Source organism: Bos taurus, chromosome 3 (assembly GCF_002263795.3).
Source record: "Bos taurus isolate L1 Dominette 01449 registration number 42190680 breed Hereford chromosome 3, ARS-UCD2.0, whole genome shotgun sequence".
Taxonomy (NCBI): domain Eukaryota; kingdom Metazoa; phylum Chordata; class Mammalia; order Artiodactyla; family Bovidae; genus Bos; species Bos taurus.
Genome location: NC_037330.1, coordinates 106,291,974 through 106,362,623, shown reverse-complemented (window position 1 = coordinate 106,362,623; position 70,650 = coordinate 106,291,974). Strand labels below are relative to the sequence as shown.

Below are 70,650 nucleotides of genomic sequence, written 5' to 3'. Positions count from 1 at the left end.
CTCTAAAGGGGATTTTAGCTAGCCCTAGAAGAAGCACTCCTTCCAGGGTCCATAAGGCCCCAGAATGCCCAAGCATCAAATAACAGAAAATTAAAAGGCATGATTAATATACAGGGAGAGAGAACATGCAAGGACACAGGGAGAAGAATAAACTTGCTTCTGGCTTCCTTTGGGCTCTCTGATGGCTTACATTTTCTGAATATTACCCCAGCGATGCTCCTATCCCCTGGTAACAGAAGCTACATCCAATCACAATCTCCATCACTTGCAGAGACAGCTCCAATTGTGCTCGTCTCTAAGATACCAGCATCAGCCAGACAGTGCCCTGTTTCTAAGGGTCTGAGTCTCAGCCCCATGGGACCCTCTTCCAGGTTCAGAGACACTAAGCAGTGACACATTCTTAGGGGTCTGAGTTTCAGCTACAGGGCCCCTTCTCTACACTTAAATGTTCTGATTATTCACACCTCTTCTCTTAGGTCCTTCAGCCCTGATAGTAGCTGCTTCCTCCAAATACTACAATCTATGATGAGTTGGTATATTTTTTACTGCTCTTTTAGTTATTACCACATCAACAAGTTTATACCTACTTTGCAATGATTTATGATCAGCTCTCTCTGTCCAAATAACTGATGGGGTCTGTCTCCTAACAAACCCTAGCTGGTTGAGAAATTGGTACCAGAAGAGGAACTTTTTGACATTGCCTTGGTTGTGTTCTTAGAGTTGAACTCAGTGCTGAGCTCCTTAATGATCGAAAGTACTAGCAATCCATGGCATGCAGTGACATCGTAACAGATTAAGTTGTCACCTGTGGTTGATAGTGATGAAGTGCCCATTGAAACGCATGGGACAGAGGGGCTGTTTCACTTGGTCTTAGGGCAGTAATGATGACTGCAAGGACTGTGGTCTGGGATGGATCCTTCTGAATGCCCTAGAGTGCATATAGAAAGGAAATGACAAGCTCAAGTGAATAATCATTTGGGATTAAGGCTACATTTAAGAAGTAAGTAACATATCTTAGAAATGGATGGTATGAGGGACTTCCCTGGCAGTCAGGTGGTTAGGAATTTGCCTTCCAGTGCAGGAGGATGGGGATTCAATCCCTGGCGTGGAACTAAGATCCCACATGCTGCAACTAAGACCCGACACAAATAAATAAATACATATGTTTTTTAAAAAAGAAATGGATGGTATAAGTGTCTCTCAAAGATGGACATAATGATTATTGTAACTTTGCATCTTCTTATTTGAAGGAGAGAATTAGATATCTTCCTTTGAATAAAGGACAGCTGTATCTTGTTGGAAAGAAAGATCAAGTTATTTTTATTGTCTCATGGAAGTTGAAATATGTGAAGAAGATATGTGGGGATGCTGAAGAGATGAAGGAATGGATTGTATATTAATTAACCTGTTGTCTGTTAGCTCCAACCCACCCTCTTACACTCTGCATTATGGTGCTGGGGCAGGGACCAGAGCAACTGTATCTCTGCTTTGCCAAAAGCAAGTTCCTCTTAGACTCTGTGCAGAGGTGGTATGAGAGAGGTGTCTACAAGTCTGGAGGAGGAAGAAGGAACTGGTTTCTTCCCTTGGACTTCCTGAACTTGTGAGCATCTCCCAGCAATGCTTCTTTACCCTGGCCACAGTACTTCCTTCCTGGGGAGGTTGCTGAATTCAGTTTGCAGTTTTTCCAGTACTTGCAAACCAGCCTTACTGTGCTTCACCCAGAAAATCCAGCAACAGCTGAACTGTACCCCCACCTCAGAGATACCACTCCACTAAACCTGAGTTTTAATCATTTAAATACATACCTCCCTTTGTTCTCCCAGCTTAAGAGGTGGTAGATGCTTCCTTTATTGCTGCTTCCAAGATACCTTACTGTCCTTTTCTAGAATTGTCAGTTATCCAGTTAATAACTTTATACCTAGGTAACAAGTCTTTTTTTTTTTAGGCCACATTATGCAGTATATGGGATCTTAGTTCATTAACCAGGGATCAAACTCGAGCCCCCTGCATTGGAAGCATAGAGTCTTGACCATTGGACCACCAGGGAAGTCCCTGTTAACAATTTTTTAAACTCTGTGCTCAAATAGCCAATGTAGTTTCTATCTCCTGATCAGACTCTCCCTGTTATACACACAGCTTTCAAAGTGTCCTTTGAATGGAGAATAGTGATGTCATAGATACTCAAAAAAATATTTGTTTTACAAATAACAATAACACTTACTGAGTTCTTACCATCTCAGGCTTTGTTCTAAGTGCCCTACATGTATCATTTTGTTTCATTATCAAAATAATCTCATGAGATAGTAACCCTGTTGCTGCTGCTGCTAAGTCACTTCAGTCATGTCCGACTCTGTGCAACCCTGTAGACGGCAACCCACTAGGCTCCCCCGTCCCTGGGATTCTCCAGGCAAGAACACTGGAGTGGGTTGCCATTTCCTTCTCCAATGTATGAAAGTGAAAAGTGAAAGTGAATTCACTCAGTCGTGTCCAACTCTTAGCGACCCCATGGACTGTAGCCTACCAGGCTCCTCCGTCCATGGGATTTTCCAGCCAAGAGTACTGGAGTGGGGTGCCATTGCCTTCTCCGATAGTAACCCTAATCCCTACTAAAAGAAAAATAAACACTGATATGCAGTGAGTGTTAAAGACTGTACTGCCAGGTAAGGCAGGGAGATTTGATCTAGAACAGAAGTTAGGCCATGTAAGATTGGGTCTTCATATTAAAAGTCAGCAAACAACTCAGGACAATTAGCTAAAGCACAGAGGGTTTACTCTCAGCAACTAAACAACAGCAACAAAGGTAATCTACAAGGAAGAACAGGACTCATGAAGACTGGCTCCCAGTCCAAAAGCAAAGATGAGCTTCTAAGAGGAAAAGGCACTGTTTATAAGGAGTGCCTTATGGCAGAAATCAAAGGGGAATGAAAGAGGCTCCTGATGAAAGTGAAAGAGGAGAGTGAAAAAAGTGGCTTGAAACTCAACATTCAAAAACAAAGATCATGGCATCCGGTCCCATCGCTTCATGACAAATAGATGGGGAAGCAATGGGAAACTGTGACAGACTTTATTTTCTTGGGCTTCAAAATCTCTGTGGATGCTGACTGCAGTCATGAAATTAAAAGACTCTTGCTCCTTGGAAGAAAAGTTATGACAAACCTAGACAGCGTATCAAAAAGCAGAGATGTTACTTTGCAGACAAAGGTCTGTATAGTCAAAGCTATGGTTTTTCCAGTGGTCATGTATGGATGTGAGTTGGACTATAAAGAAGGCTGAGTGCCAAAGAATTGATGCTTTTGAACTGTGGTTTTGGAGATGATTTTTGAGAGTCCCTTGGACTGCAAGGAGATCAAACCAGTCAATCCTAAAGGAAATCAGTCCTGAATATTCATTGGAAGGACTGGTACTGAAGCTGAAGCTCCAATACTTTGGTCACCTGATTCGAAGAGTTGACTCATTGGGAAAGATCCTGATGTTGGGAAAGATTGAAGCAGGAGGAGAAGGGGATGACAGAGGATGACAGAAGACGACAGAGGATGAGATGGCTGGATGGCATCACCGACTCAATGGACATGAGTTTGAGCAGGCTACAGGGGATGGTGAAGGACAGGGAAGCCTGGCATACTGCAGTCCATGGGGTTGTAAAGAGATGGACATGACTGAGCGACTGAACAACAACAAATAAAGAGACGTGATCGGCTGGTTTAAGCAAGTCTTTAGCTTGTCCACACAGAACTGTTTGGTTTGTAATGAAGCAGAGCCCCAATTCCATTTGTGGCTTTTTAAGACTTTATTAACCCAATAGGTCCATTAGGTCGAGTCCAAGTAGTACATCTAAGACACAAATCACAAGCATAGTAAGTTCATCATCAGGCGGGTTTTGTTGTTGTTGTTTTGTTTTATGTTGATTCTGATCAGTTCTCTAAGAGGGAGTTGCTTTGGCTCCTTCTTCTGGGACCCTACCTGATTGTTTTCTTGCATTTTATTAGCAATACAGGTTCAGAGTCATACAGTGTACTTGCGTATGCTCAAGACTCAGCAAAAATTTCCTTTATCATATCACTTTTACTGATGGTGAACCTGAGCCACAGAGCAGTTAACTTCCTCTTGGTCACATAGCTGGCAAGCATTAGAGCCAGAGCTTGGGAGGTTTGGTAGATGACTTGCTCTTCATGAGACTCACTTCCCTGACGTCATTCTGCCCTGCCGCCTTTCTAGTCCAGCAGATTGAGTTTAGAATTGTTAAGAGTTGGTACATTTAACCAGTTTGGTATACTGTTTCTACTGAGAAGAGAAAGGGGGCAGGAGGAGAATGAGACAGGGAGAATGAGAGAGAGCCTGAGAATATAGTGTGGGTAAGAGCATGGATTTTAATGGTTAATAGATCTAGATTAAAATCCCAAATCTGCTTTATGTGACTTACACCTTCCATGAAATAAGCAAATTACTTCGTTTTTTAAGGCTCAGTTTCCTCATCTATCAAGTGGAGGAAATAATAATACATATCAATAATACATAATACATGCCAAAATCAGGCACTCCGTTTAATCTATTTTTAGGTAATGGTCTTTTGGGGCTTCCCTGTTGGCACTAGTGGTAAAGAACCTGCCTGCCAATGAGGAGACACGAGACTTGGGTTCGATCCTTCGATAGGGAAGTTCCCCTGGAGGAGGGCACTGCAACCCACTCCAGTGTTCTTGCTTGAACGGAATCCCATAGACAGAGGAGCCTGGTGGGCTACAGTCCATAGGATCGCACAGAGTCAAACACGACTGAAACGCCGTACCTCCCACAACGGTCTTTTAAAACAGTCCTACCAATTTATGATCTATGACTGCCCTCTAGAGGTAAAACTAAAACTTGGCCTCCGTAACCATGCTCAATGAAATCCCTGAAAAGTCTTTTTCTTCTCAAACTATCCAGCCCCAAAGCGGTAATTTCTGCAAATCAAATTGTCCAACAACAACAGGTTTTAATGTGTTTCCAATATTTTTGAATTTCAGTATCAACCTTTCACAAGGGGAAGCAGGAAGGCTTGGCCCAGTTGGGCAATGCAGGGCAGAATGGAACCAAAGAATTAATTGCCATGAAAAATAAGTTACATACCACCAACAATAACACACACACACACCATTAAGCCCAACTGGCTTCACAAGATTTCCACACTTAAAAAAAAAATAATCCCCATCTTATGCAAACTACTTCAAATACACCCATCCCCTCCAAAAAGAAAACAAAACAAAACACACACACACACACACACACAAACCAGAGGAAATCAGACCAGTTTATTATGATAAAATATCCTTCATCTTAAACTTTTTAGGGTTCGGAAGTTTAGAAAGATGATGCAGTAAGTAATTTGTATTTAACTCCCTTAGCACAGTTGGGACCACTTCCCTACAATCAAATATGTTTACTGTTTCTACCATAAAACATATTAAGTGAGGAAAATAAAATCTATAAATAGTCTCACATTAGTTCAGATCAGGTTTAGTGGCCAGGTGAGTTTGCTGAAAATGTGTCCCTTCCCTATACTTATTGCTAGTTTTCAGAACTTTTCGAATTTTGGAATTGCAGATAAGAATCGTCGACTTCTATAACTGGTGCCAAACCAAACTTGGATGCTAGTACATGAAAAGAATATATTTGCAAAAACCCTAAAATAAAACGCTAGAGATTTGAATCTGGCAACATATTTAAAAAATCATATATCATGACAACTGGAATGGAAGGTGCAGTACCACTGCTGTGATTGTGGGTTCGGGTCTCACGGCAATCAGACTCATGAGACACAATAGATGTTAATCTAGAACACAAAGCAGGAGGTATGGCGTCTTCCTGGGCGGCCCAGCAGCTACCCAAGCACACAGGTTCTTTTGTCACTTACTCACAGGTCATGTACAGTAGAGCCAAGGTACGTGAGGGTCACTACTCATAGAAGTTGCAGCCTCTATTTCCCATCAATAATTTACATCATTCTGGTTGTGTAAGCCCATTGACAACCCCCCTAAATTTAAGCACACAACAAAGGAGGTATTCATTATAACCCTTTTTTATTCAAACTCTGCTGTTTCCAAGGAAACATTATTGTGGAAGATCAAGGTCAGTATCAGGCAGGCTGGCATCAGGCCAGGATGGATATTAATTTTGTTTACTCACCAAAGGATAATTTAACATTAGAAAATTTATCACTGTGATTTGCTAACTGATAAAGGAGAAAATCCATTTATCCTTTCAAAAATTCAGAAACACTGTTCAACAAAATGAAACATAGATTCCTTATAAAAATGCTTAGCAAATTAAGAATAGAAAGGAAATTTTAAAAGGTCAAAAGGAGAGTTATGACCAACCTAGACAGCATATTCAAAAGCAGAGACATTACTTTGCCAACAAAGGTCCGTCTAGTCAAGGCTATGGTTTTTCCAGTAGTCATGTATGGATGTGAGAGTTGGACTGTGAAGAAAGCTGAGCGCCGAAGAATTGATGCTTTTGAACTGTGATGTTGGAGAAGACTCTTGAGAGTCCCTTGGACTACAAGGAGATCCAACCAGTCCATTTTGAAGGAGATCAGCCCTGGGGTTTCTTTGGAAGGACTGATGCTAAAGCTGAAACTCCAGTACTTTGGCCACCTCATGCAAAGAGTTGACTCATTGGAAAAGACCTGGATGCTGGGAGGGATTGGGGGCAAGAGGAGAAGGGGACGACAGAGGATGAGATGGCTGGATGGCATCACCGACTCATTGGACGTGAGTCTGAGTGAAGTCCGGGAGCTGGTGATGGACAGGGAGGCCTGGTATGCTGCGATTCATGGGGTCGCAAAGAGTCGGACACGACTGAGCGACTGAACTAAACTGAACTGAGCCCAAAACCTAAAGTTTATACTTAAGATGAAAGTTTGGAAGGATATCCACTGAGTCAAGAACAAGAAAGGATTGCTGTCTGTCACCTTACTACTCATCACCATCTCAACTTTCTAGCTTACATTAGCTAGGCCTTATTTCTTCCTAATTCTTATCCCTCTGATTAGTTTTGATCATTACATTATGAGCAAAACTAATCAGAGGGATAAGAATTAGGAAGAAATAGGGCCTTCTCTGGCAGTCCAGTGCTTGAGAATCTGCCTTACACTGCAGTGGCTATGGGTTTGATCCCTGGTCTGGGAATTAAGGTCCCAGAACCTGCGTGTTGTAATGAAGACTCAGCAGTCAGAAAAAAAAAAAGAAAACTTAGGAAGAGACAACAGTTTTTGTTTTCAGGTTACATTATTGTCAATTTAGAAAATCTAGAGAAAAACTATTTGAACTAATAGAGGAGTTTAGCAGGGATACAAGATACAAAATTTATATACAAAAATCAATAGATTATCATATTGATTGTAATAAGAATGAGAAGCTAGAGATGTGATAGGCAAAATAATACGGTCCACAATGTCAGTAAAAACTCTCATGTGTCTGAGAATATAGCTTATAAAAAAATGCACTAGACATTTACAGAGGAAAATACAAAATAGTTCTAGAGTTATAAAAAGAATATTTTTAAAATGGAGCAATATAACATGTTTATGCATAAGAGTACTCACTGTCGTAAAGATGTCAATTCTTCCTTAAAATAAACCTACAAATTCAATTTATTTCAATAAAAATGTATGAGGATTTTTCATGTAACTAGATAGATAGCTTCTAAAACTCATGTGAAAGACTAAACATCCAAGAATATCCAAGATAATTCAGAAAAAAAAGAACAAGATACAAGATATAAAGATTTTTCTTTAAACTATAGAAATTAAATAGGATAGAATTAATTCGGGATCATTCTAAAGAAATTGGAGACACTATATGATTGCAAGGGCACAATCAATCCTACAGGATGATGGAGTGGAGGGATGGGACCATGTTATTAAATAGCATAGGAACTATAGTATAGAAACAATCAGCTGGAAAATCTCTAAATCAACAAGAGAAAAGCAAATCAGTGGGGAGAAAGTCTAGTGATATGTACAAGCAAATCTCAACAAAGGAAAACACCATGGCCATCCTCAAAATCATTAATATTCCGATAAACACAAGTCAAAGCCACATTAAGATACCGCTTCACACTAGCCAGCTTGGCTATCGTAAAAAAAAGACATACAACAGGTGTTGGCAAGGATGTGAGAAACTAGACTCCTCATACATTGCTGGTGGGAGTGTAAAACAGTGCAATTACTTTGGAAACGGCAAAAATGTCCTTTATTGTTTCATTTTTACAGATGAGGGACCTCAGCCACAGTCCTGTATCTGGTTAGTGATACAACAAGACTTAGAGTTCTTCTAAAAGCTGAACATAGAGTAACCACGTGTACATATATTAGTCACTCAGTCATGGGTGCCTCTTTGCGACCCCATGGACTGCAGCCTTCCAGGCTCCTCTGTCCATGGACTTCTCCAGGCAAGAATACTGGAGTGGGTAGCCTATCTCTTCTCAAGGGGATCTTCCTGACCCAGGGATCAGTCTTTTGTGTTGTATGCAGTTTCTTTACCATCTGAGCCACCAGGGTAGTCCAGATTTACCATATAATAAAGCAATTGTATTCTTAGGTATATGCCCAAGAGAATTGAAAACATATGTTCACACAAAAATTCGTATATGAATGTTCATAAAAGTGTAATCTATAATAGCTCATAGTTCAACTGATGAGTGGATAAATAAGATGTGGTATACTCAGATAGCAGATTCTTACGCAGCAGTAAAAGGAAATGAAGAACAGACACATGCTATAACACGGAGGAGCTTTGAAAGAATTATGCACGTGAAAGAAGCCAGTCTCACAAAAGAGCACATATTATGCGATTGACTTATATGAAATATCCCACATAGGCAAATCCCACAGAGACAGAAGGTCAATTAGTGGTTGCCAGGGGCTGAAGGCAGGGGAAACAGGGAGTGGCCACTAATGGGTACGGGGCACCTTTGGAGGTGTGATGAAAATGTCCTAGAATTAGACTGTGGTGACGGTTGTACAACTTTGTAAGCATACCAGAAAACACTGATTGTACACTTTGAAATGGTGATGTTATGGTATGTGAATTATGTCTCAATGAAGAACATGTTAAGCACCTTTCAAGCAAAACGAAATGAGAACAAAAAACAGAATTGACCCAACTAACTACAGATACCTATCAGAAAATCCTGCCCAAACATCTGGTTTGCCACCTGTGCCCCAAGCCTTCCATCTCCCCTGATGGCCTTCTGCAGGCTCTTGTTCTTGCTCCCCCTCCTCCTGCTCCCCCTTTAAATGCTGGCATCCCAGGGCTCCATCCTGCACCCTCTCCTCTTCTCACTCCACTCACCCTCACCTGAGTGAGCTCATCCACTTCCGTGATGTCAGCTTCACAAACTCCCAAATTCCTGTCTTCATCTCACACTCAGCACACCCCCCCAAACAGCATCTGTTCCTTTTTCCTGTGCATCTGTTCCTTTACCACAGTAAATGGCACTGCCAACCTTCTATTCGTGAAAGCAAAAGCCAGAGAGCTATCCTAGGGACCTCCCAGCCCCTTCTGTCCTGCCTCCTGGCTCATTCTCTGCCCCCTGCAGCCTCTGGCTTCCTTCAGGCTGCAAAAGCCTGTAAACAGGAGGGAGGCAGAGACCATATACATCACTCCCTCACCCCCATCTCACCCATTCCCTCTTCATTCTACAAAAACCTGGGTGATTTTCTGAAAGACAATCTAACCATGTTACCTCCCAGGTCAAGGATAGACTATGTCCTAAATCCACTGATGGCCTAAATAGAATAAAAAAGGTAGAAGAAGGCAAATTTGCTCTTTGCCTGAGCTGGGACATTTGTCTTCTATTGGCCCTTGGCCATCAGTTCTCCTGGTTCTCTGGCCCTAGTGCACAACTGGTTTATATCACCTGCTTTCCTAGCTCTCCAGTTTGTAGATGGCAGGCTGTGGCTTCTACAATTACTTGAGCCAATTCCTATGGTTAATTTATATATGATTTACACTTTATAAAAAATAATAAAAATGGGATAAATACATCCTGTTAGTTCTGTTTCTCTGGAGAGCCATGTCTAATACACTATCTATGGATTTATTTGGAATTTAGTAACTTTCAAATGTCTCCACAGTCAAAAAATTTCCATCAAAATATGTTTGCTACTGCTAAGTCGCTTCAGTCGTGTCCGACTCTGTGCGACCCCATAGACGGCAGCCTACCAGGCTCCCCCGTCCCTGGGATTCTCCAGGCAAGAACACTGGAGTGGGTTGCCATTTCCTTCTCCAAGGACATTTATTGAGCATTTCTGTTTTACTTAGTCTTCTTCTGCAAAAATCAGAGAAATTGGCTGAATAATAAACACAAAATTATGTGATCCATTGGTTTAGAATGAGTGTCTAGTTCCTGGTGAAAACAATTTAGTCCTTCAAGCATTATCTTTTTTATTTCTTCCGAGTGAAGACCAGCATCTTTTGTTGTTTCTTTGAGCATTCAAAATTAAATTCGATTTTTCTATGCAAACTTCCATTTCCTCGCATTTTGTTGTTCCATACTTAATGGCTTTCTCCACAGTTTTTGTGTACCAGTTGAATGTGATTCATTTTAAAACAACTTTATTGAGATATAATTTACATATCATGGAATATGCCCATTATAAATCTGTAACTTGATGATTTCTAGTAAATTTACAGTTTGACAACTCTGTAAATCACAATCCGATTTGAGCAGATTTCCATCATCCCAAAAAGTTTGCTTGTGCCCATTGTCAGTCAATTCTGCTGCCACCCTCAGGTCCAGGCACCCAGCTGATCTGCTCTCAGTGTCTATAAGTTTGCCTTTTATGGACATTTTATAAAAGTATTTTTATATAATATGTGGTCTTTTATGGTTGTTACCATTTTGTTTTGAAGTTAACCCATGTTGCAGCATGCAAATTTTATCCATTTATATTGCTGAATAGCATTGCATTATATGGCTATCCTCACACGCTAGTAAAGTAATGCTCAAAATTCTCCAAGCCAGGCTTCAGCAGTATGTGAACCGTGAACTTCCAGATGTTCAAGTTGGTTTTAGAAAAGGCAGAGGAACCAGAATGCCAACATCTGCTGGATCATGGAAAAAGCAAGAGAGTTCCAGAAAAACATCTATTTCTGTGTTATTGACTATGCCAAAGCCTTTGACTGAGTGGATCACAATAAACTCTGGAAAATTCTGAAAGAGATAGGAATACCAGACCACCTGACCTGCCTCTTGAGAAAGCTATATGCAGGTCAGGAAGCAACAGTTAGAACTGGGCATGGAACAACAGACTGTTCCAAATAGGAAAAGGAGTACGTCAAGGCTGTATATTGTCACCCTGCTTGTTTAACTTCTATGCAGAGTACATCATGAGAAATGCTGGGCTGGAAGAAACACAAGCTGGAATCAAGATTGCCAGGAGAAATATCAATAACGTCAGATATGCAGATGACACCACCCTTATGGCAGAAAGTGAAGAGGAACTAAGAAACCTGTTGATGAAAGTGAAAGAGGAGAGTGAAAAAGTTGGCTTAAAGCTCAACATTCAGAAAACGAAGATCATGGCATCCAGTCCCATCACTTCATGGCAAATAGATGGGGAAACAGTGGAAACAGTGTCAGACTTTTTTTTTTGGTGGGGGGGGGCTCCAAAATCACTGCAGATGGTGACTGCAGCCATGAAATTAAAAGACGCTTACTCCTTGGAAGGAAAGTTATGACCAACCAAGATAGCATATTCAAAAGCAGAGACGTTACTTTGCCAACAAAGGTCTGTCTAGTCAAGGCTATGGTTTTTCCAGTGGTCACCTATGGATGTGAGAGTTGGACTGTGAAGAAAGCTGAGCGCCGAAGAATTGATGCTTTTGAACTGTGGTGTTGGAGAAGACTCTTGAGAGTCCCTTGGACTGCAAGGAGATCCAACCAGTCCATTTTGAAGGAGATCAGCCCTGGGGTTTCTTTGGAAGGACTGATGCTAAACCTGAAACTCCAGTACTTTGGCCACCTCATGGGAAGAGTTGACTCATTGGAAAAGACTCTGATGCTGGGAGGGATTGGGGGCAGGAGGAGAAGGGGACGACAGAGGATGACTCGATGAATGTGAGTCTGAGTGAACTCCGGGAGATGGTGATGGACAGGGAGGCCTGCCGTGCTGTGATTCACGGGGTCACAAAGAGTTGGACATGACTGAGCGACTGAACTGAATTACTGATGACATAATGACATTGATTTTTTTTCAGCTTTACTGAGATATAACTGACTTATAACATCGTGTAAGTTTTAGGTCTACAACGTCTTGATTTAGTACACTTATAAATGGCAAAATTATTACCACCATGAAGTGAAGTCCCTCAGTCATGTCCAACTCTTTGCAACCCCGTGGACTATAGACTACCAAGCTCCTCTGTCCATGGGGTTCTCCAGGCAAGAATACTGGTGTGGGTTCCATTTCCTTTTCCAGGGGATCTTCCTGACTCAGGGATCTAACCCAATTCTCCTGCATTGCAGGCAGATGCTTTACCCTCTGAGTCAGCAGGGAAGACCACCATAGTTAACTAATACTTCCATCATGTCACATAATTACCATTTCTTTTCTGTTGTGAGAACAGATCTACTCTCTTGGTAATCTTTACGTATTATTAACATTGAATCCTCAGGACTTATTCATCTTAAAATGCACCCCTTGACAATATCTTCCTATTCCTCAACTCCTTATCCCCTGATAATACCAATCTACACTTTGTTTCTGAGTTCAGTTATTTGAGATTCTACATATAAGTGATATAATGACACTGATCTGATCATGCACTTTTGATCATTTGTGTGTCTTTGGAGAAAAGTCCTTTGCCCATTTGTTAATAGGGTTATTTGTCTTTTTGCTGTTGGGTTGTAAGAGTTCTTTTCATATTCTGGATAGAAGATTCATCATATGTATTATTTGCAAACATTTTCTCTCACTTTGTGGCTTATCATTTCACTCTCCTGATAGTGCCCTTCGATGCATAATAATTTTTAAATTTGATGAAGTCTAATTTACCTATTTTTGTTCTGTTGCTTATGCTTTTGGTGAGAAAAGCATATCTAAGAAACTTTAAGAAACTATTGCCAATAGTTGACATTTTTGACAGTATCTCTCAATTGCTTGTTTTTTTTTTTATTGAAGTACAGTTGATTTACAATGTTGTATTATTTTCTGGTGTATAGCAAAGTGATTCCATTACACATACATATATTCTTTTTCATATTCTTTCCATGATAGAGTATTACGAGATACTGAATATAGTTCCCTGTGCTGTACAGTAAGACGTTTGTTGTTTACCTATTTTATATATAGTAGTTTGTATCTGCTAATCCCAAACTCCTAATTTATCCCCTTCCATTCCCCTGTGATAACCATAAGTTTGTTTTCTACGTCTGTGAATCTGTTTCTGTTTCATAAATAAATTCATTTCTATCATATTTTAGGTTCCACATACAAGTATCATATGATATCTATCTTTCTTTGTTTGGCTTACTTCACTTAGTATGATCATCTCTAGGCCAATCCATGTTGCTACAAATGCAAATGGCATTACTTCATTCTTTTTATGGCTAAGTAGTGTTCCAATGGGTATGTATATAGTACATCTTCTTTATTTATTTGTCTGTTCATGGGCATTTAGGTTGCTTCCATGTCTTGGCTGTTTAAATAGTGCTACTATGAGCACTGTGGTACATGTATCTTTTTGAATTAGAATTTTCTCCAGATATATGCCCAGGAGTGGGATTGTTGGATCATATGGTAACTCTGTTTTTAGTTTTTTAAGGAACTTCTATACTGTCCTGTATGGTGGGTGCACTGATTTACATTCCCACAAAAAGTGTAGGAGGGTTCCCTTTTCACCACACGTTTCCCAGCATTTATTTGAGCCATTTTGACTGGTGTGAGGTGATACCTCACTGTAGTTTTGATTCGTATTTCTCTGAAAATTAGTGATGCTGTGTATCTTTACGTGTGCCTATGGGCCATCTTGGAGAAGGCAATGGCACCCCATTCCAGTACTCTTGCCTGGAAAATCCCATGGATGGAGGAGCCTGGTAGGCTGCTGTCCATGGGATTGCTAAGAATCAGACATGACTGAGCGACTTCCCTTTCACTTTTCACTTTCATGCATTGGAGAAGGAAATGGCAACCCACTCCAGTGTTCTTGCCTGGAGAATCCCAGGGACGGGGGAGCCTGGTGGGTTGCCGTCTATGGGGTCGCACAGAGTTGGACACGACTGAAGCGACTTAGCAGCAGCAGCAGCAGCATGGGCCATGTGCAAGGGACAATTTTAAAACAATATTTTATTGTACATTTTTAAAGCTGAACCCTATAGTTGGCAAATATTTTTGTCTTATTAACCTCATCTAAACTTTCACTCCAGAAAAAAAGGTAACTTGAAAGAGAAAAATCACATGCAACTATCTCTTTGAATACTTTTTAAATGCAGGAATCCATAGTTACACAAGGGTTAGAGACACAAACTGCGCCCAAAGTGAACTTGAAGGAACACAAACCATTCTGAACCACTAAGTATTTACTCTCCAAATAAGTGCACATAACTGAGTCCAGGTGTCTTGGGGACTGACCATATAGATTCCCATTTTAGCTTTTAAACAGAATACAATATTTATTAAAGATAAGTACTCAAATGTACTAATAGGAAACAGGTTCAAGAGTAGCCACAGTAATTGTTTTATACCAGCAGTCCCCAAATATGGCAGGCGAAGATTTGCTCTCCTGCCGCTCACCTTCTGCTCTGTGGTCTGGTTCCTAACAGGCTCTGGAACGGTCTGGTCTGTGACCTGGGGATTGGGGACCCCTGACTTAGACAATTTAAAAAATTTGATCAGAGTTGCCTGCACATGATAACAAAAAATGACTGACTTTTGGTAATTCACTGGCAGTCCAATGGTTAGGATTCTACACTCTCACTGGCCAGGTTCAATCCTGTCTTGCGGCACAGCCAAAAAAAAAAAAAAGAAAAGACTTATACAGTCTCTCCTTTATGGATAATTTTTTTGTCCTTATTCTCTGTTCAGGATCCAAAGGCCCAGCAAGTACAGTATTTTCCTTTGTCACATCCCTCCCCCAAAAGAAAAAACGACTGACTTTCTAGTTGTTTTATTACTGTTTGAAAATTCTCATACACCATATACTCCTTTTTGTTTTCAGTCAGAAGGGATTGGTTCTATGCCTTGCTCTTGATATGTCACTTCTTTTCTTGGAAGAGATGTTTCTCAAACCATACTTCCCAGGCCAGCAGCTTGAAGGTCACCTGGGCACGTGTTATTAATGAACAATCTTGGCACCCTGGACCTACAAAATCAACAACTCTGAGAGTGGAGCCCAGCAACCTGTGTTCTAATAAGCCTTCCGGATGATTCTGATGCCTGCTCCAGTTTAAAACCACATTTAGTGTTTTTACATGTGGTTTTACTATCCAGACATGATTGATTAAGTCACTGACCATTGGCGATTGAACTCAATTTCCATCCCTTCTTCCCTGCCGGGAGGTCAGGAGTGGAGCTGAAAGTTCCAACCCTATAAATCATGTAGTTAGTTCCTCTGGTGACCAGCCCCCATCTGGAAGCTATCTAGGGACCCGTGTTGAATAATTTTATGTATCTACTGGACTAGGTCATAGAGTTCCCAGATAGTTGGCTAAACATTATTTCTAAAGTCTTAGAAGGTGTTTCTAGATGAGATTAGCGGTTGAATAAATGGACTCAGTAATGCTATTGCCCTTTGTAAGGTGGTGGGCCTCGCCCAGTCCACTGAGGGCCTGAATGGAACAAAAGGTAGAGGAGAGGAGAATTTGCACCTTCATCTGCCTGAATGACTGAGCTGGGACATCGCAATGTTTTCCTACTCTTGAACCAGGATTTATACAATTGGTTTTACTGGTTCTCATAATAAATCTCTCCATATGTATCCGTATAATGTGTGTATATATATCTATATATACATATATATTTTTTCCTACTATATATAATATATATACATATATATTTCTCCTATTGGTTCTTTTTCTCTGTAGAACTCTAACTAATACACAACTCCACCATGAGTCACCTTAGAGTAAACTCAGGTATGGTCAAAAGGGTTCATTATGAATTTAAAAAGAACCTCTTTCAGAAAAGTTTAAGGGTTTTAAGGGCTCTGTGCCAGGTAGTGGGGACAAAGACCAAATATATAAATATATATAATACCACATCTTCATAAAGGATACCTTGTCAGATTCCCTTGAGAGTGTCCTCGTTAGTAGGGAATAGTGATAGGTTCACAGGGGAATCTTGTAATCAGATCTCACAGCCTCATTTCTATGAGTGGTATCCCTCTGGTTTGTCCTGAGGACAATGAGGTTTGTGTTTGTATCCACTGCTTAGCTCTGGGACCAAAGTAGGCACAGGCCTTGTTGTCAAAGAAAAAGATAAACACACACCTAGCTACAGTCACAGGATGTGTTCCAGTCAATTGTTGGATGTGGAGGCCATGACCCCCGTCTGTGGGGTAAGCAGGACCTTCAACAAGGACTGGTGGGCGCCTCCAGATGGAGAAAGGAGAGAGCTAAATGAGCAGAGGCAAGAGAACTGAATACATGGTCAGAGCCAGAGCTGGAGTGTTGGCAGGGGTTGACTTGGCATGGTCATGTCATGTCCCCGTATCAAGGGCTGTAGGAGCCTTGTCATCAGCAACACTAACTGAAGAAGGGAGCTTTAGGGGCTTCCCTGGGGTCTCTGTGGTGGGGAATCTGCCTGCCAATGCAGGAGACAGGGGTTCAGTCCCTGGTCTGGGAAGATCCCACACACTGCAAGGCAACTAAGCTGGTGTGCCATTGCACCACAAATACTGAGATTGCGCTCTAGAGCCCAGGAGTTACAACTACCGAGCTCTCATGCTACAACTACTCAAGCATGCATACCTAGAGCCTGTGCTCTGAAATGAGCGAAGTCACAGCAATGAGAAGACCTCACACAGCAACTAGAGAATAGCTCCTGCTCCCTGAAACTAGAGAAAAAGTCTGTGCAGCAAAGACCCAGCACAACCAAAAATAAATAAGTAAATAAAATTTTAAAAAAGGGAGCTCTAGAGACTTGAAGTTTTTTTTTTTTTTTCCATAAGATCACCCTCGGAACAAGGCAGAGGGTAGACTTGGGGGACAGAACCATCATCAACTCTTCCTTAGTCTTGACTGCATTAACCTCCTGGTCTCTAGGCTTCCACCCAAATCATTCTGGGCACAATGGTCAGAGACTATCTTGAAGTATAAATGTGACCGTGTTACTACCCATCACAACCTTCAGTAGCTTCTCAAAGCCCCCAACTACTCCACATGGTTTGCAGGGTCATGCATCCTGCCACCCCTACCCATCTGTTCTGTCTGATGTTCCACGTCCCTCTCCTCCCCAAGCCCCACAAGAAGGTACAGAAGCTGTCTCCTCTCCCGGAAACCTTTTCCCCTGCTCCCTCCTCTCTCTGGCTCCTCTTCTGTATGGTTTCAGCTTAAATATGGCCTCAGAGAGGTCTTAACCAACTGCTCTGCCTAAAAGAAGTGGCCCCATTATTTTGTACCACTTAGGTTAATTTATGTTTTGCTACTAGTTGATGTATTCCAGGAGTCGGTCAACGTTTTTCCCAAAGATCCAGATGGTAGATATTTCAAGCTTTGTAGGCTCTGGGTTTGCCCCTGCAGCCTGAAAGCACTCACATATGAATACTAAAAAGAATGAGCAAGACTGCGTTCTGATAAAATTTTTTTAATGAAAATTGAATCTAATATAATTTTCACATGTCACGAAATATTATTCTTGTTTCTTCTTCTTTCCCCGCCCCCCAGCTCTTTAAAAGTGTAAAAACCATTCGTAGCTCTTGGTTGTCCAAAAATAGATGGGCGGGGTGACCCGCTGACCGTACTTTATTGGTTGTTTATTACTTGCTGACTCCTTCTGAATCCGCAAGGGAGTGTGTTCCACAGCAGGGAGCACCGGTAGAGCCAAAGCCGTGTCGGTTCAGGCCCTAAGATGCACCTACGCTTCACTCGCAGCTCTACGACACCCAGAGGCCACCACAGCTTATGCCATAGTGGGCGGGGTCTGAGATAGCCGTGCGCGGGGGCGGAGCCTTGAGGAAGGGGCGGGCCGAATGCAGGCTTCCGGCGGAAGAGCGCAAGAGCAAGATGGCCACTACCAAGCGAGTGTTGTATGTGGGTGAGCAGGCTTGGGGGCTAGGCGGATGGTGGGCGAACCGGGGCGGGAGTGGGTCGTGGCGTGGAGCTGGACAGGTTTCCGGACGCGGGAGGCGGCGAGCAGGTGTCTAGGTGGCATCTGTGGCGGTATTGCTTGTGTCTCAGAGAGTGAGCCTGAGACATAATTGCACCTCTTTTCGAAGCCCGCCATCCTCTAACAACAACCTCTTCATCACCTGGGCCCGGGGCGATGGTTGGAGGAATATTAGGGACCTCTGAATCCTCGCGTCCATTCATTTTACATTCACCGCAGCAAAGGCTCAGCCCCCACTCTTCAGGGAAAGAGTTCCCAGGCTAGCCGCCTAAAAATGAGAATAACCCCAATAGCACAGTTTGATGAGAGCTCTGGTGGGGACGGACTCTGGTGACTTAGGGCTCGGTGTGGGGAGAAATGACCCCTCCATCTGGAGAGGTGAGAGCAAGTTTACAGGTTGCGGTGACGCCGGAGATGAGCTGGAATTAGCCAGGTAGCGAAATAGGAGCAAGTGTGTTTACTGAAAGGGAGCAGCACGAGCAAAGGCCCAAAGGTGTGAAATAGTCTAACACTTGCAGGGAAATGTGTCGTTTTGCGGGGAAGCAAAGGGTAAGAGGCTGAAGAAGTGGGCAGGGCCTTGTGTACAGTGCTAAGTTTGTTCTTTATCCCGAGGATTAAGTACTTTAAGCAGGGAAGTGATGAGTTAAAGTCTGTACGTTCCCAGGATGGTACTGGTTGGCTTTGTGGAGGAGAAGGGAGGCAGTTATGAAGCTGTGGAGATTCTGGAGGGAATCTCCGGGCTAGATGAGGGTCTGAAAGGAGAGTGAAGAGTGTGCTTCGTAAGTAAGTGTGAAGGAGCAAATAAGAGGGATATTTATGAACCCAAAGGACTGAATGGAAAGATCCCTGCCCTGACAACGGCATGTTGATTTTACAGCAGGGACTTCTCAAGAGAATGGAGGACGGTAGTTCAGAAGGCACTTAATGTCTTTGCAGGTGGACTCGCAGAGGAGGTGGATGACAAAGTTCTCCATGCTGCTTTTATCCCTTTTGGAGACATCACGGATATCCAGATTCCTCTGGATTATGAAACAGGTGAGTTGTCTTAGTGTTTCTCATGCCCAGAATCCTCCTGCTAGGAAAGAACTTAAAATTTTTGTAAGTCATATTACAATACGTTCTAAATATGCTTTGGGCAGCGTGACAGTGATCTTTATGCAGAAGGACTTCACGGAGACGTGGGGTTGTGAGCTGAAGTATGCTTTTCAGATCCCATATATTGCATTTGAAGTAAGACAAGGTTTTCATTTAGCCAGTAGGAAGATTGGTTTCGAGCTACATGGAGAGCTGTTGTTTCAAACTGCCTGCCAGGCACTCTCCTACACCTGCTCTCTTCTTGGCAGCTGTGCTGCTAAATAGGGTAGCAGGAAAGCCCAGCTTCAACAATGGGGCCTCAGCTTCTTTGCACCTGAACTTTCCTTCAATTAGTATCACAGCTGCAGTTCAGTTTTCTGTCTTAATCTTTGTTGTCATTTTTAAGGTTGGAGTTTTAGGCCCAGCTCTAGAGTACACAACTAGTTTAGAAATCCCACTAGGGGATCATAGAGAGGGAATTTTGGGAGACCTATGTGAGTTAATTGATCATTCAAGAAAGCAGGCTTACTCAGCAACAAAACCAAGCAGCCCCGCTTAACAACAGCACCATATAGCAGTGACACCTGCATTCTGCTGGTTGAGGTCAGTAAGTTAATGATCCCTTGGCCGTGCTCCTGCTGCTGCTGCTGGTGCTAAGTCGCTTCAGTCTTGTCCGACTCTGTGTGACCCCCTAGACGGCAGCCCATGAGGCTTCTGTCCCTGGGATTCTCCAGGCAAGAACACTGGAGTGGGTTGCCATTTCCTTCTCCAATGCATGAAAGTGAAAAGTGAAAGTGAAGTCGCTCAGTCGTGTCTGACTCTTAGGAACCCCATGGACTGCGGCCCACCAGGCTCCTCTGCCCGTGGGATTTTCTAGGCAAGAATACTGGAGTGGGTCGCCAGTGCCTTCTCCTGGCCATGCTCCTGTGCACACACTAAAAACAAAAATATAGGGGAAAGGTGACATTATACTGAAACCCGAAATGATTTACCATATTTTAATATCTGTTACTGCCTTCTTGCTCATTTCCATAGTGCCATGATAGTCCTAGCGGGGCCACACAGGATCAAAAACTCCCCTACCCAGCATGTAGGAAGAATCAGTGATGGGAGACTCAAAGAATGAGGAAGAGGATAGTCGTCTTCTCCTCCTCACTTTTCCTTTAATTATAAAAGTATAGCCCAGGACTTCACTGGTGATCCAGAGGTTGGGAATCTGCCTGCCAATGCAGGGAAAATTCCACATGCCTTGTGGCAACTGAGATAGTGCTCCATAACTACTGAGCGGTGCTCCACAACAAGAGAAGCCACTGCAATGAGAAGCCCACACACTAGAGAGGAGCCCACGCAACCGGAGAGTAGCCCCGACTCGCCACAACTAGAGGAAGCCTCCATGCAGCAGCAAAGACCCAGCACAGCCAAAAACAAATAAATGAATTTTAAAAGTAAAAAAAAAAAAAAACTGTACCCCACTAAGTTCTTGTCACAGCACCCTCTTGCCTGCCTCCTTGTATTTCTCACAAGCATCATATACTAATAAATGACTTTTTCCATGCCGCTTTGCCTCTCAGCGAATTCTTTTCTCAAGGAGACGAAAGAACCTCAGCTACATTAAGTCCTGAGATTGTTTTGTGGTTTCAGCAACCTGTGCTCTGCTGAGTCCTGAGACGAGTTGTATGGCTTCAGCTCTTATCATCAACATTGTATATGGATTTAACCTTCCTGGGACCTTTATATGTATAAAAACAATAAGGTTATGTTGACTCTGTAAGGTTAATTGGTTACTTAAACAAATGCTTTTGTGCACTTGGCCTTTCTAGTTGGTGTTGGTTAGATTAGCATTTTGCTGAGGATTAAGACTGAGCATCCTTACCCAGGTTTTAGGATTCACGACTTATGCACAGTTGATGTTCAGAATGTATGTTTGGAATGATTGATTGATAGGTTAAATGACTTCATTTTTCTAGCTGCCTTTCGTGCAAAGGTTAAGATTTGATTTGGCTTTGGTAAAGAATGCTGCCTTTAAAGATTAAAAGTATAGTTCATTATTTAGCTATGTTCACTACAAAACGGGCTTCCGTGGTGGCTCAGATGGTAAAGAATCTGCCTACAATGTGGGATAATTTCCTGGGTTTGATCCTTGGGTTGGGAAGATCCCCTGGAGAAAGTAAAGGCTACGCACTCCAGTGTTTGGGCCTGGAGAATTCAATGGACAGAGGAGCCTGACAGGCTACAGTCCATGGGTTCACAAAGAGGGGGACACGACTGAGTGACTTTCACTCACTACAAAACAGTTTAATTTAGTTGCTTAAAATGTTATTTAAACTAGAAAGAATCAGAGTAAGATACCTTTTTCCTAAATAGTGATGGTGTAGAATTTCTAGTAAATGGATAAGGCATGTGACTGACTTCACTTTCTTTGTGACCACCTGGCTTCTTCCTGTTGCCAACATGATAATTGCTTGATATTGTCTGCCTTTTTTCAGAAAAGCACCGAGGATTTGCTTTTGTTGAATTTGAGTTGGCAGAGGTGAGAAAATTGTTATCTGTGTTAAGTATTTGGCTTGTTATTATTGTTACTGATTACAAAAGGAGCTGTTCTTCATTTGGGATTGGGGTTTTGGGCCTCATGCTGATGCTTCCAGAGAGATGAGAAACAGTTTGAAGGAAAGCTGCCTTCACTTAATGAAACCATGGGCTGTGATAAACATCACAGACCTGCTCGGTCCTGCCCCTCTCGCTCTGCAGAACTCCTGCAGCCCTGCTCATTGAGCATCTTTGCCTGGTAGCACTGGTGATACTTTCTTTGTCTTCCACTAAATGTGGCTCAGAGGTTAAAGCGTCTGCCTGCAGCGCGGGAGACCTGGGTTCGATCCCTGGGTCAGGAAGATCCCCTGGAGAAGGAAATGGCAACCCACTCCAGTATTCTTGCCTGGAGAATCCCATGGACGGAGGAGCCTGGTGGGCTAGAGTCCACGGGGTCGCAAAGAGTTGAACACGACTGAGCGACTTCACTTTCACTTTCAAATGGCAAATAGCTGAAGTCAGCCAGGAAGTGCACTTGGTTAGACACGTGCAACCTGGGTGAGGAAAAAAAAGAGACCTTTTTCTGTTGGATTGTTCTTTTGTTGTCATTTTACCAAGTATGTGTTTAGACACTACAAGAAGCATTTGACTGCAAACCTAAATTCGTACCTTGTCTTTTTTTGGCAGGATGCTGCAGCAGCTATTGACAACATGGTAAGGCTGGGAATCGTGTTTCTTACAGAAGTTGCTTTTTGGTGGTACAGAGGGCACTTAGTTCTACATTGGGTTTGCTAAACCTCCAAAGTTACAAGATTGCATCAGGAAGTACATATAAATTGTCATCGTGTGAAAATATTCACTGTGAATTGATCACTTATGAAATTGTCCTTTCTCAGATATCTTTCTCCATTTGATAATAATGTAAAGGCTAATCATCCTTGTTGACCAGTCTCTCACTGGCTGCCTGTGTCTAGGATAGGAAATTGTAAACAATGTAAAGTAATTGCACAGTGAAACTGCATATTTTACAAAAGAGGCAGGGTTTCATGAAGTGTTAGACCAGTTAACAATTGAGAAGAGAAATTTGATAAGGATAATGATAGGATGTGCTGCTGATCCAAGTGATTGGGACAGCCTGGAGAGCTCCTTGGGGCAATGATGTAGCTCTTGAGTGTGTGTTCCCTCTTCAGGATACTTAGGATTTTCACATTAGATAGGAAATGCAAAGATAATCATACTGTTGATAGGATTTTATTGGAAAAAATACTGCAGATGTATAAACATCCATTATATCTCTGTTCTTCAAATTAGGCCATAGTTTAAAAGCTGAATTTTAACTGTAAGAAATTTATTTTCATTAATTTCAGTTTCATCACAGTACATTCCCAATTTTTTCCCCCTTCACATTTTACCATGTGTTACTGTCTTTAAGTGATTTCACATTGAGTGACCTTTCCTGGTACCAGTTATCCTAGGGTAATAAGGCTTTCCTTCATTCCTGTTCTCTGTTTCCCATTCATCAACTGTTGTCCTCAGCTCTCAGAGTGAGATCACTTCTCATTGCTTAAGGCTGACCTTGACTTTTGAAAATGAACTCAGGTACTTGGAAATTGCATTTATCCTTGTAATTTCAGAGTACTCTGAAAACAGCGTCACTTTTGCTAGCACAGGTCATTACTAGAAAGAAAGGAGGTCAGATACTACTGCATATAAACTAGATATACAACAAGGTCCTACTGTATAGCACAGGGAACCTGTTATTTAATATCGTCTAATAACCTACAGTGGAGAAGAATCTGACAAAGATATATATATATACACACACACCCAAAACATTGTAAATCAACTATGCTTCAATTTTAAAAAAGAAAGGGACTTCCCTGGTGGCCCAGGGGCTAAGAATCCGCCTTGTAATGCAGAGGACGCGGGTTCAGTCCCTGGTCAAGGAATTAAGATCCTACATTCCGTGGAGCAACTAAGCCTGTACTGCAGCTAGAGAGTCCATGGGCCACAGCAAAGACCTCATGTGCTGCACCTAAGACTCAGTACAGCTAAATAAGGAACTAATAAAGTTGAAAGGAAGAAAGAAGAAAGGAACTGTATGATGGCTCCCAGGAGGAAATTCTCTGCAGCCCACGGGCTGCCTTGTGGCAGGTGTATAACTTGCTGTTAGGGGATCAGGGATTAAGGGAGAACAAATCATGAGCTTGTCTCAGATGTATCAGAAGTAAATGGAAAGCATCTGACTTTCTTTTAACCTAACAGTTTAAGCAAATGGATTTTCACACTTTTCAGAATGAATCTGAGCTCTTTGGACGGACAATTCGTGTCAATTTGGCAAAACCCATGAGGATTAAGGAAGGCTCTTCTAGACCAGGTGAGTGGGAGCAATACAGATGCCCATCACACCCTCCAGTTTGGCCTTGCCTGCCTTCCTGTCCCAGTTTTTTTGAAAGTAGGCACTGAATGCTTCTCTGGCGGACAGTAGTAGAGGATGGTTTACATTGGCAAAGGACATGTGCCACCTTTGTGGGGAAATAAAGAGTGTAGCTTCTCAGCCACGCCAGGGTAATTGTTTCCTTTATGAGAGAAGCCATGCCTGATCTCTCATCTGTCCCAGTGTTCTCAACATTCCTGGCAGGTTCCATCAGGGGCTGGGACTGGCAAGGGCTGCACCTTTCCCTGGGGCTTTTAATGTAGCTTTTTAATGTAGCCCTGCTAAGAGCTTGGAGAAGGAAATAGCAACCTACCCCAGTATTCTTGCCTAGAGAATCCCATGGACAGAGGAGCCTGGGAGGCTATAGTCCATGGGGTCTCAAAGAGTCAGACACGACTAAGCGACTAACACACACAAGAGCTGGACTTGAGGGCTGGCAGTCTATAAAAGATGGGAACTTGCCTGACACATGCGACTTCCCAAAGTGGAGACCTCTGGCCGAGAGGGCCACAAAACATGTTCTGCTTCACTGACCAGAGCACCTATTTAGCAGCTGGCTGATGGCTTGAGTTGGTTCTCATCTGCTCGCTTCTTTCCTTTTAGTTTGGTCTGATGATGACTGGTTGAAGAAGTTTTCTGGGAAGACGCTTGAGGAGAACAAAGAGGAGGAGGGGTCAGAGCCTCCCAAAGTGGAAACGCAGGAGGTGAGATTGCAGGCTGGCACTTCCCCCCAGAAGACTGTTTTTTTTTAGGTTTTTATGGAAATCTGTAAATGTATATACAAAAGTAGAGAGAATGAAAAGTGAACTCACAGTGTTTTGGTGGAGGTTGGTAATGAGTGAACTGAAGAGAAGCTCTAAGTCTCTCGACCTTGTGCTCTGCGTGAGGAGCTTCTCAGCTCTGCTGGGTTCTGTTCTGTGATTGTTTTTGACTAGGAGGAAGTATGAGGTGAGGAAGGGCAGTGAGTGGGCCTCTGCACCCTCCTGGTCAGTCCTCCTCCTTCACGCAAGTGTTGTGCTCCCAGCTCACCGTCTTTCTGTTCCTGACGCAAGGGAGGCAGAGGGGGGTGAGGGTACCTTCCCTGGGCAGTCTGGGCACAGGTGTGAGGTCCTCCCAGGGAATCTGCCTTGGCACTTCCTTCTGATTCTCAGTGCACCTCTCTAACCATTGCCTCTCCAGCTGCCCCTCCCCATTATAACTGATATTCTGGGTTTCTTTCTTGACTCATAATCTCTCTCCCCTCTCTGCCAAAACAGCAGCAGTCACTCTGATCTTTCACAGCCTCTCCTAGGCTCTTGGACTCTCCTGGCCTCTGTTTCTAGTCCTGAGCTTCAGACATTTCTAATGCAAGTCTTGCCCTCCCTCCTCTAATCTTGTTCATCCTGTGTTCTCCAACTCACTAACTTACCACTTTCCATCCACATTGACTCAAGCAGGAAATAGGCTAAGCAGAGTGCCTACAAGTGGTGTATAAAGCAAGGTCCCTGCCACCTCCATTGTGAGCACTTCGGTACTCCTTGCTTCCGTTGCAGCCAGCCTGTGCACACGCAGGGCTATGCACAGGGAGGGGATGGTGTTACAGAAATGGGTCCTTTTAACTGGATCAAGGTGGGTGACCTTGAGCTGGGGTGTGAAGGTGTTGAGAGTTGTCTGTTTGGGGCCAGAAAAGTGTTGTTTGTGAACACACAGGAGGGTGAAGGCGAGGCAACCTGATGTGTCTGAGGGAGTGTGATGAGATGACATGCCTGCCAGGTGGGGCTCCAGGTAGACGAGGCTGAAGTCTCCTGCCACTGGATGCCAAACTGGGGGCCATGGCCGTGGCCTTCACCTTCTACAGCCCAGGGCCTTCCCTGGCGTCACCTTGTTCAGCTTGCTCACTAGTTGGGTTCTCAGGTGTGTTCATTCACACTCGCTCTCCTAGTTGGGGAGTCAGGGCATTCTCTCTAACCTGGCCATTTCTCCTGCATCTAGGGAGAGCCCACTGTAAAAAAGGCCCGGTCAAACCCTCAGGTGTACATGGACATCAAGATTGGGAACAAGCCAGCTGGCCGCATCCAAATGCTCCTGCGTTCAGACGTCGTGCCCATGACCGCAGGTGAGCAGTTTTTTCTTTAATACAAGTGAATGTGTATTCACGGTTGGTTTGTTTGTTTCTTTTAAAGTACACACACACACACACACACTCTCTCTCTCTCTCTCTCTCTCTCACAGTATTGAAGGCAATAAATTGAAAACCTGAGTCTTTGTTCCTTCTCCATATCTAATCATACTCTTCAGAACTAACTACCGATAACTAACAACTTCTTGAATATTTTTTCATTTGTTAAATACTGAATTCTATTTATCCTTCTTTTAATCTAAATTTTATTATGTAGACATATAGTTAGGAGTGTTAATTTCATAGTTTGTTTTGAAAAACACAGCAGTGCCCCCCTGCCCTACTGCCATCCCCCAGCACCATTTGCTGCTTCTCAGAGGCAGCCAATTTCAACTCTTAGCTGATTCTTTTGATTTTTAACCTCCATATTTGTAGATAATAGATGTATGTTGCTACTTTCTGATTTTTTTGTTTTTTGTTTTAATGTCTTTTCATTTTAGACATCTATTGACTTCCCACTTGAGAAGATAAGGAATTAGCTTTTGAAATCAGTTTCCCAGTTCCTTCATCCTTTTATGCTGTTACCATAATTTTAGTTAGGTCACAGGTCATTCTATGTAAGCATCATACTGTGATAGCTTCTTTTCATACACAGCACTTTGTTTTCCCTGGAATTCATAATTCTCTTGTTTTCACATTTGCTTAGTATTCTGTACACATATTCCTGAGCTTTCCCAAATTTTCCTGCTTGTGTAAATCTCCATCATGTTCAAACACATCAGATATTTTGTCAGTTTCACTTATTCCTCCCTGGAGCCCTCTGACCTCCTCCGGCTTGGACCAGTTGCCTTCCAGGCCCATCTCATAGCCTTTGTCTTGGGATCTCCTGCTTTCGCTTCCTGTCTTGGGACCTCTGTTGTCTTTTTTGATCTATTCCCTCACTTTGGTAGAGGATATAATTCTGTAGCTTATGGAGAAAAGAACTTGGAGGGTCAGGTTTTTGAGACTGATGTGTGGAAATTTCTACTTTCCCACCTGATAGTTTAGATGTAGAATTCTAGAGAAGTCTAATGTCATTCTGATTCTTGGTCCTTTATACAAAACCTTTTTTTTTTTTTTTTTCTGTCTAGAGCTGAGCTGTCCCAATATGGTAGTCACTGTCCACGTGTGACTCTTTAAACCTAAATTAATTCAAGTTATATAAAATTAAGTTTCACTTCTTCAATTATTCAGATGCTTAACAGCTGTTAGATAACACTGGTCTAGATGCCTGAAGGGTCTCTGTGTCCTGTGTTCTGAAATACTGTCCCCTTGGAGTAGATCTCCTTCCATCCATCCTGCTAGATACTCAGTGGGCCCTACTATACTGGTTTCTCTTGCTGCTGTAACAAATTACCACAGACTTAGCAGCTTACAAGAACATAAATTTGTTGCCTTAGCTGTTCTGAGGGCCAGAAGTCCAACACAGGACTCACCAGGCTAAAGGAAGATGGTGGCTGGGTTACCACATTCCTTACTGGAAGCTCTATGGGTAGATCTGTTTCCAGAGACAGTCACTTTGTTGACAGAATTCAGTTTCCTGCATCTGTAGATGAAGGTACCCATTTCCTTGCTGGCTGCCAGCTGAGGGCTAGTCCCAGCTTCCAGAGGCTTGTGGCCCCCCTCCTTTATCATCACAGCCAGCAGTGATTGATCCAGTCCCTCTCACGTTTTGAATCGCCTGCCTCCTTTCCCATCCACTTCTTTTTTGGGGGGTGGGTTGTCGGGGAGATGGAATATAATTGCTTTACAGTGTTTTGTTAGTTTTTGCTGTACAACAGTCCATCCACTTCTAACTCTCTCTTTCTGCCTTTAGCTGGGAAAGGTTCTCTGGTTATAACCTGTGATTATACTAGGCCCACCGGGGTAGTCTAGGCCACTCTCCCCATCTCAGTGTCTGGAACCTTAATCACATCTGCACAGTACCTTCTGCTGTGAGCAGCATATTCTCAGGTTCCAGGAATTGGGACATGGACATCTTTCGGGAGCCATTATCCTGCATACCACACCCATCAGTTAGGACAGTACTATCTTTTGAAAAGTTTTCCTTGAATTATTTCTTTACTGTTATCCCTTCTGATTTTTCTCTACTCATATTTTGGAACATTTTTAAATGTTCTTTTTCATAGTATCCCGTGCTTATTTCATGCATGTACTATCATTTCATCTTGGGAGATTAGTATACTAAAATTTCTTTTTCCTATACAGCTTATGTTTGAAATTATTTTTTTCAGTTTTTTTTTCTTTTTGTTTTTCTTTGTTTGTTATTGATCTGTTTGCTTGTTTCAGTCTTTGCTTTTCACATTGGATGCCTTTCTCATATATAAGACTAGGGTCCTTAAAATCTGCTTGGAAACTCCCTGGACATTGGTAAGGCTTGCTGACTGAGGCTTCCTCTATGAGGTGATTCTGTCTTTCTGTTGGACCTCGGATATCAGTATCCCTGAGTCATAGTCTCTTGGACAGAGCAGAGGCCACAGAGAAGACTCTAGTCTCTTGCTAATGGTTCTATGTCCAGTTGTTTGTCATGGAGGGTGGGAGGTTGTGGGAGCAGTATATGAACTTCAGTAAATCTCCATTTGTCATCATGGTACCTCAACGCTCAGGTATGTATAAAGCATCCCAGACCAGAGACCCTCTGCTTTAACCTGCTGGAGGGTAAACCTCCCACCAGCAGCCAGGGCTAGGGAAGAGAGAGGATCTGGGGGCTAGCTACTTTTTTAAGTGAGCTTTCAACCAGACTTACTGCTTTTAGAACCATCTTCATCCTTGTCACTGAGGTTTTGGAATTTCTGCAGCAGAAATCAAATTGCTTCTTGGCTTTATCAGCTTAAGCTTCAGCTTTGTTAGGTCTGCTCTGTCAGTTATGGCTCCTGTTTGTCTTCTAGGTTCCAAAGATTTTTGTTGCTGTTGTCTCTTCTCTTGCTCCTTTTTAGGGGATAGTCATTTTATCCATATTTTAAGTGTATGATTTACTGGCGTTAATTGCATTCACAATGTTGTACAACCATCGCCACTATCTACTCTCAAAACTTTTGCACCACCCCTAATAGCAACTATACAGTCCATGGAATTCTCCAGACCATAATACTGGAGTGGGTAGCCTTTCTCTTCTTCAGGGGATCTTCCCAACCCAGGGATCGAACCTAGGTCTCCCACATTGCAGGCGGATTCTTTACTGTCTAAGCCACCAGGGAAGCCCAAGAATCCTGTGGATCTTCATGACCCAGAAATCGAACTGGAGTCTTACAGGCGGATTCTTTACCAGCTGAGCTACCAGGGAAGCCAAATAGAAATTCAGGACTCGTTAACAGTCACTCCCCTTTCTCCTCTACTCCCAGCCTCTGGTGATGGTTAATCTACTTTCTGTCTCTCTGAATTTACCGTTCTAGACATTTCATATACATGGAGTCATAACAGTAGTTGTCCTTTGATGTCTGATTTACTTCACTCAGCATTGTGTTTTCAGGGCTCATTTAGGTATCAGTACGGCTGGCTGATATTCCCTTGTCTGGATAGTCCACAGTTTGTTTCTCTACTCATTTGTTGATGGACACTTGAACACTGGTTCCACTTTCCAGTTATTATGAATAATGATACTGTGAACATTTGTGTACAAATAAGGATTTAAATCCCTGTTTTCAATTACTTTGGGTGCCTCCCTAAGACTGGAAATACTGGGTCATGTGGTAATTCTAGTTTGACTTTCTGAGGAACGACCAAATTACTCTCTACAGTGGCTGCACCACTTTCCATTCTCATAAGCAGTGTATAAGCATTCTAGTTTCTTTACATCCTCACTTGTTTTCTGTTTATCATAGTCATCCTAGTAGTTCGGAAGTGGGATCTCATTGTGGTTTTGATTTGTATTCCCCTAATCACTAATGATGTGAAGCATCTTTTCACATGCTTAGGGGTAGGGGCCATTTGTGTATCTTCTTTGAGGAAATGTCTGTGAAAGTCTTTTGTGTATTTACTTACTAGGTTGGTTTTTTGTTGTTGATTTGTAGGAGTTCATTGTATATGAACACTTAAGAGATGTGATTTGCAAATGTTTTCTTCCATTCCCTAAGTTGCCTTTTCATTTTGTTGAGAGTGTCCTTTGATGTCCAGAAGTTTTTCATTTTGATGAAGTCTCATTTGCCAATTTTTTGTTACTTATACTTTCAGTGTTGCAGTTAAGACATTGCCAAGTGCAAAGTCACAAAGACTTGACCTGTCTTTTTCTCTAAGATCCTGTTTGGTCTTTCTTTTTAAAAATTGCTTTACCACCAGTTTAGGGTGGAGCAGATCTAGAATGCATGTTTTCACGCCTTCTTTAAGTAGAATTCCATCTAATCCTTTGAGATAATCAGTATCTCAAAGGTTTATAATGAACATGTCATATTTTGAAATGAAAATATGAATATTAAACAAATATAACATAGTTTTTCAGAGTCTAGTTAGAGATCTCGTTGTTTGGTTTTTTTTGACCATGCCCCCGAGGCATGTGGGATCTTAGTTCCCCAACCAGGGATTGAGCCTGTGCTCCTTCCTTGGAAGCATGGACTCTTAACCACTGGCTCACCAAGGAAGTCCCCCCATTGGTTTGTGTTTTAATCAGGTGCCTTTTCCTTTCTCGGCCCCAGAGAATTTCCGCTGCCTATGCACCCACGAGAAGGGCTTTGGCTTCAAGGGCAGCAGTTTCCACCGCATCATCCCCCAGTTCATGTGCCAGGGCGGTGATTTCACCAACCACAATGGCACCGGGGGCAAGTCCATCTACGGGAAGAAGTTTGACGATGAAAACTTTATCCTCAAACACACGGGACCAGGTAGGATCCGGCTGGTGGGTGATGGTCGCTGGGCTGGGCTGTGGCAGGATGGCTGTGCAGGGGGGTGATAGGCTGTGGTTCTGGTCTCCTCCAGACCCCCACCCAGGGAACAGGAGAGGCGTTCATTCTGGCTGGAACGGGGCGAGCCTGTTTCCATCACAGTGTCCACAACTGTGGGAATAGCTTAAATTTTGTGGTCAGCCACTGTAAGCCCTCTCTTCTTCCCTCAACCCCACTGCCTGCCTCTCTGTCAGACTCTCTAGTAAAAAATTGCAGTGGTTGGTTCCCCAGCAACTAGAAAAAAATACAGAACTACACTGATATTTAAGACTGCAGTTCTCTAGGGGGCCCTCGGCAGCCACAGTAGACAGAACTCCCTAGTTCACGCTCAGTCCTGGTCAGAGACGACAGTGGCCGCCTTCACTCCCGAAACCTCCACGTCACCCTCTGCCCCAGCTGATGCTTGGCCTCCCACATCTGTGCACACCTGCCTGCGCTGACTGCCCCCCAAGTACAGGGGCTGAGCCACCTCCCCTCTGCTCATGACCCGGACCCTCCCCACCCCTCGCCCTTCGGAACCTGGTTCTGCACTCATGCCCCGCCGCTGCCCCCTGTAATGCCCGTCCCCTGCTCTGCTCGATCAGCACAAAAGCACACAGTGTCGATCTTTTCTTTGACTCACGTCCCCCCTCAGCTATCACCCATGCCTCTGGTCCCCTTTTTAACCGAAACTTCTTGACAAAGTTATCTAGGCTCCCTGCCTTTGGTTCTCTCGGTCCCCCTCTAGACAGACTTCAGGCGCCACTGGCCCACTGAAGGCACTCTTCTCCACCCGGCCCATAGTCGGCTCCTGCTGCTCGTCCCGTTCGCCCTCCCATCTGCAGGTGCAGAGGCAGCATCTGCACCCCCTGCTCCATGCCCAGGACCACCAGCAGGGTCAGGGGAGCTGACGGGCGCTTCTCTCCCCCAGGCCTGCTGTCCATGGCCAACTCCGGCCCAAACACCAACGGCTCCCAGTTCTTCCTGACGTGTGACAAGACGGATTGGCTGGATGGCAAGCATGTAGTGTTTGGGGAGATCACGGATGGCCTGGACGTCTTGCGGCAGATTGAGGTGGGTAGCTGCCAGGGCCCCTGGGGTACAGCCATGAATGTGGGAGAGCTGAATCGGGGCCTGGAGAGAGACAACAAGCTGCTGTTGGGGGGTGGGGGGTGGGACAGGCAGGGGGGTGGGTATCCCTGAGCCACCCTTACTCTCCACCCTCCCTCCCCTGATTCCTCCTCTTCCGTTCGGCCCACAAAGGCCCAGGGCAGCAAGGACGGGAAGCCCAAGCAGAAGGTGATCATCTCCGACTGTGGGGAGTACGTGTGAGAGGGGAGCTGTCAACCCAGGGCACCAGCACCCAAGGTGTCCCGTTGGTAGCGAGCAGGGCTTCGTGTCGTGGCCCTTCCTCGGGGTCAGCGTGGGACAGCTCCTATGCAGGCGCAGCCTGCGCCTCCTCTGGCTCTTCCTCAGGTATGGCCTTGGGCCCAGGGCTGCCCTCCCCACTGTGGACAGCTGTGCATGGCCTATCCAGGCCTTTGCCACCAAGGGCTTCTCGTGGGCCCACCTGTGTGACTCCTGGACATTTTCTTTTGGTAAAATAAATCCTAGTTTTGGTACTACTGCCTCCAGCTAGTTCCTGGGAGTTGTCAGATGTCACCTATAAAGCTAAACTGTCCCCTGAGACGGATTGGTGAATGAATAGGGCATAATCTCTTCCCGACGGTTTTTCTTTTCTTCCCTTGGATGATTCCCTGAGATGCCGGGTGATACATCTTCAGATCAGATACCCTTGTCAGACCACTGTCAAGACCGTGGGCATCAGAGACAGTGGAAAAATTCCTGTCTTCAGTGCTTCCACTGCCGCATCACACTGCCGGCCTCAGAGCCAGTGAGTGTATTGCTCAGTCTCCGTGACGCATTTGCTTATTTGCTCACTTTCATTTTACAGATTTTTAAAAATGATACTTTATTACTCACAGTGCCTTTTCCATGCTAGGTACTATACCTATTTGTCAGGAGACAAGGGGTTAGCAAACCCCTTGGTTCTAATCCAGCCCACTACCTGGTTTTATGAGTAAAGTTTTATTGGAAAGTCAGAGCCATTGGTTTACATATTCTTACTGCAGTGACAGAGTGGAGTAATTGGTGACAGATACCATATGGTCCCTGTATTAGAGTTCTTCAGAGAAACAGAACCAATAGGATGTGCGTATGTGTACACAGAGAAAGATCCATTATACAGAACTGGCTCTACAGTTGTGGGGGCTGACAAGTCTGATAGCTGCAGGACAGGCCAGCAGCCTGGAGCCCCAGGGAGAGTCATGTTGAAGCTTGAGTCCAAAGACTGTTCTGAAGGCAGAATTCTTTCCCTCACAGGACCCTAGTCTGTCTGTCTTGAGGCCTTCAACCGATTGCATGAGGCCCACCCACACTGGGGGAGAGTCATCTGCTTTACTTGACATACTGATTTAAATGTCAGTCACATCTGAAAAATACCTTCACGGCACCATCTGGACTGGTGTTTGGCTAAAATGTGGATACCACAGCCTAGCTATAGACAGAAAATTAACCAAGACCATCCCTCACTAGCTCCTCCAGGGCCAGGCCCCATCTTTGCTGGGTGTGGTGGCTGCACAGAGGAAGAGACCCAGGGTTGTGGCCCCAGGACTCTGTGGCTTGGGAGTTTCTCACAGCGTGTCTGCTCCAGATGCTGCTGGCACAAAAAAAGACTGTTGGACCTACTTTTTAGTGGTGAAAAAGAGTTCCAGGTGATGGAAAATCAGAGAGCTATATTTTCAAAACGTATTTATTAGGGGAAATTATACCATATAACGTGGAGAAAGCACATCGAAAGCAGTTTATATAGTACAGTATGATTCCTATTTTGTACAAATACCTATCTGTAATATGTAAACATCTATATTTTATATATATATATATATATCTCCTAAGAAAAAAGCCTAGAAATAAATTCAACAAAATATTAACTAGCATATTTTTATCTGACTTGTAAGATTATGGTGATTGAAATTGTATTTTATTTTTTTGTTTTTTCCAAACTTTCCTCCAAAATTGTATTATTGCTGTAATAAAAGCACATTAAAAAAAGAGTGGGTCAAGTGCTTATAGAAGGCCTCCATGAGGAGGAACACTCAGGATGGACAAGCCCTGTTTAAATTGCCTAAAGGGCACCTCGGCAGTGCTGGGTGCCCTCAGCAGGCTCCTGGGAGCACAGAGCACGGTGTCACCACCCTGGCCACCGCCACATAACCGGCCACTTGCCCAGACCTTTAAAGCAGGTGAGAACACAAGTCCTGTCGTCAAAGGATTGTGGTGTGTAAATGTTTTAAGAAAAAGCACAGCTCTGAACAAACACCATCACCCATAAAATACATTCTCAGAAGAAGAAAGTTTTAGTGACCAAGCATAGAAGGGGCTCAAAACTAGCAAATTCTTTTGTAATAATACCGACAGATACCAGTTGTTAGGTAGAGTCTGCCTGGAATGCAGGAGACCCAGGTTCAGTCCCGAGGTCAGGAAGATGCCCTGGAAAGGAGAATGCAACTCACCCCAGTATTCTTAGGGGCTTCTCTGGTGGCTTAGCTGGTAAAGAATCCCCCTGCAGTGCAGGAGACCTGGGTTCAATTCCTGGGTCAGGAAGATTCCCTGGAGAAGGGATAGGTTACCCACTCCAGTATTCTGGCCTGGAGAATTCCATGGACAGAGGAGCCTGGCGGGCTACTGTCCATGGGGTTGCAGAGAGTTGAACACAATTGACTTTAACCAGTTGTTAAAGTATTTATATGCCAGAATGGTACTAAATGTTTGTGTACACAGATGATCTTTTTAATAGCTTGGAAGGAGAAAGCCACTATCCTGCTCTACAGAGGAAGAATACCCAGGATTCAAGTCCATTTGGCTTCAAAAATCTGTGCTCTTGTTCTGCCTGCTGCCTCTTTTCCTGTTTCTTAGGAAATTTTCCGGAACATGTTACTAGCCTGCCTTGGTTTGAAACAGCCTGGCGTGATGGCGTGCTCTTGAGGCCAGGATTGCACTGCAGAGAGCAAAACTTGTGCGCTTCTCCTTTAGCTTTTTTTCCCCACATCCTCCTCAACTATCAGCTGTCAGTGACTTCTCATTGCTGTCAGTGGGTCTGAACTGACCACCTTTATTTATCCTTCTAGTCTGGCCAGGTAAACAAGCCAGGCCCTGAGCAAGAGAAAGGGAAATGGTGGCATCTCTCCTGCCACTGCACCGCTTGGCTGAGCAAAGATAACTCTCGGGATAAAATACACGGGCCTTGTGTTCATTCACTACTGTTCCACCACTCAGGCTTTTTCCTGTTGATTTCACTTAGTGACCGGATGGCAGAAGTCGCTGGAAGTCTGACGACCAGGTACATAAACAATAACACTGCTTTTCAGTTGTTCTGGATGAAAAAGCAAGACTGCAGCTCTGTTCTGCTAAGCACTGCTTGGTTGGGAGGTGAGGTGTACTCAGTATCTGCTAACCTTTGGGTGACCAGACAGACATTCCTGGTGTACCCCTAACTAAGCCAATCACTGGCTGGGCCTAAAAATACCAAATTGAAAATCAGTTGTCAATTCTTCCATTTTAAAGGTAGTCGTTGATAAGAGTTTCTTTGGTAATTTGTAGCTGGTGAGCTAACATGTTTTGACTTTCCTAATGTGCAATAAAAAGAATGATCAATTTTCAAATAAAATTATCAAAATAATTGGCTAATTTAAGGTTTATACTTATTTTTCCCTGGTGGCTCAGATGGTAAAAAATCCACCTGCAATGCAGGAGACCTAGGTTCTATCCCTGGGTCGGAAGGTTCCCTGGAGAAGGGAATGGCAGCCCACTCAGGTATCCTTGCCTGGGAGAATCCCATGAACAGAGGACCTGACGGGCTACAGTCCGTGGGGTCACAAGAGCTGAACATGACTGAACGACTAAGCACATGCACAAGAGACAATCTTTGCTGTTGGGAAGAGAAAACTCTTAGGTAAGTACTAGAATAAAAAATAGGTTCCACATTATGTGCCAGTTCTGATTCATGATGGCCACCTGAGCTCCACGTTCAGGGTTACCAGGCTGCCTCTGGGCTCAGTGTGAGAAAGCTTGGCAGACACGGTTTCCTAGGCTGAAAGCCCTTTGCAGATCAAAAAGCTTCATATTACAGATGGGAAATGAGGCCCAGAGGAGGAAGTCACAAAGTCACATCCCTAACATGTAAGCCAGAGCCTAGATCCCTACACTGTTGGGGAGCTCACCGCCTTCCTGTGTCCATGGAGAGTGGCTCTTCCTGTGCACTGGCTCCCAGAGCCCTTCCCAGGTCCAGGTGGAGGGGCTGCTGTCCCACAGCCCAACCCCCTCCTCCATCCCTGCTGTGCTCCTGGAGCCCCTCAGGGCACAGAGTGAACTCCAGGGGTGTCATCCTGGGCTGTGCCCATGGGTTGGGGCGGGCCCAGGATCTGTTTTTAATGATATTTTGGGGTTTGGACAGCTGGGTTCCGTCTGCTTCAGCAGGTAAATTACAGGCTTACCAAGTCAGAAATCAAATAAACACTCCAGCTGCTGGTGGCCTCTCCAAGGAGAACAGTGGTTTCTGGGAACCTCCCCACCCAGCTCAGCCTAATTGCCACCTGTCACTCCCCTGGGACCCGGGCCTTTACTTTGGCTCACAGGCCCCAAGAACAGGACGGGACTCCAGGGTACACAGGGTGACGCAGACTTGCATGACCAGTCTGTTTTTGACAACTTGACACAGGCAGGTGCTGACCAGCCCTGCCCTCGCCCCACGCCTGGCCACAGGCCACCCATTGTCCCTGGGTGCAGTGAATTGCTCCTTAGCAGGAGAAGGCAGACAGTTTTCACTCTACATGCCAACTCTAATCTGTTGGTGGTGGCCACTTGAGTTTGGTGCTGATCACTGAAATTCTCTCCAGAGTTGAATGAAAAAATATCAAGGTTGATTATTGATGACTCCGGTGCAGAAAGTTAAGAGAAGCTTTGTCACCCTTGCTGCGCATTATCATCCTGGGCCACCCGATGTAGCCACCATACTGGGCTCAGCGAAAAGCTAATTTTTTCACAGAGCTGAACTTCTGATGGTTCAACACAGTGACTAATAGATTGTAAAGCCCCCAAGAATTTTTTTCACCAAAGTGTCCATGCAAGGCACGTCTTCCCCCGACAGCAGAGACAAATCAAGGCAGGAAGACAGGGAAGGTAATTGACACTGGCCTTGGCCCTAAATCATGCTATTCATTCAGCTCTTTCTGGAGGTGACCCACATGCGTCCTTGTGGCCAACAGATTGGTCATTCAGACCCACAAATATAGAAAACAGGATGACTCCACACTCTGAGTGCCCAGAAATGCCCAGTTTTGCACCGGGGGGCGGGGGCGGTGGCGGTGGGTCAGGCAACTGGGGATGGACCAGGACCTGTCTGCACATCCCCAAACCCAGTCCTGGATGGTGAAGGGCCTGAGGTGGCCATCCTGGGCTCAAGGTGCCTCAGTTCACCCCACAGCCCCCACAGCTGCGCCAGCAATGGACAAGAGTAGGTCCTCAGACAGGACTCTGTCAACCCCAAAGAACAGTCAGCCTGAGCCTCTGGGGAGGGAGCTGGGATAGAACCCTGCTGGATGACCACCATGCAGAGTTCCACCACGACCATCAGGCACGCGATGGCGCAGAGGGCCTGGGGAGGACCAGCCCCTGGCAGGATGTGGGCAGGGGAAGGGTGCCTCGCTGCTGCCCTGCCTGAGCTGGGACGGCGCTGGGGGGGTCTCTGCCTGAGCTGGGACGGCGCTGGGGGTCTCCGCGCCCCCGCCCCCGCGGAGGGCCTGCCGGTGGAGTTGGGGCCTCAGTGGCAGCCGCAGGCGCGGACCACCATGTTGCGGTGCTTGCGCAGGATGACGTTGTTGCTGCTGTCGTAGTAGAGCACGGAAGTGGCGCTCAGCTTGGTGGGCGCGCAGCACGCCTTGGGGACCGCGTGCGGCTTCAGCAGGTGCACCTGGCGGGGGCGGGAGGGGGCAGCGGGCAGAGGTGTGAGAACCTCTGGCTCCTCCCGGGACCCCTGTCCCAGCGCCCAGCTCCTGCCGCCTGGGGCTCCGCCGCTGGCCCCTTCCCAGCTCCATCTCCTCCCCGCCCCCGCACCCTCCCCCCGCAGCCCGCCGGGCAGGTGCTGGCCTGAACTCTGCCCCGGCCCCGCCCCCTTGACGCCCGCCCTGCCCACTGCCCTCAGGCCCAGACTGAGCACCGGGGGCTCCTGCCACAGCCCCTCCCCTTAGATGGGAGAACCCTGACCCTGCGGATCCCCCGCACCTGTGCCAGCGCCGGCCTGGCGCCGCTACGACACTGTCTCCCCTCCCCCACCCCCTCTGCCCCTCCTTTTTCCCTGATCTCTTCTGTAACACCCCGCCTCGTGTCTTGGCCGCCTGAGCTGTTTCTGGTCCATCCGCCCCTCCAGGCTGCGAGCCGGTGAAGGTCCCTGTTACACCTCGAAATGCCCAGACTTCAGGCTCACCCTTGGGGTGTCCAACACCATTGTTTCTCAAAGCACCGCCACCCTTGTAACAACTTCCAGGCAGGGATTGTTCTGGGTGGATGACCGCTGGGGGCACAGGGGCCGAGTCACCTGCACAAGGCTGGGACCCGACTCGGGGAGGGGGCCGGGAGTCCCTGCTACCCTCCTGCAAACAGATCTACCCCTAAAAACAGTCCATCTGAGGAAGCTACTGCAGCCTCCACGCAAATATTTATGCAGAGACTCGGGCAGGATGAGCTGCAGTTCGTACTGGACTCTTCATCAGGGCGCCACAGGGATGGGCCTTGAAGGCACCCTCAGTCAGTCGGGGCCTGAGAGAAAAGGGAACCTGCTTCCATCCAGGGGACCTCCCAGCCCTCACCAAGGCCGATGAACAGGACCAGGATGAAGCCGTCTGATGAAGGGGGTGGGTTGGGGGGGGGTCTGTCCAGCAGCTTGGCCTGGGGTCCCCAGAGCCCAGCCCTTGTCCTGGGAGCCCCAGCTTGGAGCCAGCCTGCTGCCAGGACCATCAGCGTGGCACCAGGCTGCTTTGGGGCCCAGAGCCTCTCTGAGGCCGCAGGGGGAGCTGCGGCCTCTGTGGGGATGTCTGGCCAGACTGGGCTGTGGGAGCACTGCTCCCCAACTTCACAGCCTCCACCTGGGGTGGCTGGGCTCCACTTTCATAGGCCCACATGAAAGAAACCAGGCGACACTGCCCACCTGTGCCAGCCGCCTATGGGGCTCTAAGTGGCTGGAAACCTGGGAGGGCCTTTCCTGGGTTGGGACCCTCAAGAGAGGAGTCAGCACCACAAGGGCGCAGCTGTTCTGAAAGTCCATCGTGGACCAGGCTTCACCACGTGATCGACAGAGGACGGTCTTTGCCCTATCTGCACCAAACAGACTGACCTGAAGCCTAATTTGCCTTTGCATTCAATTCACTTTAGAGCCATGTGGGAGACCAAATCAGAGGCTCTGTAACTTATTGGCTGTGCATCGTTGGGAAATAGTCCTGCATCTGATGGCCTCTGTTTTCTTCTCTGCCAAATGGGTACAGTGGTATTTTCCTCTCTTCCGACACAAATGTAATTTCACATGCCTTGTGCCAACCCTACCCAGGTTAAGAATACAAAAGGGTCCCAGACATGGTCCCCGCTCTCATCCTCAGCAGGGGAGGAGGGGAGACGGGGGAACATTCCAGCAAACACCCAGGACCCCCAAGAGCAGCACAACATACAGCAGTGTCCTCGCTCTGGGAGCATGAGCGCTGGAGACCGACGCTGGCTGGGAAGGACCCAGAGACAAGGCAGCAGGGCGAGCAGGAGCTGGCCTGGCCCGGGGCAGATGAGGAGGTCCTGGTCAAAGGAGGGGGGCGAGGGCACTGGGACATGGGCTGGGGGATGCTTGGGAGGTGGGTAGGCCAGTGAGGGGCCCCAGGTCACAGGCCAAAGGCTCAGACTTCTCCCCAGGGATAAGAGATGCCACGGGGGGGGGGGGGGGGGCGGTTCCTGGCCCAGAAGGAGGTGGTCACATTTGTGCTTTAGTGCGACCCTCTAGCTGCTGTGTGGGGAATGTGGGGGGTGAGGCTGGAGGGACCCACTTCCTCCTCTTCGGCCCCAGGACACCCCAACCACCATCTCACCCCCTCCCTCCCACCCAGGCTCCTCTTCCTCCCCAGGTCTCTCCCACCTCCACTGTCTCCCCAGAAAATCTCTTCTGCACTCACGACTCGGAGACTCCAGACTTGCACCCCCAACCCTCAACTTCTCACGTAGGGTCCTGCAGGGCCTCACACACATGGGGATGGAAGCAGAACTGCTGATTCCCTCCAATCCGTTCTTCCACCCAACACCTTCGCTGCCCCCTCCTCGTCCTGGAGGAGGGCCTCACCTGGAGGCCTGGGCTCCTGCCCTCCTGCCTCCACTGTCCACATCTCACCCCACCAGGTGCCTGGTCCTCCTGTCGGGACCACAGCAGCTCCTCACTCCTCCCTGCTTCCTCCACCCTCGACCCCATGGTCTGTCCTCCTGCAGCTGCCAGAGATGCTTCCAGAGAGTGCCCAGATCAGGCCCTGCTTCTCTGAAATCTACTCCAGCCCCTCAGTTTACTTGGGATTAGATCTACCACCTGCCGAGCCTATGGGAGAGGCCCTGCCTCCCCCCAACATCATCTCCCTTCATCCTCCTCCCCTCCAAGCCAGGGTCCTTGAGCCCACCCAGCTCACCCCAGTCTTCCCTTCCTCAGGGGACCCATGGTGTTGGCTGTCCTTTCTTCTCGTGTTCACTGACAGCCTCCCCAGAGGGCAGCCGCTGCCTTGACAGCACCGAGCACAGAGCTGGCGCTCCCTCCTGCTGACTGACAGCTCAGAGGCTGAGGGGTGGGGCCGCTGCAGAGCCAGGGGACCAGTCCTGGGAGGGGCAGCGCCGTCATCACCCTGTGCCCCCCTCACAGGGCAGAGAGAAGCCCACACACTGCTCATCACCCCTGAGATTCTGCAAGGAAGGTGGCTCCTGGAGGAAGGGGTGTCGAGCAAACCCCACGTGACCACTGGGAAAGGAGGCATTACCAGGCGTCCAGGCTGCTTTCTTAATTCACTCACTCTCACTCTGGCAACACCTTGAACAGCCTCTAACTAGAGTGCCCAGGTCAACGTTCTAGAAATAAGCCTCAGCATACACACACACACAAGCCACTGCAAACACTTAGCAATAAGCAGCCTCAACCATGTTCCTACTAGAAACTTCCAGCATTTAAAGTTACCCCAGACACCAGGGCATCAGAAGATCTGTAGAAAGACAAAGAGCAAGAGGGACCCGGAAGAAAAACAACAGGAGAGGACCGGGAGGGGAAGCCGAAGCCAGAAGGGCACAGGGCAGCCCGCGACTCTAGTGCAGGGAGAGGACAGAACCTCCACGTGTGTAACTCAGCCCGACCCCCAGGGTGTGTGTCCCCAGGAGGCCAAACTCGACAGTGAATGCGGTGCACATGTGTGTACCTGGGGCACGGGTAGTCGTGTGGGATGCCCACCGGTCATGAACGTGCAGTGCCTCTGACCACCAGCAGGCAGGCCCACCCCATGGATGTGAATGTCCCCCGTGTGCACGTGGAGTGCACACGTGTGTATGTGTGCACACCAGTCAGCAAGAGCCTGCTGCACGCTGTTCAGGTTCGTGGGACGCAGGGTCTCCATACAGAGTGGCCACACAGGGACCCGTCTCTGTACGGCCGTGGGATTTCACTGCACGTACAGGCTGGGTTTCCACATGAAGAAGGCTCCCTAACACAGCAGTCCACCGTCACCTCCTGGCTGCACGCCCCCTCCCCAGGGCGAACCCCTCCCCCAGGTGTCCGGGCAGGAGGGCGAGGTACTGACCAGGGACTGCAGGATGGCGTGGTTGGTGGCGTTCATGCAGGAGTCCAGCGGGAAGGAGCACTCCCCTTCACAGTAATAGGCTGAGTAGCCTTGGGGGGCGATGACCCAGTCCTGGGGGGTAGTGGGAGAAGGTGAGTCCCATCCACGTGCCCTCCCAGCCCTTCATCCAGCACCTGTCACAGCACAACTCAGGGCTGCCCCCTCCCTCCCTCAGCCTCAGGACACCTCCCGGGGCAGAGTGCCACCCCCTCCAGGTCAGACATCCACTGAAGTCCCTCGGTGAACAGAGCTGGACACGAGCTCCGTCCCCTCCACACGCTGTCAGCGCGCAGCTGCGTCCTCCCCCGTTGCCCCCAGTCACAGCCCCGCCAGAGGCACTGCCCACCCTGGCCTCAGCTTCCCTGCTGCAGCTCGGACATTTTATGGCTGAGGACTCAGTCTCCATAGTCATGGTTTTACAAAACAGCCCTTTTCCCTTCTCCCTTTAGAGAACTTGGAAAACAGAGGAAAATAAAGACAAAGTTCTCTGTGGGTCTACCTCCCCTGGGACACAGGTGGGGACAGTCATTTTGGAAAGGAGAGTCGGAACTCACCAGCCAGCCCAGGTCCTGGAAGCTCACGTACAGCTCGTGCCGACGGCACACCTGCCGGCCGTGGGAGCCGTGGACGTCGTCTGCGGGGACACGCAAGGGCTTTGCTGGGCTGCTGTTCCCAGGGTGGGGGACGCCATGAGGCGCACGTTTGTTGAATAATAAATGCTGGGAAACTAACCCATTTGGTCTCATAAAGCCCATGTCTGCAGCTCTGCTGGTGCCATGACCCAGTTCAAGAACTTTCGATGGCTCCCTCTGGTGGCAGTCACCTCACACTCAGCCCAGCCTCCCCTGACTTTCAGCCTGTGGGGTCCTGATAATCCAGTAAAAGCCCCGGGGGCCCTCGGCCATCCAGCGGTCCCACCTCCTTCCCCCCGGAGTCACCCCGACCTCCCCCACCTCTCCTGCCATGCCCATTCCGCAGGACATGTGCTCCCATTAAGGTCAAGCAAAGGCTGGCTCCCGTGAAGGAAAGGGCCCCCGGTGGCCTTGATCCTGCGGGGCTCAGCCTGGTGGGGTGACCTTCACACAAACACCTGGACCCTGCAAGGGCCCCTGGTTCTGACAGAGACCAGGGCGAGGCCTGCTGATTCCCAAGGGCAGAGAAGGGACTTTGGGGTGGCAGGGGCAGCAAGGGTGGATGCTCAGAGCCCCGGAGACTGTGGGGGGGTCACTCCGCAGGGGGCAGGGCAGAGGGTGTCAGGAAAGGCGGCAGGGTGACCGTCGGCCTGACCGCGCTGAGGCCAGAGAGGCTCAGTCCCCGCCTCCATCCCCAGGCTCACCGAAGATCCCCGGCAGTTTGTTCGGGGGCGGCAGCTCGTTGGTCCTTTTCGGCGGCCTCCTCTTCAGGGGCCTCACTGCCCGAGGGGCTCGGGCGGGGCCCGGGCCGGGGCTCGCCCTGAAAAAGGTGACCACGAAAGGCTGTTTGGAGCGCGGAGCCTGTCGCCCCAGCAGACCGGCCAGGCCAGGATCCACACTGCGCCCTGAGATGGAGAGAGCAGAGAGGGGTCACTCGAGGGTGGGCACTGCGCAGGGACACAGCGGGGACCTCTCTGGGCGGGCCAGGAGCTCGAGGCTGAGGCCTTGGGGGACCCACTGGGCCTGGGTTTCCTCCTCTGAAGACCCGAGTCCCCAGTCCAGCCCCAGCCCCTCAACCTCCCCACCTCAGCCTGCCTCCTGCCTGGGCAGGCAGTTCTATGGGGTGAGGGAGGGGCCTTGCCAGCACAGGGTGAGGATTAGTGATGTTTGAGGGCACGCAGGTGAACAACTTTCAGTCCGTTCACGTGACAATCTCAGCCGGTCTTCACGGTGACCCTGGACCGTGAAGCTCTGTTTCACCCAGAAACAGAGCTGCTCAGTGACGGCCCAGAGCCCCACTGCCAGGGATGTCAGAGGCAGGGTCACAACTCCATCGTGGGGCTCGAGCTCCCACCCCATCCTTTCTGGGGGTCAGTGTAGGATTTACAGCTCCTGGCTGGGAGGTGACCCGGACTCAGTGCTTGCTCTGCTGACACCACCCAAGAACAGGGTGTTCACGTCCCCTGAAGCCTCCGAAGGAGACCCCAGGCTCAGCAGGCAGAGACATTTACCCCAAGTCCCAGAGTCGGGTTCAAACACAAGCATCTAATCCCAGAGCCCAAGTTCTTGTCCACTTATGTTCTTAGCCACCAGGTGTGTGGTTTAAAAAGGAAGAAAGAGAAAAGCCTGAGGGCAGAGACACAACTGGGGCTTTAGCCTCAAAGCAGTGATGCTTGTAAAAGTGGAGTTTTACCCACATCCGCTTAAAGCCTGAGGATGCAGGAAAAACACACTGATTATCCCTGGAAAAGTCAGCTCCACCAATAAAACTATCTTCCTGTACCTGTTTGTATTCCCAGTGACCTCTTGTTTTTTAATTGTCAAAGTGATATAAAAACAACTGTAAAGAAACTTAGGAAAAATATAAAACCCCTTCCGCACTACAATACACCATTTTCATTCTTTCTCGGCTTTCGTTTTTCATGTTAAATTGTGAGCATAGAGCTGCAACTGCTGAAGCCCATGTGCCTAGAGCCTGTGCTCTGAGACAAGAGAAGCCACCGCAGCTAGACACTCAGGCACCACAACAAAGAGCAGCTGCGCTAGCCGCAACCGGAGGAAGCCCATGCACAGCCACAGAGATCCACACGACCAAAATAAAATAATTAAAAAAAATTTTTCCGCATAACAAAGAAGTCCATATTTTTCCCCAAATTTTTCCACCTAAACATTTTCCCGGTTCTTAAGTCTCAACTACGAACATTTCAAATAGATAAAATTCCTTTGAGTAGATCTGAATATTTAGATGTTAGTTCATCTTAAGACATTTAGCTTATTTCCTGGCTCTCGTCATAAAGATGAGACTGTCTTTTCCTTTTCCATAAAGGGAAAATGTCATTTCCTTTCCTGATGGGATTTTCTCAGACTAAACCACAGGGATGTGACTACAAGCTCACTGTCACATTTCTTAAAACACAAGGTGGAGCATCCCATTTCCACGTACATTTCACCCCAGTGTTGCAACACTGATGCACAGGCATGTACACACGTGCACATAAATGTGTGTGTACACACAAACACACACAGGCATGTTGATATGAAGCAAATGTACACATTAGCGGGTCGGTCTCATGATCTCCACTGCACACGACGTGGCAAGGACATTGCCTGCCCCACACACAGTTCGCCTCAAAGGTCAGCCCTTACACGGCTGTGCTTCACGCCCAAGTCCAGGGGCCAGAGTTGACAACAACCAACTGACCAGAGACTAACCTTTGACCTATGACATCACCTGCCACAACACGCAGTGGGCCCATCAGAGGGCTCAGCAGAGATGACTCTGCTGAGAAAGGAGCTGACACTGAAGGGGCCCAGGGAGAAGCCATTCGGGGAGTTTGGGTCACGACAAGAGAGAGTGACAGGAAGAGCCGGCCTGTGAAGAAGCGAAGTCACAAGACACACAGCAGCCCCTCCCCAGAGGGAAAGGCCCTGAGGGCACCAGGAGGTGCCTATGGAGCGATGTGGGCAGGTGGACAGCTCTCGGCTACGTGGCACTGGAGTGGAGCACCCCAGTGGACACCTGAGGCAACCTCGGCCCAGTCACCCTCCGGGCCTGTGTGTGCAGCCCCCTGTCCTGTGAGTTCCTGGAGAGCCCTGTCCATAGATGGGCCAGGGAGACCTTGGATGACCCAAGGCTGGGCCCACTGTAGGCTTCTCTCTGTGCAACTGTCTGGTATTGGGGTCTCCTGGGCACAGAGAGGGGGGGTCACAGGGCAGGCCTGGACTGTCCAGGTGGTGGCGCCCAGGCTGCCTGGCTTTGGCAGGACCCTTTCGAGAAAGCAGAGCAGGAACTCCAGGAGACTCTGGGGCCCAGAGTCCCCGCTCTAGACCTGAGCTGTGAGAGTGCCGGCAGGCACGCTGTCCCTATGCAGGGGACGAGGATGTGTGGCTATGCCTAGAGATGGGGGCCACACTGTGGCCTTCCCTCCCCCACTGCAGACCTGGATGAAGATGCTGCTCTTCTGGGCCAGGCGGAACCCTGACATGTCCAGCCTCCCCCATGTTTGAGTCCCCCCCATCAGGGCCTGGGTGTCATGGTAGCTCCCCTGCCCGTCCCATCCCCGGGCACTCATCCCCCTGCCCCTGGGCCAGGCCAAGGTCGCTCCCATCCCTCCCCAAGGCCTCTTTCTGCCCTGGGTGCCACCTGAGCCTCCCTGAAGCCCCTGCCCTCCTCAGCCTGCTGCCATGGATGGCACCCTTGTGCCATGTTGAAGGGCAGTCCGGGCACCTGGGGGCCCTGGGAGGGAAGCCAGCTGTGACCTGGCGCCTTTGTCCCAACGGGTTGTTCCTTCACCAGAACTAGGAACTCAGCGCTTTTCCTTCTTCCTACTGCTGAACAGCCCTCTCACTGCTCTGCTTCTGGAAACCTCTGCCTGTCCTGGCTGCTGCTGGAAGACTTCTCCCGACAGCCAGGGCAGTCAGGTCCTCGTCTCCAGAAGCCCCGGAAGGTGCTGCACCGTCCTCCCAGTGACGCCCATCCCCTGCCCACCTGCTGACGGTCCCCTGACACCCCGTGGCTGTCCCTTCAAGTGCAACGTCTCCACTGCAGGATCTGGGCCTCCCACCAGGGTGAGGATCCGGGGAAGCCTCTCCGAAAGGCCTTCCTTGACCAGCTGGAGCTTCGTGTTCTTACCCACGAGCTCCTGTGCAGCCCTAGGGCCACACTGAGAAAGCCTGAGTTCCATGGCAGGCCTGAGTTTGAACCCTACACACACACACACACACACACACACACACACATTTTTTTCTGTTTAGCTTGTGAGACTGTGGATTCGGGATGAAGTACCTCTCTGCCTCTCTTGAGTTTCAAGGGAGTATGAACAAAAGGCCAGTTTAGGCTCTGTGACAGAGCGGAAGGGTCCAGTGTCTGATTTGGACGATCTGAGATGAGAAAACCCACTGAAGTCCATCTGTCAGGTTTCTAGATCCCTCCCATCCTAAGCCAAAGCCTTTGGAAGCACACAGCTGGACTGTTTATTCAGAGGAGCCCTCCCTGCAGAATATCGGCACTCACAGTCTCTCCCCCTTCAGTTGCCCCTATGACCAGTTTACTGGCTGCCTAGACGTTCTTGCTTCCCTTCGAGAGACAAATGCTTAGCTACAAGAAGGAGAAAAATAGTGGGAAGAGAAGGTGAGGCTACAATGAAAACAAATCTTAGGGACAAAACGAAAGGTCCAAAAGGAAAGTCAAAGGGGCCAAAGGAAAAGAAAGTCATTCTTTAAGACAGCATTTCTCCTGATCACAAATTCACATTTACGTGTGTATGTTTTCATGGTTCTAGGAAACTCCAGACGCAGACTCTGGGTGGATTTGTTCCTCCCCCATCACTTTCCCTATGGTTCATGATTCATTCATGCCAACAGGCACTTCAGTGAAACCCCTTCTGTGGGATCATCTCAAACCACATAGAATTTAATGTAAATATCACAGACAGTGAGGAGGGCGATGGGAGCAGAGCTTTCTCAGAATTCACAGGACATACAAGGTCAAAGTCTTTGCTTTCCTCTGGTTTTTAATTAAAGACACGTCTCTCCTGAGAGAACCTAGGCTATCCAGGGGCAGCCAGCCTGGGATGGCAGGACAAAGCTGGCCAGATGCTGGTGAAATGCACAAATGTGACTGTGGCTTCCTTGGAATGCAGTCCTGGGAGGTGACGGCAGAAGCGCACGCTTGGGGACCGAGGTTCACTCTCGGGCTACATTTTGACCTGCTGCATGGGTCTGAGGCTCGGGGAGACGGCAAAGGGGCTCCCCGTGCTCTTTTTGATGTCCTCCACTGTTAGGCCGTCCCAGAGCTCCATCAGGGTCAGCCCTGTCTTCTTGTGCACGTCAAACACGGCCTTCTCGGTGATGATTCGGTCCACGCACCGCTTCCCAGTCAGTGGCATGGTGCACTTCTCCACGATCTTGGGTTCGTTGGCCTTGTTGCAGTGCTCCATGGTGACTACCACTCGAGTCTTGGAACTGGACACCAGATCCATCGCACCCCCCATGCCTGTCACCTTCTTGCCGGGTATCATCCAGTTAGCCAGGTCACCGTATTTGGAAACCTGCATGGCTCCCAGCAAGGTCAGGTTGATGTGCCCCCCTCGAATCATGGCAAATGATTCATCGCTAGAGAAAAAAGAGCCCCCGGGAAGAAGGGTGACTGTCTGCTTGCCCGCGTTGATGAGGTCCGCGTCCACCTCCTCTTTTAATGGAAAGGGACCCAAGCCCAAGATCCCGTTCTCACTGTGAAGGTGCACGGTGATGTTGGGGCTGATGTAGTTGGGGGCCAGGAGAGGGATGCCGATGCCCAGATTGGCATACATGCCATCCTCAAATTCAAGAGCTGCCCGCTTGATGATCCGTGTCCTTATGTTATCTGAAGACGTGCAAATTTCATCATCCTCTTTCCGGACGGTTAAACGCTCAATTCTTTCCTCATATTTTTCCCCCTGTATTATGCGATCTACATAAATGTTAGGAACATGGATGTCTTCTGGGGCAAAGGACCCCACGTCCACAATTTCTTCGACCTCCACCACGGAGGTTCTGGCGGCTTTGCACATGGGCACGTTGAAGTTCCTGGCGCTGGCCCTGAAGATGACATTTCCTGCCCAGTCGGCCTTCCACCCTTTCACCAAAGCAAAATCAGCGGAGATGGCGTGTTCCAGCAGGTAGTGCTGCCCATGGAACTCCCTCACCTCCCTGGGCTGGCTGAGGATGGCGATGTGGCCGTCTGGTAAGTACCTGATGGGTGCGCCTCCCTCCTGGACCAAGGTCCCGTAGGCCGTGGGGGTGTAGAAGGCGGGCACACCGGCGCCCCCTGCGCGGATGCGCTCGGCCAGGGTGCCCTGGGGCGTGATCTCTAGCTCCAGCTCACCCGCCAGGTACTGGTGCTCACAGAGCGAGTTCTCCCCCAGGTAGGAGCAGATGATGCGGGTGATCTGCTTGGTCCCCAGTAAAAGGCCGAGACCGAAGCTCTCCACCCCCACGTTGCTGCTGATCACAGTCAAGTCCTTCACGCGGGTCTTCAGCAGCGCCCCTATCAGGTTCTCCGGGATGCCGCAGAGCCCGAAGCCCCCGATCATGATCCTCGAGCCATCAGTGATGTCTCCCACGGCCTTCACCGGGTCCGTGTAGAACCTGACGCGCGCGGGGGCGCTGCAGGCGAAGCCGCACGCGCCACCCTTCGCCAGCGCGCGCCCCGAGCGGCCGGCGGGGACCCGGCGCCCGAGCACCGACGCCAGGAGCCGCAGGGCCGCCATCGTCCGCTCCGCTCCGGCTCGGGCTCCGGGCCCAGCGGGGACAGGCGGGGACAGGAGGCAACCGCGCGTCCCCGCCCGCGCGTCACAGAGCAGGGGGCGCCCAGCCGTGATGCGCCCGCCCGGCTGGTTCCCGCCGCTCCGCTCCGTCTCCGCGCTCCGAGGGCCCGAGGGGCCGAGCTTCCCGGGCCGCGAAGGCGGGAGGCGGGACCGCCTGGATCATCTGGAGGACCAGAGGGATCCCGGGCCTGACTCGGAGACCCCGAGGCGACGTCCCTCCCGGGAAGCCTGGGCGCCGGCCTCCTGCTCTCTCCATCGCCACCCTTCCTCCCAAGCGCGCTACTCCCGTCGCAGCCCACCCCCCAAAATTCCACCTCTGGGGCACGGGCTCCAACACCTGTGTCCCCAGCACTCCCCGTCCAGAAACGACATTTCCACGGATGTCAAGCCGGGCCTCAACGACAGCCCCGCGGAAGACCTCTTGCTTTCCTGCATCAAACCTGCTCCTCTGTTTGTCCCCACCTCGGGCAAGAACAACACCAAACCTGTTAAAAAGAGCCACTGGCTCAGCCCTGTCACCAGCGCCTCCTCCAAGGACCCGCCTCCGTTCCCTGCCGCTGGACAAGCTCCCCCACCCCAGCTCCCACCTCGACCCTGTGAGGCTCTGGGGCCTCTCTGACTTCACTTCCGTCCCCCAGAGTCTACTCTCCTGACTGAAATCAGGGGGTCTTTATTTTATGAGTAAGACAGATGAACTTTTCATTTAACCATAGTTGAGATTCATAGAAAATACACCGAGATAGTTATACACCCAGACCAGGTTTCCCCTGGGAAGTGTTAGCATTTAAACAACTATAGTACATTTGTTACCCACTCAATGGACAAGAATTTGAGCAAACTCTGGAGATAGTGGAGGACAGAGGAGATTGGTGGGCTTCAGTCCATGGGGTTGCAAAGAGTCAGACAGGACTTAGTGACTGAACAATGTTTGTTACAACTAATGAACCAGCATTGGTGTCTTATTATTTACTAAACACCATGACTGACCCGAGTTCACTAGTTTCTCTAGTGTCTTTTTCCAGGATCCCACCCGGGGTCCTACATAGCACTTAGTCATCACAACTTCTTATGCGCCTATGGGCTGTGAATTTCTCAGATTTCCTGTGGGTTTTGATGACCTTGACAGTTTTTGTCTTTGTATTTGTATTCTGTGGCATGTTCTTCAGTTTCAAGGTGTCTGTTTTTCTCATGGTCAGCCTGGGGTTCTGGGTTTCAGGGAAAAAGACCACGGAGGTAAAGGGTTCTCATCTCGTCTGGGAGCTACATGAGGTGTTCATGGGAGCCCGAGCGCCTGGCTGAGGGGGTGCTGCTGAGGTTCCCCTATAAATTAAATTTACTGCCTCAGCCTGTGCACACCTTGGAAGCAGGTCACTAAGTGTAGCCCACACTGAAGGAGGGGGAGAGGCTACACCCCCATGCAGGGGAGTGTCTCGGAGGATTGTTTTATAAAAAGCTGAATCAGATCCTGCCAGCCTCCATTGCTCTTAAATAAAATAATACTGATTTCATACTTTATATTTTGACCACTTCTATCAACCTCCTCACAGTCGCTCCCTGGCCCTCTGTGCTCCAGCCACGGCGGCCCCTTGCCGCACCTCAGACACACCAACGTGGGCCCACCTGCAGGGTTTCTAGTCCCACTGCCGGGATAAAAGAGGCTCTCCCCCAAACACCTGCTGAATGAATGAATGAAGGCATGAATCCTCATTTTACAGGTGAGTAAACTGAGGCCTGGAAAGGCAAGCAACCTGCCCTAGTGTTGTCCCGCACTGAGGAACCCTCGTCCTCTACCTGCTGAGTCCCCTCCACTGAGAAAGGCCAGCCCTCCGGGGCCAAATGAGGGGGCTCCAGCTGTGTCTGCTGCCAGCAGCTTCCTTGGAGGAGCCCCCAGGGGAAGGTTCGATGCTGAGCCCTGTCTTACCATCATCTGTTTCCACATAGAGGCGGAGTCCCAGGTCCTTGTTACGGCTCAAGAGCCAGCGGTCACTGGCTGCTGTCACGTCCAACACCAGCCAGCCCTCGTCCCCAGATCGGAGCGTCTGAAGATCCAAAAAGAACAAGTCAGACTCCCTGTGGACACGAAAGAACAATTAACCGAGGGCCGGCACAGCTGCCTTTGTGTTTCCAGTGCCCACCGGGGGACCGTTAGTGGGGCATCTACCCGCCTGGCTCTGGCCTGGGTGCCTTCCAGACCTTATCTCACTGTCTACTCTACAAAGATGTTACAGAGCCTGTGTACAGATGGGGAAACTGAGGCTCAGGAGCTCAGTGACCCATCCATGGTCCCACAGCCAAGACAGCAAGGTGGGGACTTGAACCCAGGACTGATGCTGGCCTGTCCCGGTGGTGAGACGAGGCCTTGGGCCAAACTTTCTTCTCTGAGGGTGGGCTGCCCAGGAAGCTCCCCTTCTGTCTTCTGGGAAATGCACCCCAGGGCTGGCTGGACCAGACACTCCGACAGAGATTTGAGCAGATGTGTGTGGGGGTGTGGGGCAGGCACCTGTTGGACTGCTCCGGGACCACCTCGAACATGCTGATGTGGAGCGTCTGGTTGAGCGGGTGGGTGCTGGGCAGCTTGTAAATCCGGAACTCCGCGGCTGTGACGGCCTCCCCGGCCGGGATCTGAGTCAGGTCAAAGTGGAACTCCTTCCAGTGGGGCTCCTGGTGGCCCAGGGCGGGATCGCGCTCCACTGCAAGACAGAGCGGGGCTGGCGGTCACTCGAGGTTCGGGCTCGGGCTCCAGGGAGGGAGCCAGGGGCCTGGGCAGTCTGGGCGGGACTGACTCCCTCCTCGAGAACAGGCTTGTCTCAGCTCTGTCTCCTGGGTGCTCAGAGGGCTCCGAGAGCTGTGTGGTGAGATGCCTGGCTCAGCACTCGGCACGTGGCAGTGCCGCAGGGCAGCGTCCACGTCTGGCCCCTGGGCCCCAAACCCAGCCTGCCCCACTCAGCATCCTACTGGACCCACAGATGGGGTACAGGACAGGTCCCTTCTCTGGGGAGACAGACTCAGACCCAAGGCAGAAAAGAGACATAACTGAGTGTACTCAAGTGGGACAAGGGCTCCCAGAGCCTGCTGGTGTCTGGATGGCAGGTGAGGGGAGATTGGGCGTGTAGCTGACTTTGTGGGCCTTGGGGTTGAGCGTGGATGTGCCATGATGTCAAGGGAGAAGACACTACAGAGGCAGGGACCAGTGTTAGTAAGGGTCTAGAGCTGAGGGACAATGGCACCAGCAAGGAGAAACAGTCATAACACCCAGCAAAGGGGGAGAGGAACAAAGGGAAGGAGGAGGGGGACCTGAGGGAGATGTGGAAAGGACCAGAAAGAGGCGAGGTAAGATGACAGCTCCCAAAGATGCTGTGTCAAGTGCGGGGGAAGTTGAAGGGTCCCATGGCATGATCTGAGGGGGCTTCCTGGAGGAGGTGACACCTGGACTGGCCTTGAAGGACGGGAAGGAGTCTTGGGAGGACAGGTTTTCTAGGCAGAGGGGACCTCTATGCACAGGTGTGCGGAGCTGGGGCTCGTGGTGTGAGTCTGGCTGTGGTCCAGCTGCAAGGGCTAGAATCCTGGCCTCAGAGTGTGGGCTGTGCTCTGACCAGTGGAGGGCCAGGGTTCTGGGCAGCAGGGGGTCGTGGTCTGAGGGTGGAGTGGAAGCTGTGTGTGGAGGCGAGGGTAAAGCCCAGACTGCAGGGACCCGAGGCGGGCTGGTGGCGGGGCTGCTCTCACTGTCTGGGCGAGAGACCGCAGGAGTGGAGTAAACCCCACATTTCCCCAGCTGCCGGAAATGCCCAGGACAGTATATTTAGGGCGTCTCACTTAGCCTCCTGTCACTTTCAAACACTAAAAATCTGTGTTTCCACAAAGCAGAGGTGGGAGCCGCCCCAAGCCTTCCCCTAAAACCAACACTGAGATTTTAATTACATGTTTGTGAGTCTTTTTAAAAATTCTCTCTCTGGCTACTGGACTCAGCGACCACAAGTCACCAGGCTGGTGCTGGAGGCGGATGTGGGAGCACTTCCTGTCCTCGCGGTGAGGACCTGGTCCAGGGATGGGCAAACAGCTGTGCTGGGCGGGGCCAGTGGACACACGTGTTTGGCAAGGAGATGGGCTTTTCATCCCCAGACCAGGGAGAAGGGAACAGAACCCCCATCGTCTGACGGGGGCTGGACCCGCAGCAAATGCCCACCCAGAGCCAGGCTGTTTCGTGGGCAGCATGACACGGGCAGATCCAGGTCCTCCTACACAGGCAGGGCGTGGTGGGCAGGGTTCTGGACCTTCACCGAGTGATGCTCGCCATGAATATCACCACACGAGTCCCCTCCTCCCTACAGACACACACATACACAGCTTTGGGGACAATTTCCGTGGATTAGGTGACTGCAGAGACCACCTTTGTTACGTGGCTATGGAAGCAGCCCTGATCTGCAGGGTGAAATAGGACCAGGCTGTTGGCTGTTCCAGGGAGTGACCCCAAGAATGAAAAGGGGTCGCCCAGCCATGCCCTGTGCCAGACCCCTCTCAAAGCATCCTTAGGTGTATCTGCCCCCAAGGCACAGAGGGGGCTGACAGGTGGGTCCCTGGGAACCTGTCTGCAGGCCTGACACTGACTCACGTTGGATCCAGGACTGAGGGAACAACCACTGACCTGCCAGCTCCATGGGCACCAAGCTCTGTGGCCTCCCTCCCTTGCTGACCTGGGGGCCCACATGTGCTCCCCTGGACTGACCTCAGCTCCCAGCTTCCGTGCTGTGGGTTTGTGAAAGCGATGCCCACCCAACCCCCACCCCATAGTTCCCGAACAGGAAACTGCCTGCCCCAGCTGTTCCAGGCAAGCGCTGGCGGTGGGACATTTTTAGGAAAATGATTTTCATTAGAAATTGGTTAGGGTTAGGGTTAGTGAGGAGGGAGGGAGAGGCCACTTTGGATTTTCAGTGCCTGTGGCCTTGAGTTAGGAGAGAGATTTTTCCAAAAGTTGGTGTTCTAAGAAAATATTTTTTGGCACCTCTGTCCCCCTTGTTAACTGTGCAGACCAAGCGTGCTTCGGCCAGGGAGGCAGCCTAAGGCAGCCCAGAGAGCTCTGGCCAGGGGTCAGGGCTTCCTTGCAGGCCTGTCCCTGAACTAACCAGGAATGGACATTCCCCTTCTGGACCTGGTCTCCTCTTGTGTGAACTGAGAATGAGGAGACAGCCCAGCTTTCCTCACGAGGTCATGAAAGAACTTTGTAAACAGTCAGGCAATGGACTGGGAGGAATGGCTGTTCAGTAGGAGTTTGGGATGAGTTTGACTTGCATTCTCCTAACTTTGAGCGAAGATGTGAGAGGCTGTGTTAGCAGTTCCAAGGTCAAGGGGTGGAGGGGAAGGGGAGATTTTGAGTGATTGTTATCTAAACGAATGTACTCATCATTCATTTATTAATCCATTCATTTATCAAGTGCAATTTATAAACAAATGTATCAAGTTCTTACTGTACGTGAAAGCATACTGTTCTGAGCACTGGGAACACAGCAGTGAACAAGACAGAACCAGACAGTCCACTCAAAGGACTTTGCTGGTGGTCCAGTGGCTAAGACTCCATGCTCTCAATGCAGGGGGCCCAGGGGCCATTCCTGGTCAGGGACCTAGATCCCACATGTGATTACTAAAGATCCTGGGGCTTCCCCTGTGGCTCGGCAGTAAAGAACCCGCCTATAATGTCAGAGACACGGGTTCGATCCCTGGGTTGGGAAGATCCCCTGGAGAAGGAAATGGCAACCCACACTCCAGTATTCTTGCCTGGGAAATGCCATGGACGGGGAGCCTGGCAGGCTACAGTCCATGGGGTCACAAGGGTCAGATATGACTTAGTGAATAAACCACCACCATGCTGTAGCTAAGACCCAGTGAAGTGAAGCTAAGTGAAGCTAAGTGAAGTCAAATAAATAAATTTAATTTTTTTTTTTAAAGATGGTGCATGCATAGTGTTTCCAGTCTAATGGGGGAGACAGAATGGAAACAAACAAGACAAGTAAACTAGAGGCTGTCATTTCTATTGTAAGTGAACTACAGAGTGACCTGGGCTCAAGGAATTGGAAGGGGTTGGGGGGCTTGTCCGTGGGTGCTTAGCATGACCTGCGAGAAGGAAATAAGTAAGTGCTGCTGTGCATATTCCCATATATGGTGCTGATAGGAACCATGGAGAGGACTTTGGCAACATGCTTTTGCAATATCCTGAATTTATTCTTTGACACATGAGTTCCAAAGACACACTGGCAAAAATATGAAAGGACAGCCACAAAGCTCTTCATTGGGCACAGAGAGAAGACAAAGCTACGTCTGGCTCCACAGGCACATATTTGTTTTCCAAAAATTATAAAAGCTGCCCAAAATGTTTAATCACTGATCCAGCTTTTCTGTCTAGGGGGTGTGCTCAGTTACTCAGTCATGTCCGGCTCTGTGGAACCCCATGGACTGTAGCCCGCCAGGCTCCTCTGTCCATGGAATTCTCCAGACAAGAATACTGGAGAGGGTTGCCAATTCCTTCTGTCTGGGGAAGCAGCAGCAAATGAATTTACCTTCTGGATCACCTTAATGTGGCCCTCCGAACAATGAGCAGACATGACTCACCAGTAAGTGCTAATTGGAGCCTCAACCTTCTCCTCCAGCCTCTGATAAACCAGCTGCAGGTTCTCCTGCTGAGGGAAGGGCCCTCTGTGGGCAGGAGGCAGCCACCGACACCATGTCCGTGATCCTCATTCTGCCTTTCTACTTCTGAGGCCCTGCACCCACCACTCACAGGCTAGAGCTCCAGATGCCACACCCTATGTCCACCGCCCAGAAACCTACATAGGCTTTGGCTATTTTTGTGCCCTCAACAAAATTTACAGTCACCCGGACAATCTGAACCTTTTTTCTGACCAAAAAAGTAAGACTTCAAAACACACCAACTTCCCCCAGTTTGCTGTGGCTGCTAAGAGCCTGGAATCTTCTGCCCTGTCTGACAGTCCTTTCTGAAGCCCTTCCCTAGCCCCTCAGGGCCCACAGGAGGGTCTTAAGCTTGGCTCTGCTTCCAGGCCTCCTGAGCTGGCCTGGCCCATCCTCATGGTCTCCTGGACCCTCTGGTGTAAACACCCTACCCCGGAGACCCTCCTTGAAGCCTTCTCCCAGGGGTTGCCCCATCCCACCAAGTATGAAGGCTACTTTCTTCTCAATCCAGCTGTAACAGCCCCCTTGCCCTCCCCTGACCCCACACATCAGCCTGCCAGTCTCTCCCTTTCCCTGTCCCAGGGTCCCCATCCCTGGCTCATCTGTCCTCTGGACGGTGACCAATTTGGAGGCAGAGACTGAACAATTGGGTGGAAATGGGAGGCTTCAGCGCTCTGCTCATCCAGTCCCTCATGTCTCCGGCGCCCAGAGAGGGGATGTCTGGCCCCTTTTCCCAAGGGCCCCTGGTCCCCAGGACAGCGATTCAGCGTCCAGCAGTGGAGCCCCTGAACTGAGGTGTCCTGCTGGTCTGGGAGTGGCTTGCAGGTCACCTCAGGCCTCCATCTGAAGGACCCATGTTCTCAATTTGCTGTGGGACTCGCCTCTGTTCACAGTCCGACAAGGAGGACAGGCTCCCTCGGAGCCCCAGAGGCGAACGGGCTGGGCCTGTCTGGCTGGTCCCACTGGTAACGAGGCCAAGGGGCCCCTCAGACCTAAGACAAGACCCAGTCTCTGCGGCCCCAGGTCCTGGGAGAGCCGTGGACTCCATCACCTCCCAGTTCTGCCTCCTGAAGGGCTCCCTCCCACCCAGGAATCTCAGCGCTGCTTCATCCTGGGGCATTTTTAGTCAGTTCTCATTACTGACTTTTTCAGGACCTGTTTCCATAAATGGCTCCATGCTCATAATTACCATCCAGACCTCAGCCGGCTTCAGAGCCCAAATTAAAAGCGGCACCCGCTTGCCGCACCACATCAAGCCCGCCACGGCCAAAAATAGATCCCAGGAGATGTGAGCAAGGAGGATGCGGCTCCTTCAGGTCAACCCGGGAAAGACCTGAGCTGTGGGGCTTTCCAGAAGGACGTGGTCATGGTGACACACGCCCTCTGTCCCGCAGGGAGTGCGTGCCTGTGAGGACTGGCCGTGTGCTCCTTCCCCGAGCCTGCCTCACCCCTGGGGTGTGGGGGTGGGGGGCCACCAGTGGGCGGGGAGGGCGGGGGGCATGTTCTTTGGTGGGAGTTGGAAAGGCCTTCGGGGCCACCCTGCATAGATGAGGAAACTGAGGCCCAGGGGGGCAGAGGACCGCCGGGCATCATGTGTCAGGTTAGGGGTCTTTCACGTGGAATTGCAGACTTGGAGCCCATGTGATATAAGTGGCCCCAGATTTGCTCTGGTGGCAATACTGGGATGGGAAGGGAGGTCACCTGCTCACAAGATTCTTCTTGCCTGAGAGCAACTTGCTGAGACCATGGTCCTCCAGGCAGGGCCCTGCAGGGACTCGGGTCCCAGGGGAGGGGAGTGTGATCCGCACAGACGGGGAGGCTGGCCCTGCTCTGTCTCCTTCCCCTGGCTCTCGGTGCTCCCTGCCTCCCACCGCTTCCACTTTCCCTGAGAGCTGACCACACAGGGGTGGGGGGACAGCTTGGGGGAAGGCATGAGAGCCAGTTTGGCCCCTGCTTTCAGATTGTTCGTGGTTTCTTGGCAGGGTGGCAGAGGTGGGGGCATCCTGGGCGTTTTTGCTCATCGTTACTTAACTGTGTTAGTTAGCTATCGCTGTGTAACAAATCGCCCCGCACGTAGCAGCTGAGAACAACCAGCACTTACTATTTCACATGGTTTCTGAAGGTCAGGAATCCAGGTACTTGGCTGGGTGGCGCTGGCTCAGGGTCTCTCATGAGGTGACAGGCAAGCTGTCGGGTGAGGCTGAGGTCCCTGGAGACCTGACTGGGACGAACAGATCCTCAGCTCACGCTTGGGGCTGAGGGTAGCAGCCTCCCACTGTGGACCTCTCATGACATGATCTTCCCTCATGATCACCCCCCACTTGGGGGTGAGGGATGCAGGGCACACATAGAGCTCAAGATGGAAGCTGCAGTCTTTTATAACCTAACCTTGAAAGTGACACAGCATCCCTATTGTCACACAGACCAGTTCTGTCCCATGGCGGAGGTGGGGGGGCATGAGGATGTGAAAACCAGGAGGCAGGGTTCTTTGAGAGCCATGTTGGAGGCTGGCAACCACAGCAACCCTGGAAAGAAGCATTATTCACTGCATTTTAGAGCTTAGAACACTGAAGATCAGAGAAGGTGGCCGATCTGCACAAGACCACACCCAGGACTCCCAAGGTAGGATGACATCTAGGTGTGTCTGTCTGCAAAGTGTACTTCCCTTCTCCTCATCTAAGGCCTCAGCAGGTCGGGGACGTGTCAAGGGAACACCGTGGGGTGGCACTGGACTAGAGCTGAGTGTTGAGTACCAAGCTGGCAAGAAGAAACACACAGAAGGACCTCAAGCAAGAGGAGCCAGGAGTGGGTTTTCATGTGAGGAACTGCAGTTCCAAGAACAGACCAAGAGCTTCTTCACCTCCATGTCTCCCCTCTGCTTCTTCACCTTCTCCTCTCACCCACTTCTAACTAAATTCTACCCTTCTTTCAAGGTTCAGCATAACTCCACCTCCTCCCAAGACTTCCCTGTCCCTCAGCCAAGAGGCCATTCCTCCCCGTCTTCTGGCCTTGTTCATCTCCCATTGATGAGAGAGGGATCTGGTCTCTCTTCTGCAGTACAGAGCCTTCATGCTCACATTTGAGTGGAGAAATGGCCATTTCTCCCACTTGGTGATCACTTATATTGGGTTGTCTGTGGGCCTATCTTTCCCACTGTAATGAGCGGACCTTGGGCTCAACTCTGCTTTGCAGTGGGCACCAAGATAACCAGGGAGAGCCAGAGCACACACTGGGTTCCCAGGAGTGTTTGTGAGGGTATGACCACAGGCTGAGGGATCCAACTTTCTCCATACCTGGGTCTTGCAGCCTTTGGCTTCCCTAGAACTCTTCCTGTACTTGGAGCCCTAGACTGTTCTGAAGGAATGGTTGCTGCTCAGGGGACAGAGCCAGCAGTCAAAGAAAATAACTGTGCTTTACTTTAGGTCTTGTCACTACCAGCTGGATTTACTGGGGCTAAAACCAAACAAACAAACTGAGCTAACATTTACTGAGCATTTACCAGGCACTGTTTCAGCCCTTTATGTAGAGTAAGTCATTTAACGCTCACAGCCATCCTAGGATGGCTGTATTACAGATGAGGGATCTGAGGCACAGAGCAGTAAATAACTTACACAAAAATCAAATAAATAGGGGACTTCCCTGGTGGTCCAGTGGTTAAGAATACACCTGCCCATGCAGGGGACATGGTTTTGGACCCTGGTCTGGGAAGATCGCACATGCCAAGGGGCAACTAAGCCCACATGCCACAACTATTGAGCCCTTGCACCTAGAGCCCATGTTCTACAAGAAGCCACCACAGTAAGAAGCCTGCACACTGCAACTAGAGACTAACTTCTGCTCACCACACCTAGAGGGAGCCTGCGCAGCAACGCAGACCCAGTGCAGCCATAAACAAGCGTATGTATTAAAAATCATATAAATATATCCTAGGCCAGACTTCCTGGGCCACAGACTGAGTGGGAAGGTTTAGTGGAGAGGGTTCTTGTAGGGAATGCAGGGAGCAGGAGCGGGCACAGGTGATGCAATCACAAAAGGGCCAAGCGACTCCAGCTGCATGGGGAACTCTGGGGCTGATGGCCCTCCAGAACTGTCCCTCCTTGAGGCAATGAGGCTGGGCATTTATATTCTGATAAGCCTGTCACTGGATGTGGGGTGACCCCAGGGAGGGTACCCAACCTTGAGCAAGAAGCTAGTGGATTGATGCCTAGGGACAGACCCACTCTCTAGGCAGCTGGGGCAATGAGTGACTCAACCCCAAAGAGAAGATCTGGGCAGCACCATAGCATCCACTAAAAAGTACACAGTGGAATGGGGATCTGATCCTGGCACTGTGCTCTTACCACTCAGCTCCAGGTCCTCAAGTGAATGATGGGGGCGGAAAGGTAGATAAACACAGCAGGCTCTTCCTCACCATTCTGGCTGCCGTTTGTTGAGCAAGGCCAAGCACTTGCTTGGAGAAGGAGGTGGCAACCCATTCCAGTGTTCTTGCCTGGAAAATCCCATGGATGGAGAAGCCTGGCAGGCTACAGTCCACGGGATCGCAAAGAGTGGACACGGCTGACTTCACTTTTCAAGCACTTGCTAAGTTTTTCAGTGTCTTAACCTACTTATTTACCCATTGTACTATGATACAGATATCATTTATCCTGATTTTTAGAATGAGGAGGGACTTCCCTGGAGGTCCAGTGGCTAAGACTCCTCGCTCCCAATGCAGAGGGCCAGAGTTCAATTCCTGGTCAGGGAACTAGGTCCCACGTGCCGCCGCTGAGAGTTCGCATGCTGCAACTAAAGATGCCACACACTACAAGGAAGGCCGACCATCCCACGTGCTGCAACAAAGACCCGGTCCAGCCACAGCAATAAAAAGAAAGAAAAATGATGAAACTGAGATGCCAAGACTTTAAGTAAGCTCTTCAAAATTTCACAGATCTCAAGTAGCAGACCTTGAATTAAAACCTGGTCTTCCGAGCTCTGCTCTTCCATTACCAAGGCCAGCCCTCCTCGCTGCTGTGACCCAGCTCTCATGGCTGCTCCTTTGAATCTGGGTGCCCAGGACCCTGGGTCAGTCACTTAGACTCTGACAGTCTACTTCTCGTCTGTCACCCAGGGGCAGTAGTAGTCATTTACCCCAGAAGAGTGAGAAAAGACCGAGAAGATGGGGGCTGGACAGGAGTAGTCAGTCGTCAGGGATTCACAGGGCGCACCACCCTGGTGGCAGGTAGGGCTTTGGAGAAAAGAGACCCATTTCCAACTCTTGGAAACCATCAACAAAATGAAAAGGCAACCTACTAAATGGGAGAAAATATGTGCAAACCACATATCTGATAAGGGGTTAATATCCAAAACATATAAAGAACACCTACAATGCAACTGCAAAAAACCTCAAACAATCCAGTTTTTCAAATGAGCAGAGGAACTGAATAGACCTTTTCCCAAAGAAGATACACAAATGGCCAACAGGACCAAAACCACAGTGAGATAAAACCTCACACCTCTCTGAATGGCTATTGTCAAAAAGATAAGAGATAGTGAATGTAGGGAAAAGGGAACCCTTGTGCACTCTTTGCGGGAATGTAAATTGGTGAAGCCATTATGGAAAATAGTATAGAGGTTCCTAAAAACAATTAAAAATAGAACTACCGTATGATCCAGCAATCCCACTTCTGGATATATATCCAAAGGAAATAAAAAGAAAGCATCAAGGAGTAAAAAAGGTATAACTATGTATTCAACACAAATATTGAATCATTATGTTGTACACCGGAAACTGATAGATGATGGCACTTACAGCTCAGTTTTTGAAAAAAGAGAGCCATCTGTACTCTCATGTTCATTGCAGCGCTATTCACAATAGCAAGACATGGAAACAGCCTCAGGGTCCATCTACAGATGCACAAAGAAGATACCGCAGGGACATACTTGTCAGTTCAGTGGCAAAGAATCCGCTTTCCCACGCAGGGAACTAAGTTCCCACGTGGGTGGGGCAACTAAGTCCGTGTGCCACTAAGGAGAAGTGCACACGATGCGGCAAAAGATCCCAGAGGCTGCAGCTAAGACCCAAGGCAGCCAAATAAAAAGAGAATATTTTTAAAAAGATACAGCATATATATAATATAATATCTATGTGTGTATATATATACATATATATATATGATGTTATTCAGCTATGAGAGAAAAGGAAATCCTGTCATTTTCAACAACATGGATTGAAACTTGACAGTATTATGCTAAGTGAAATAAGCCAGAGAAAGACATATATGACATGGTATCACTTATATGCGGGATTTTAAAAAAAGTCAAAAGAGTAGAAAAAGTGTGTGCCAGGAGCTGGGGATGGGAGAAATAGGGAGAGGTTGGTAAGACAGTACAAACTTTTAGTCATAAATTGAATAAGGTCTGAGGATCTAGTGTAAAATTTGGTGACTACAATTGATAATACTGTGTTGCATAACTGAAATTTGCTAAAAGAGTAGAAATTAAATATTCTCACATATGCAAAAAAAGGACACATATGTGAAGTGATGAGATGTGTTAACTGGATGGGGGGATGTTTTACCATCCTGATGTACACTTTAAATAACTTAGAATTTTATATGTCAATTATGCTTCAATAAAGTTGAAATATCCTAAAGGAAATAAACCCTGAGTACTCATTGGAAGGACTGATGCTGAAGCTCCAATACTTTGGCCACCAGATGTGATGACCGACTCATTAGAAAAGGCCCTGATGTTGGGAAAGAGTGAGGGCAAGAGGAGAAGGGGGCGACAGAGGATGAGGAGGTTGGATGGCATCACTGACTCCAAGGACATGACTTTGAGCAAACTCCAGGACATGGTGAAGGACAAGGAAGCCTGGCATGCCGCAGTCCATGGGATTGCCAAGAGTCTGACATGACCTAGCAACCGAACAACAACAAAGTTGAAATGAAAATAAATAAATGAAACGTAGATAGATAAAAAGAGAAATAATGTGGTCATTCCAATATTCGACTTTCAAGATGGATAAAGGATTTATTAAGTGAAAGACAAAATGGCCAACCAGCAGGCGCTTAGATCCCACTTAAGATCTTAGAAAAGATTAACACAAATTGATTAAAAAAAAAAAGTCAGAGTTAAGGACCTCCTTGGTGGTCGTGGCTAAGAATACACCTTGCAGGAGACACAGGCTTGATCCCTGGTCTGGAAAGATCCCACATGCTATGGAGCAACTAAGCCTGTGTGCCATAAATACTGAGCCCTTATGCCACAACTAGAGAATCCGTGCACTGCGACAAAGATACTGCATGATGCAATTAAGTCCCAATGCAGCCAAATTAATTAATTTTTAAAAAGCAGGGCTGGTTGTGGGGAGGGTTATGCTAAAGGATTAAGACACTGGTTCTCTCTGAGGTACACAGAAGATTACTAGAGGCTTCCATATGATATATTTCTAGACACATGGTCTGAATTTTCTATAATGAAATTCTATAATGAATCTATATGGCATAAATTTTTTAGTGAACGTGCATTAGTTCTGTAAATCCCAAAACAAAGATATTTTAAAAATCACGTCCTAGGGTGGGTACCATGAGTGTCTCCATTTATAGAGGAGGAGACGGAGGTTCCGAGAGGTGGACTGGAGAGTCCAGACCACACTGAGAGTAGGAGGTGGAGTCAAGAAGCAAGTTCTGAGGCCAGGTCAGAACCCCAGCCCGTCCTGCCCGTCCTCACACTGTCCACCCCCTCCTGATGCCCAGGGAGGGCGCCACTGTGGGGACCAGGTGAGAGTCACCTTGCAGCTGAGGTGCAGGTATGTGTCTCCCACCAGAAGGTCAGCTCCATAAGGAGGGTCTTTGTTTCGTTCCCTCTTACGTTCCAGGAGCTAGAATGGAGCCCGGCACAGAGCAAGCGCCCCATGACCGTTTGTGGAGTGAATTCAGGAAAATATGAAAGAACTCTGTAGTAAGGAAGCAAAGTAAGTGACCCCGGGGCTCATGGAGGTGAGGGGTCACTCCTTTAAGGTCAGGCGATGAACAGGACCCGGGCAGGCCCCTCACTCCCATGGAGCCCTGCCTCTCCTGAACCCAAGAGCTCAGCTCCTTCACACCCCTCTCCTCAGCTGCCCGGGACCGCGGGAATGAGTGAGCCCAGCTCAGGGAAGGTCAGAACAAAGGAGAAGACGGTCCCGTTCAGTTCTGACGACACGTCAGCCTGCAGTGCTGTTTGTGCCTCAGTTTCTCAGTCTGGAGCATGGGCACCCCTGCTCCGCGGACAGGAGGTGGGGAAGGATTCAGGAGAAATGCCAGAGGTGTCTCTCCTGCCTCTCTCTGGAGGGGCCAGGCCAGCCTGAGACACTCGGGGTGCAGCCGGTCACACCTGAGCTGGGCGGAGGGGTGGGCAGTGTGCTGAGAAGGGACCAGATAAGGGAGGGACGTGCAGGAATCCACGGCAGGCCCAGGAGGGCCAAGACCCTGGGTGCTGCCCCCCAGCTCAGGATCTCCTCCCCAGAGCTCAGGAGACACCAGGGACCAGCTCTGTCCACTCCTCGAGGTCCCGGCCCCATCACTACATTCTGGCCAGTGGGAGCCAAGAGTCCACAGGGAGAGACTGACAGGCAGGCCAGGCAGGGCCCGGCTCTGACCGCAGCCCCGGCCCCCAGTACAGGCTTCAGCAGTGACACCTCCAGTAGGCCCCTGAAGTGTCTCCTCGGACAGAGGCCCGACCCCTGGAAGGAAGCCTTTGAGAGGCCCAGGCCTCTGGGTCCTACAGGTGCTGTTGATGGTCAAGGCCCAGCAAGCCCCAGGCCTGGCCTCTCAGGAGCCAGTGAGGCCAGCAGCAGAGGGGAGCTGGAGGCCACAGGCGTGGGAGCCTCGGCATGGGTGCTGACGCCACAGCGACTCTGCTGTTAGATTCCAGGGTGGTTCAGGGCCCGCCGACCTTCAGGGGCCTGGGGCTGGGGCCTCCAAAGGAGGAAACAACGCTGGTAGCTGCCTAATCCCCACATCAGCCCACATAATTACCAGTTAAACTGCTCCAACTGAAGAAGTTTTACTAGTGCAATTAGTACATCAGAATAAAGAAAGCTCTCTGACAGCTGGCTGGACCTGCCCACACACCAGGCTTCCCCTGAACAAAGATCAGCTTGTTAATCCACAGCGTCACAGGCCTTAGATCTCCGTGAAACATGCGGAGGTGGCGTGGGAAGAAACTGGAATTTGGAGTCCATGGTCTGGATGATACCGCGGATGTGCTGTGTAGCCCTGGGTTGCTTATTTAACCTCTCTGAGCCCATGGCTGGTAAAACAGCTTCACAAGTTGCTACATGGATGAAATGAGTATTCAAAGAACTATGGAACTTCAAATGTTAATTTTTATTCAAAAACAGAGAGACAGACACCTTTGGATGGCTTCAAAAATCTGTTTCTGGGTCTCGTGTGTCTATAAGACAGGTGAGAACATTTCCACACATCCATACCAAGGCTGAGCAGCAGCTGCAAGAGGCTGGGGTCAGCACTGACCAGGGCTGGGTTCCCCCGAAAAAGGAGCTGACTTTCTGCTCTATCAACCTATCTCACAACAACTCTGAGGACAGACTGTGAGGAGCCCCATTTTACAAGGAGAGCTCTGAGGCTCAGACAGAGCAGGGACTTCCCCAGGACCACACAGCAGAGGCAGGAGGGGAACCAGGTCCTGAGCTCAGGGTGCTGCTCACTCACAGCAGCAGCTCCCACCAGGGCCGTGTACCCCTTGCCCCAGGGGGTGTTGGGGAGAGAGGGACCTGGGCTAGGTGGTGACTCACACATGGAGGGCTCCCATGGGGGCATTCTCAGGGGGGCTGTATCCACAGCTCTTCTTGGTCCTGTGCCCGGAGTCAGCTTGTCCCCAGCACAGAGCTCCAGCCTCAGTTCCACATATGGATGGCTCTGTCCCCAGTCCCCCACCCCACCTCTAACTAGGGAGGCGGCATCTAGAACCCACCAGCCCAAGTCCCGAGCTGGCACTGGGATCTCAGCAGAGGTTAACAGCTGCCTCCTGCTGCTCACGCTCCCACCTGAGCCCATCACCAGCTGTTTGAGGGGAACAGGCTTCCCTGACAGTCCCCTCTTCTTGCCCTACCATAGGAAGCAAATGGCTGAAGATGCATAAAACCTGCTGTCACTCTGACCCCTGAGTCCCTCTGCCGAAACCCCTCTGACAGCTCTTTCCACTATGAAAGCCTGCCCCCTTGACACAGAACTGCCACCTCCTTGAGCCCGGGATGGAAGGCCAAACAACCTGGGCCTGTCCCAGCTCAGCCACACAGAGGTCACGTTGTCCTGAGCAAGACACTGCCTCTCTGAGCCTCACTGTCCTCATCCGGGAGATGGGGATGAATATCATGTCTGCCAACAGGGTTGCTGGGGGGTTACAAGGTGAAGGGAGGCTGGTGGCCCTGGCCAGGGGCCTCCCTGCTCTGGGTCCCACAGCTCTCCCCACCTGGGCCTGAGCTATGGTCCTTGGTCCCCAGGTCTAGCCTGGTGTCTGCTGCAGCCTAGATCCATGCCCCTCACTGGCCCCAGGCAGGAAGCAAAGCTGATGGGAGACCTATGTTCATGAATGTAGATTAAGAGAGTTTAGTTATGGAAAAGATGATCTTTGAGAACTTCAAGGGTAAATGGCTCCATGATTTGGAGTATAATTTCGGCAGAGAAGAAAAGCTGGGCTTTGCCTGGGAGAACAAAGGGTGTCCAAACTGCCCATCGGGTCATTCACTGGGGCTGGACACTCATTCCATGACAAGCCAAGTCCCAGATGCGAGCCCAGGGTGACAAGACCACAGTCCCTGCCCCACTGAACTCAGAGTCTACGCCTTCCCCTCCCCTGCCCCCACTGCTCAATGTGGGCTCAGGACATCTGGGTCCTCACCTCAACTCTGGTGCTTTGATGACGTGACAGGGTTTTCCACGCTGAACTTTGTCCTGTTCTTCATACCGCCCTTATCACAGGGACAGCATCACAGCCTTTTACTTATCTGTCTCGCCAGGACCGGACTGTCTTCCTGGCACTACCCGCATCCACCTAACACTACAGGATCTTACCGTCGGGGGTGTTCGGGGGCGGGTGAAGGCACACGCCTCGGGGACTCACATTTCTCGTGCGTCCCTGTCGGTCCAGCAGCTCACCGACCCCCACATCCCTAAGACTTCGCTGCCCTGAGCCGGGCAGGTTTTCCTGCCGCAGGTCCCTGTCCACGACAAGGTGATTCCCCGCCCCCAGCAGGCGCTCCCCCTGCGCGAGGTGGCGCACACGCCCCTGCCGCTCGCGCTCAGCCCCGGTAGGGCCGTTCAGCCCGCCGCCTTCCCCCGGGGTCGCCGCCGCCCGCCCGGGGCCCGCGCTCACCCATGTTGACGAAGCTCATGACCAGGTCTGCGCGGCCCAGGCGCCGCTCGGGGGCCCCGCCGTCCTCGTCGTCGTCGTCGGCCACGGCGCGGTACAGGTCGAGCATGAAGAGCGGCGCGGACGCCGGCAGCAGGGCGGCGGCGGGGGGCGCGCGGGGCCGGGGCCGCCCGGGCAGCCCGAGCACCGCCAGGATCTCGCGCTGCAGGTCGCGGCGCTCGCGCGGGCCCAGGCGGCGCTGCGGGCAGCCGAGCGGCGGGCGCGGGCCGGGGACGCCGCCGCCGCTCAGCGCGCACAGCGCCAGGCCCAGCAGCCAGAGCGGCCCGGGGCGCGCGGCCATGGCGGGACCCGGCGGCCTCACCGCGCGCGCATCCGCTCCCAGCGGGGCCCGGATCTGGGCCGCCTCGACGGCGCGCGGCGGGCCTGGCTTGGGGCCGATGGGACGGGGCGTGGGTCGCCCGCGGACGCGGCGCGGTCCCTAGAACTCCCGGACCGTCGGCTGCGACCGCACCGCCTCGGGCAGGAGCTCCTCCGGGAACCAGGGACGGTCGGCTAGTCTGTCCGTTCCGCTGCGCCCGACAGTCCAGCTGCCGCCGAGGCCGCTCAGCTTAGAGGCACAGGGAGAGCTGCCGTCGGGTTCGGCGAGGTGCGGACCTAGTCTGTACCGCTCCGAGGGGCCGCGGCCGCCTCTCTCTGTCCAGCTGGGAGCCGTCGGGTCCCTCCCCCAGGACCCGACCAATGGGGGCGCAGGGGCGGGGACAAGGCTCGGAACCTGTGCCCCAGGAAGGGGCGCTGGGTGGCGGGTCGTGACGCCCCCAAGGTGAGACCCGCCTGTAGGTGGCTGGCGGAACGAGTGAGGAGTTCGCAGCCCCGCCGTCAGGGGCCTAGCTGTCGTCCTGGGTTCCGCTGCCCACTCTGGGTGCGCTGTCCGGAGGGCGCGGGGACTGGGTCTGGCGACCCAGGGTACAGGCGCGATCTGAGATCAGACCCTGCGCTCCCACGGAGCATGTTCTTGATCGCCCTGCCGGGGCGAGATCCACACTCTCTGTCCCGCCGTGGAGTGACCCGAAAGCCCTGCCTGGCGCATGGGGTGTCGCCCCAGGGCCCGAAACGTCTCAGGCTAATCTAGAGGTGGAGGGGTTCGCGGGTACCAGCCAAGTCTAGAGAGTGGAGCTCATCCTTTCGCCAGTAGCATCCGGGCAGGAGTTCCTCGCCACCGCAGCTCCTGGCCGGGCTCTGGGCTTTTGGGGGGCTCCTTCCAGGACATCTGACACCTGTCGGGTCACTGCTCCCGGCGCGCCCACCCACCTGGCTCCGGCGCGCTCTGGATCAGCGCCTCTGGCCGGCCGTCCCAGCAGCTCCAGCAGCCGCGCTGTCACCGCCAGGTTTGCTGTGTGCCCTTCGGACCCCGGTGCGGTCCAGCCGTGCGCGAGATATGCCTCCGGTCGAGGAGCTCTGGCGCCCTTCCTGATTTTTTGCGCGTCTTAATTATCACGGCCCTCAGCGGTTTTTGAGAGAAGGATCGTCGCGGAAGCTCCTTGATTGACTATCCCCTTCTGTATAGCCTGCTCTTTCCTAGGTGCTTTCTCACCGCGTTTATTCAGTCCTGCTCTCCTTCTTCGGAGAAGGCAATGGCCCCCCACTCCAGTACTCTTGCCTGGAAAATCCCATGGAAGGAAGAGCCTGGTAGGCTGCAGTCCAGGGGGTCACTAAGAGTCGGACAGGACTGAGCGACTTCACTTTCACTTTTCACTTTCATGCATTGGAGAAGGAAATGGCAACCCACCCACTCCAGTGTTCTTGCCTGGAGAATCCCAGGGACGGGGGAGCCTGGTGGGCTGCGGTCTATGGGGTCGCACAGAGTCGGACACGACGGAAGTGACTTAGCAGCAGCAGCAGCTCTCCTTAGAGTTTCTACCTGGTGATGAGCTCATCCATCTGAGACTGGTGCCATCATTCGGTCCTGCCGGACTCTCAAATACATCCCCAGCACAGACCTTCTCCTGGATGCCTGACAAGAGGTGACTGAAGCCAGAAACCCTGTTGTTGACCTAGGCCCTCCCTCCTGATGGCAGTTCAGTCTACCACTGACTGTACCTTCTAATGCCTCTTGAATCCCACACCACACTTACCTGGTTTATGGAGCATCTCCCCCTACCTGAACCACTGTAACAGGCTTCCAAATGGTCTCCTTGCTTCTCATCTCAACCACATCCCTCTCTCACTCCTCATTCCCCAGACTGAATTTCTAAATAAAAACCTGAACTCTTTAAACAGCTCCAAATCTTTCACGGTCTTTCATCGCTTATAGCAGAATTTCTCAAACAGGTTTTTGAGGGGGTTCCTACAAAAAGGAGTTTAGAAAACACTACACATTCCCTCCTTGGGCAAGCCCTAATGTCATTGGTGTGAGGCTCTGGGGAGTCCTGCAATAAAGAAATTTACTTAGCTTTAGTTCAGCGTCTTCCAAATGCATTTGACGATGATTCTGGGGTGTTTTGAGGACCACATCTAAGGGACTAGGAGGGCAGTATGTGATCAAGTGCCTGGCACTCAGTGGTCTGGCCTCCATCACCTGGTCCCTATGGCTGGACCCCTCTCCACAATCATGTCGAGCCATTAATAGTGTACATTTTGCTCTAGTCACAGGGGACTGCCTGTGGTCCCCTCACCAGCCCTGCTCTTGACATTTCTGTTCATCTGAACTTTGTTTTCATTTACCAAGAATGTAGATCCCCTTTGCCTGTCTGGTCAAGCATGAGCTCTCTTTAAGATACAGCTGAAGCAACACATCTACCTGATGCCCTCTCCACCTTCGTGGGTAGATAGATCTTCCCGCCACCAGCTCATTCATTTTATCAAACTGAAGGGCATTTATTTGCACACATTTCCTCCC

The 70,650-nt window shown here is 49.6% G+C and overlaps 3 protein-coding genes across 5 annotated transcripts; 1 reads left to right on the top strand and 2 right to left on the bottom strand.

The window, feature by feature from the left end:
- Positions 1 to 18,190: 18,190 nt before the first annotated feature.
- PPIE (peptidylprolyl isomerase E) lies at positions 18,191 to 34,445 on the top strand. 3 transcript variants are annotated; one of them, NM_001098161.1, is given in 10 exon segments: positions 18,191 to 18,232; positions 19,241 to 19,339; positions 21,865 to 21,908; positions 22,592 to 22,618; positions 24,200 to 24,281; positions 24,945 to 25,045; positions 26,313 to 26,436; positions 31,107 to 31,292; positions 32,263 to 32,405; positions 32,595 to 34,445. In NM_001098161.1, coding segments are annotated over 10 exon segments (906 nt in total). In that variant the 5' UTR covers positions 18,191 to 18,201; the 3' UTR covers positions 32,664 to 34,445.
- Positions 33,169 to 68,094, bottom strand: BMP8B (bone morphogenetic protein 8b). The gene is made up of 7 exons (XM_024990223.2): positions 67,758 to 68,094; positions 52,222 to 52,411; positions 51,643 to 51,791; positions 43,620 to 43,820; positions 42,838 to 42,917; positions 42,245 to 42,355; positions 33,169 to 38,361 (listed from the first exon to the last, which is right to left on the bottom strand). The coding sequence occupies exons 1-7, from the start codon at positions 68,092 to 68,094 to the stop codon at positions 38,212 to 38,214; spliced, it is 1,218 nt and encodes a 405-aa protein (XP_024845991.1). The 3' UTR covers positions 33,169 to 38,211.
- Positions 47,910 to 49,691, bottom strand: OXCT2 (3-oxoacid CoA-transferase 2). Its single transcript, NM_001098153.1, is given in 1 exon segment — positions 47,910 to 49,691. A coding segment is annotated over 1 exon segment (1,554 nt). The 5' UTR covers positions 49,665 to 49,691; the 3' UTR covers positions 47,910 to 48,110.
- Positions 68,095 to 70,650: the final 2,556 nt, after the last annotated feature.

What these genes read in the sequence shown, in the direction of transcription:
- PPIE (XM_059884933.1), top strand. An exon ending in CAGCAGCTATTGACAACATG is followed by an intron (nt 22,619 to 24,199) that starts GTAAGGCTGGGA and finishes CACACTTTTCAG; the next exon opens with AATGAATCTGAGCTCTTTGG. An exon ending in CCTCAAACACACGGGACCAG is followed by an intron (nt 31,293 to 32,262) that starts GTAGGATCCGGC and finishes TCTCTCCCCCAG; the next exon opens with GCCTGCTGTCCATGGCCAAC.
- BMP8B (XM_024990223.2), bottom strand. Translation starts at nt 68,094, where the DNA reads ATGGCCGCGCGCCCCGGGCCGCTCTGGCTGCTGGGCCTGGCGCTGTGC. An exon ending in CTATGTGGAAACAGATGATG is followed by an intron (nt 43,821 to 51,642) that starts GTAAGACAGGGC and finishes TCTCCATCTCAG; the next exon opens with GGCGCAGTGTGGATCCTGGC. An exon ending in CAAACTGCCGGGGATCTTCG is followed by an intron (nt 42,918 to 43,619) that starts GTGAGCCTGGGG and finishes GTGTCCCCGCAG; the next exon opens with ACGACGTCCACGGCTCCCAC.